This window comes from Schistocerca cancellata, chromosome 2, assembly GCF_023864275.1.
Source record: "Schistocerca cancellata isolate TAMUIC-IGC-003103 chromosome 2, iqSchCanc2.1, whole genome shotgun sequence".
Taxonomy (NCBI): Eukaryota; Metazoa; Arthropoda; class Insecta; order Orthoptera; family Acrididae; genus Schistocerca; species Schistocerca cancellata.
The window spans coordinates 1,151,166,102-1,151,238,190 of record NC_064627.1 but is presented as its reverse complement, the minus strand read 5'-3'; the positions used below and the strand labels follow the sequence as shown (position 1 = coordinate 1,151,238,190).

General features: G+C 43.5%; 1 protein-coding gene across 1 annotated transcript; it reads right to left on the bottom strand.

Annotated features, from left to right (window-relative positions):
- Window positions 1-22,273: 22,273 nt before the first annotated feature.
- LOC126163189 (cytochrome P450 9e2-like) lies at window positions 22,274-63,974 on the bottom strand. Its single transcript, XM_049920142.1, has 7 exons — window positions 63,584-63,974; window positions 53,023-53,160; window positions 46,114-46,307; window positions 45,835-46,027; window positions 38,017-38,238; window positions 25,538-25,801; window positions 22,274-23,240 (listed from the first exon to the last, which is right to left on the bottom strand). Exons 1-7 carry the CDS (start codon window positions 63,969-63,971, stop codon window positions 23,074-23,076), a joined length of 1,566 nt encoding a protein of 521 aa, XP_049776099.1. The 5' UTR covers window positions 63,972-63,974; the 3' UTR covers window positions 22,274-23,073.
- Window positions 63,975-72,089: the final 8,115 nt, after the last annotated feature.

The window sequence follows — 72,089 nt, the reverse complement described above, 5'->3', positions numbered from 1 at the left end:
TCTACCTGTGCGCTGGAAAGCCACACCCTAATGGCTTTTTCTCCAGGTGTCTGACACAGCTGGGTGCCCACGACGCATTACGTGCAGGTGGTCACTTAACTTTCTTACCGAAATATTTACGACAGCAGTTTCCGCTACAGTGACAGTCTCATATAAAAATATTTCACAGGTCAAGAATTTGCGTTACAAACCTGTGGAAACATAATGCTATTGATATAACAGAGTCCAAAAAACTTTCGTCGGCACTGTGATACATTCACGCATTTACACACGTTTCATAACTCTTAAGGTATGATTCTTGATTTCCAACAACCTTTTCACAAATCAGCGTCCCTAACCACTACTCATTATTCCTTACCTTATTACACATATACATATTCGTCGACACTTCTTCAATATTTCATCATAACAGATACGTAGCATAATCAAATAACTCATATAGCATCAGCCTATTAATCATAAACATACCTCAGCAGCATAATACACATCATCGTCATAATAATAACATCATAACACCTCAATGAAATCTCAAAAACGTCGTAGCTTTCTGCAATAATTTCAAAATCTAAAGAAAATTCTCTGCTCATTTCAGTAGTGTCATCTACCTCAAACGTACTTTAAAAATCATGATCTCATACCAAATACATCATTCAAAGCTCTCATAGTATCACAATGGTTCTAAAAAAATATGAACAGTTCACAAGGTACAGACAAAATACAGTTTCATAACCGTGAAGTTATCCAACTGTGTAATTACATAAACATGTGTTACTGATGTAAAAAAAAGTTTATCTCTCAGTTAAATGATCAGATAGCTGTGTAATTTGTGTGTTAGAGGAATATGGTACCGATGTGTAAAGTTGTATAAGCAAATACCTTATTAGCTAGGGCTCCTTGTGCTTGCCAAACACATGGTACACAAAGTAAGCGTGTACCCCCCTGAGGATTAATGTAATTGTACCCTCAGGTGTTCCAGATTACAGCAATGGAATGAAATTTATCACGGAAAACTTTCTTTGTAATTCAAAAATCTTTAAAAATAAATGTTTTAAGTACAAAATTAATCACTGAAATGCGTGTCCTGTAGCGCTAAATGTGCATCTTGTTGTAAGATAATCTCTGTGGAAGTGTCGTAGTTATTGTCCTCCAAAAGCTAAGTTCTACAGAAGCCAATGTACTTACCTCATGTTAGACAAAAGTGAAATGCTTTCCGTATAGATATCGTAGTTAATATGCTTATTGGCGTGATGAAGAAAGTACTGTACTGTAACATATTGTTGTGCTACGGAAAAGGCTGTCTCATTGTAGCTATACCACAAAAGTTACTATTAAACATGTTTTGCTTTCCAGAAGAATTCAGAAAAACTGTGCAGATATAAAACAGATACACTGCAAAAGCAACATTGTAAATTGTCACCCATTAGTAACGTCGTGATATAATCATGTAGCTGTCACATAAACTAACCACTGTGTCATCTGGTATCTCTCAGAAAGTACTTTAATTCAGAATGTATTTTCAAGTACACCAAAATGTTGCATTAAAATCTCATTAGCAGTACTGGTAAATGTTCTAAGTATGTGAGCCTTATAGTCGTTACGTAATCGTGCAACTAACAAGCAAGAATGTACACACACAATAACACTGTGTCGTCTGTTCACTATAACAATGCATTCGTAATTTCTGTTTAAGTAAGTTCTCTTGGTTCTTGAGTGGATATTGAACTTCAAAACATTGTTGCATGTTAACAGTTTCTCAGTGTGACAAATTGTACAAGTAGCGTGAAGTGAAAATTGCAAAGACTAAGTTAAAAAGCAGATTATCTGTCAATAAATGGTTTTACATGTGAAATGTGGTGTAAACCTTTACTCTTCCTAGTACGCAGAGTTTCAACTTCAACGTAATTATCATGTGGTATACGTCGGATTCTGTAAGGTCCATTGTAAACTAGAAAGAATTTGTGACTCAAGTGTTTCTTCTTATGTGACAATGAATGTGCTTTAATGAGAACTTTCTGATCAATATATAATTTCTTTGCATTTGCTTTACTGTGTAGTTTTCTCCTTTTGTCAATTTCCAGTTCTTGTAACAGTCCCTGAAAAGCTTCAATGTCGTCTTTGCAACGTCCTGCTAAAATAATATGTCGTAAATGTTCAGGCAGTTTGATTAAGCAAATGCGGATGAGTTCTGAGGGGCTGTATGGGTTTGAAAGATACTGATTCTTATGCAACATGTCTTCAAAATATTTCATAAGACTGGAAAATTCAGATTGTTCGAAATGTTTCATCATTATGATGCTATGTTTTACTCGGTCTTGTGTAGCTTGAGACCAATATGCTGAGAGGAATGCATGGTAAAATTCTCCTTCACTGTGACAATCGTGAATGACCGATCGCATTCTTACAGCTGGTTCATTCTCCAAGTAGCCACACTGTGCTCCAGTGACCAGTTGGGAGGAAAACAATGAGAGAATTGATGGAGCCACGCTTGTGGATGAATGTCTTTGGCAGAATTCTTAAACGTTTTGAATTTACGTGTAGTAATGAACAGGTTATAGTCAAAATCATCGTGTCGGCGAGTAGCATATCGGTCATTGTTATGTCGTGTTGGCGGTTCCATCTCAAAATTCGGTGTACCTTGCCAATTTCTTTCATAATTTCCGAAGTGCCCTGAGTTATTATTTTGTGGCTGTTCCGTATTTCTATGTCCCTCTTCCTGTATTGGAGCGCAAGTGGCCTCTGAAATACGTAATTCTTGTATTACCAGTGTCAGCTGAACTTGTACTTCCCGGATTTCTCTTTGGTGTTGCGTATTAATTTGATTCTGATTTTGTTTGAATTTCCTAATTTGTTCGCACTCTTCTGTGTCATTAATGACTACTGGTTTTGTGTCATTCAGATTATCATACCTTCGTAGATAAATTATTTAGCTGATCCGAAAGTTCAACTACTTTCTCTGATAATGAACTAATTTCCTCCATGTGTCTTTCTTCTGTGTCCTTTAAGTTTTCCTGAGTTTTTGCAAGTTGCGTAACCGAATCGGTAGATGCAACTGAGTCCATTTTAGCTTGCAAGGTGTCATGATTTTCATGAACAATAGTTTGCAGTTCTTTTATGGCTGCTTCGTGATTCTGTAATGCATTTTCATGACGCGAAAAGCGTTTTCATGATGCGAAAAGATAGGTTGAAAATACTCACAAATTTGTGTTTTTACGTCGTTACAGACTTTTTGACATTTCGATTCGATTTTATGTAACTCAGTAGTCAAATCAGTGTTTGTTCAAGCGTGATGTGAAGATTTTGTTCCATTGCGTCTAACTGTTGCTGTGATTGTCTCTGTGTGTGTCTAACTTTTGAAGCTTTTGCTGTGTTTGTCTCTGATTTTGTTCCATTGTGTCTAACTTTTGAAGCTATTGTCCCATTTGTTGCATTAATTGTAATAACAATGCACTGGTGTCTGAAACATGTTCCTCAGTGCTTTTCGGCAGTGAATTTGCACCGGCAACATTCAAATTTTGAGAAGCGGAAAATGTGTCTTGACTCATTTGAGAAAACGGTGAGAACCCAAAACCTAAGTCTACAGTATTTGCAATATTGTGTTCTGTCATTCCTAATTCCTGAGGCGAGCTGTTGCCGACCGATCGATCGATAATGCTTCCCTGTTTACTACCTGTTTCACTGTCTACACCATTATTTGACGCCCGCTCCATTTCCCTATGCACAGTTACCAAATTACTAGTTTGAAAATTAGTTAATTCATTACATGGTGGCGTTAACACACTGCTTTCGTCTTCACTGTCATTTCTCAGTTTACTTTGGAGCCTAGTGTTACGTTTTTCACACGCCATTACTGTCACAATATTTCACACGACAACACAGAAAAACACAATTTGAAGAGCAAAAATAGGGGAACACATTAACATAGCACTGAAAACAATATCTAGTTAATTGCAAGCGCAGCTGCGAAATACTTGGTGCAAATCTACATGCATGCCACAACTGTTTTACTGTACAACAATGAAAGACTGCAACTACAAAGGAGATTCTCTCTACAATTACGCAATAGCAATAAACAAAATCTACACTAATTATACAAACTACAAGAAAAAATCAGAAGATTCCAGTGAGGTATCCTCGGCTAAGGGTCGACATATGAAATGTCCCGTTTGCAAAATTATACATGACTGTGCTTAAACCGACACACAATATTTTTTTTTAGCGCAACGCAATCTGACTTTCAAAAATCCCTACAAAATAATGGCCCTGACTAACATTAATCTATACCTTTCACAAATCACTTACCTCACCAAAAATCTCCGTTACTCGAACTACTGCAGTACAGCGAGCGCCACTACTGCCAGCTAAATAAAAGATTCAAACTACGGAAGGCACTAACTACTGATAGGTATAGTTAGCAAATGAAAGATGTTAATAGAGAACAAACATTGTATTTACCTTAATAGTCATAATATATATAGCAGTTCATAACATCCATTCTTACAAATATCAAAACTCCGCCATTTCTCTCCACACATCCACCACTGCTGGCGGCTCACCTCCAACTGCACAAAGCTACGCGCTGTTCACATCCAGCTGCCGCTGCCCAACACTATAATGGCAGACAACAATGCAAACTAGCCACAGACTGCACACAGCACAGCCAGTGATTTTCATACAGAGCGCTACGTAACGTTTCCAATAAGAAAACATAAACAGCCTACTTACAAGAGTATTCCAGTCAACATTGTCAAAAGCTTTCTCTAAGTCCACAAATGGTAGAAATGTAGGTCTGCCTTTTCTTAATCTAGCTTCTAAAATAAGTCGTAGGGTCAGTATTGCCTCACGTGTTCCAGCATTTCTACGGCTTCTCTACTGGCACCAAAATACCCCCTGTCTCCTTTACACCGGCGCGTCCGTCCCGCGTAACGTCTAGTGGTCGATTGTGCCTTGCACCAGGATTTCGAATACTTCTGATCAAATAATTTATGTACGTGCAGAATTTACTCAATACTATTAACGAGGAAAGTGCGCTCCAACCCCAAAGCGGTCAGTTCATCAGTGCATCATATATGCATTCGGCCAAAGTAACATGTAATGTATTATCCGTACATGAAGCATTAAAAGTTTTAGGATTTCAGATTGAACATTTCTCTTCGCAGTGGAATATGTACTGCATGAACCTGACTGACTGTTGCCATCTGAATTCGAATTGGCTGTTATGACCTGCATTGGAAACATAAACATTACATTTCTCAGCAAATTTCGAGCTGTTTGTAGTACCTCATGAACCGCCGCAGAACTACACTTACTTCTCCTATTACAGAGATTCTCTTGTATACATGGCTGCATTAAATGCCTGACAGGAAGGGTGGAACGACGTGACCGCTATTTTGCTGTTGGTTCCAGATCGTTGATTCTATAAAATTGCTTTTACTTTGTAGATAACTCTTAAATTTTTTCTTAAGTTCTTTCCTGCCCTATCAGTAGTGCCATGGTTGATAGTTCAACGAAGCGTGCAGAGAAGGCTGTGTGTAGTTGGCAAAGGAGTGCACAAGTAGGGGAAGGTTAGAGCTCTCCGTCATCTGCTCAAGTGATTACGGATAGCTCAGGTGGAACATCGATGTTCTTACAAGGGGAACATCTAGTTAGCAACTTTTACTGACAATGAGAACTCATCCTTCGCGACAGTTACCCATTCCCGATTTCACCAGTGACAATGCTTGCTACCTAATTCTCCTCCTCTTCTTTCTGCGAGTTTTCTGTACAGTGTGGCGTCTCTCGTGTCGAAATTTTCACCTCTTGTCCGCCTGCTTAGCTTAGTGGTAACGCTTTTGCTTCTCATGCAAACGGCCCAGGTTGGATTCCCGTCCGACTTGCAGATTTTTTTTCCACTCGTGGGCTGGCTGTTGTATTGCCCCAATCATGATTTCGCCATCACCAACACGCAGGTTGGGCCTCACCTGGAGCAAGACTCGCAACTCGCCGCCCAACTTCCGCAGCTAGTGCCTCCGGACCATCAATGCCACAATTTTTTTCATCTCTTTCTGTCTTGCAGATTTATGAGTACGGGTTATAATACACTCCTGGAAATGGAAAAAAGAACACATTGACACCGGTGTGTCAGACCCACCATACTTGCTCCGGACACTGCGAGAGGGCTGTACAAGCAATGATCACACGCACGGCACAGCGGACACACCAGGAACCGCGGTGTTGGCCGTCGAATGGCGCTAGCTGCGCAGCATTTGTGCACCGCCGCCGTCAGTAGTGATGGACTAAACTGCGATTTTCCGATATCAGTGATTTCTGTGAATGCTACTTTTCAGTATCTGTTATTCTTAACTGTGATTTGTCGCAGTTAAGAGTCGCAGTTAAGGAACATAGGTCGTGTATCCCTCCGCCACTGCTATTTCTGCGATTTCTGCTACTTCCGCGATTTCTGCTACTTCTGCGATTTCTGTGACTTCTGCTACTTCTGCGATTTCTGCTACTTCTGCGATTTCTGTGACTTCTGCGATTTCTGTGATTCCTGCGACTTACCACCGTATGAAAAAGTTACATCTGTCAACACAGAAAATAGCATCTCAACAAACCTGTCATTGGCAAGTATGTTTTAGTTTTTTCTTCCGTTGGCTTTAATTTTGTATTAAAGAAACAACTGTGAAAATATTAATAGTGTAATTAATATGTAAGTAGCCGTACAGTACCATAATAGTTCGTATTTAGAAAATGAATTCTAACATATTGTTATGTTCACAGGTACCTGAACTACATTTCAGTCACTCAGTAAAGTGATAACTCAAAATATCATTGTCAACAGATCTGAAGAAATTGCCACTGCGTCTTTAGAGCGTTTTCGTTAGACGAGAGGTTAGTTTCTAAGTGTTTCGATGGACTTAATTACTTCAGTGAGATCGTTCTTGCAAATGTGATATTCATTATAGCAAATATTAGCAATCTACTCTGTCAATTATATTGCTAGTAATTAATGACAGCAAAAATTGTTTAATAATCCTTGTGTTTTTGCAGACACAGTTCTGACTCTGATTACTGGTTGCTGTACGTATCTATCCACATCAAGGCTGTTTTTGAGAGAGACTCTTGAAGATTCAAGACAGCTCTTAGACGATTTGCAGTTTAAAAGTGAAATAATTGTGAAATAAGTGTGTGAATGATTAAACTGTGTTTTATTGAAGTTGTGCGATTTTAAAGGAATAATAAATGTCAAATACAGTGAGTGAATTATAAAAATCTCATTTTCCACATGTTTAAGCCGTCCTATACCCATAATTTTCCGCCACTTACTTATTGGTAAACACTTGTTGGAGAGTGACGTGCCGCCCCCCCCCCCCCCCCCCTTTCTCCACAATCTTGGTGTGACACTGACCTGTAACATATCCCAAAGTCTACAATATGCATTTTGAGGCTGTTGATATGAAAGTGGGAAGTACAGATCTTCCAGTGAAATCGGGAATAGCTTAAGTGCATTACTTGAAAGTAACACAGGAAAAGCTTACTTATGTAGGTGGTAGTAGTGTCGGCAAAAAGTTCTTGTGTGTGAAGTTGCCATGTAGAACACCAGGTGTAAAACTTTTCTCCCGAGTCTTGAACTGTGTCGGAACAAAAGTGAGGCATTCGTATGACTGTTTTCATTTCTCTACACTTATACAGATGTCTGAGTTGTGCTGTTTTAACATTGCAAAGTCCTGTAGGCATGTGGAGTATTAACCAAAACTGTCATATTGGAAGCAGAATCAAACACATTTGTTATGTTACTTGATATTTTCAGGAGAAAAAGGCAATGTTGCTTCTTATTAATATAATACATTCAGAGTCACAGCAGTATTTGACCAACCATAACTGATGCTGAATGTGCATGTCGTCATATAATATGAAGGGCTTATTTCAATAGTGGTACAAGTCCATTAGCTCCACTTTTCTGTTTATAATGCTTCTGAAATTAGTGTTCCAAACAAACATAAATAAAGGTTCATCTCTAGCAAGAAGCCATATGCTTGAATATTTCTGGTATCTCAAATGCAGATTTGTCAGCGCTCATTTAACTTTACGACTCTGTATCTCAAAATGAACAAAATTGGACTTGTACCACTATTGAAATAAGCCCTTCATATACACACACAGCACATCGATCTCATGAGGCACCAGGCTCTCATAACGAAGTACGTACGTCGGTCAACAGATGACACTAGGAAAAGTATGTTAACTGCGCTTTTTAGTTGCTACTTGCGACTCTTAGTTGCGATTTGTCACAGAAATCGCAGTTTGACTCGGTAGCGAATAGCGTAGTATGAACTTTGCTCAACAGATGGCAGTGCTAACTGCGCTTTTTAGTTGCTACTTGCGACTCTTAGTTGCGACTTGTCACGGAAATCGCAGTTGGACTCCATAGCGTACCGCAGAGATGGACGTAGTACGAACTTTGGCAACAGATGCCACTGTTAACCGCGCTTTTTAGTTGCTACTTGAAACTCTTAGTTGCGACTTGTCACTGAAATCGCAGAAAGCAGTGCTACATTCGACCAATAGATGGCTCACGTCTTTGATTATGAAATACTACTTGCGACTGCTAACTGTGACTGAAATCGCAGTTAGATTCTGTATAGTTGCTACTGTGATATCTGTGACTTCTCAGTCACTGTGATTTCTAACAGATACGCGATTTCCTGCCCACCACTAGCCGTCAGTGTCAGCCAGTTTGCCGTGGCATACGGAGCTCCATCGCAGTCTTTAACACTGGTAGCATGCCGCGACAGCGTGGACGTGAACCGTATGTGCAGTTGACGGACTTTGAGCGAGGGCGTATAGTGGGCATGCGGGAGGCCGGGTGGACGTACCGCCGAATTGCTCAACACGTGGGGCGTGAGGTCTCCACAGTACATCGATGTTGTCGCCAGTGGTCGGTGGAAGGTGCACGTGCCCGTCGACCTGGGACCGGACCGCAGCGACGCACGGATGCACGCCAAGACCGTAGGATCCTACGCAGTGCCGTAGGGGACCGCACCGCCACTTCCCAGCAAATTAGGGACACTGTTGCTCCTGGGGTATCGGCGAGGACCATTCGCAACCGTCTCCATGAAGCTGGGCTACGGTCCCGCACACCGTTAGGCCGTCTTCCGCTCACGCCCCAACATCGTGCAGCCCGCCTCCAGTGGTGTCGCGACAGGCGTGAATGGAGGGACGAATGGAGACGTGTCGTCTTCAGCGATGAGAGTCGCTTCTGCCTTGGTGCCAATGATGGTCGTATGCGTGTTTGGCGCCGTGCAGGTGAGCGCCACAATCAGGACTGCATACGACCGAGGCACACAGGGCCAACACCCGGCATCATGGTGTGGGGAGCGATCTCCTACACTGGCCGTACACCACTGGTGATCGTCGAGGGGACACTGAATAGTGCACGGTACATCCAAACCGTCATCGAACCCATCGTTCTACCATTCCTAGACCGGCAAGGGAACTTGCTGTTCCAACAGGACAATGCACGTCCGCATGTATCCCGTGCCACCCAACGTGCTCTAGAAGGTGTAAGTCAACTACCCTGGCCAGGAAGATCTCCGGATCTGTCCCCCATTAAGCATGTTTGGGACTGGATGAAGCGTCGTCTCACGCGGTCTGCACGTCCAGCACGAACGCTGGTCCAACTGAGGCGCCAGGTGGAAATGGCATGGCAAGCCGTTCCACAGGACTACATCCAGCATCTCTACGATCGTCTCCATGGGAGAATAGCAGCCTGCATTGCTGCGAAAGGTGGATATACACTGTACTAGTGCCGACATTGTGCATGCTCTGTTGCCTGTGTCTATGTGCCTGTGGTTCTGTCAGTGTGATCATGTGATGTATCTGACCCCAGGAATGTGTCAATAAAGTTTCCCCTTCCTGGGACAATGAATTCACGGTGTTCTTATTTCAATTTCCAGGAGTGTATATTAGCTTCTGTTCCAGAATACATGAGCACACAAAATAAATTGACAGAATTACAGGAGCCCCATTCTACAGCACACGAAACACAGATGAACAACGAAGTTTTTCACAACCTGTACACACACAGAAAACACCACGTTAAGCTTCAGGAGCCACTTGCCCACACATGGTGCAATGAGGTACAATAAATAAACTACCACGTCGCACAAGTGACGTAAACTGCATACAGCTTTACCATTTAGACTAGTCTCACATTTAACACGACCCGACTCCGTCTCTGGGCTCAGTGAGACGGTAAGGCTAATAGCGAACTATCGGTGAGAATTCACTTCGTAGCCGATCTTACGTAACTGGACTAGTTACTTTACTGTGCTTCTGACGAGTTTTTGGGTAACCAGGACGGTGACCACAGAGACGGCCAGATCGGACAACAAAAAACCAGCCATAAAACAAAATGATCTCCGTCATTTCTAAGAGCTGATGAGGAAACCAACAGCAGCCCCAAATAACTGAGACTCCTAACAATTCGATGCTGTCACCATACAGCTGTCGTTCGGGAACCAACAGTCTGTAACCCACAGGCTGCCCTTACAATCAATATTCGGAACTTACTCACAGGTAGATTCACAGCACCAGGAAGGTCCAACCATCACGCTGGAACAAGTTTCCCACTGGACGATATTCACTGGTTAAACAGCACCTCCAAGTAACTGAGAGTGCTAGGAAGCAGGTACTTTCACCAAATAGCTGTTATGCAGGAACCAACAGACTATAATCCACAGGCTGCCCTTACAGCCAATGTTCAGAACTTACTGACAGGTAGCGAAACCACCACTGCAGTTGACATAGGGTTCGTTCAGATATTCAAATTCAGAGCACCGAGAAGGTCCAAACATCACATCAGAACAAATTTCCCAGAGGGCGATATTCACTTCCCAATCAGCTGCCCCAAGTAACTGAGTTTGCGAGCAAGTGAGTGCTTTCACCATATAGCTGTCATTCAGGAACCAACAGGCCGTAATCCACAGGCTGTCCTCAGTACAAATGTTCGGAGCTGACTTCCGGGTAGCGAACTGGCCACCACAGCTGAGATAATTAGATTCAGAGTACCAGGAAAGTGCAAGCGTCACGTCGAAACGAGTCTACCACCGGATGATATTCACTGGCCGCCAAACAGCAATAGTCGGCAAATCAGAACAGCACAGGCTATCGTTTGAATGGTAGCTGCTGCCCATGGCTGCCACACCACCTGAACAGACAGCCCAAGCCCGCAGCTGGTTGCCTGCTCGGAACGGACTGCGGCTCCTGACCACCGCTGCAGCCCTTGAACCGCGCCTCGCAACACGCGACCTCCTCTCTGGTGGCTGATGCGCCGCTCCTTCCACGTCCACAACAAGTGCTGCTGCCAACCCGAGGCACCAATCAACAGAGCGCGAAAACAAAAAATCGCCCGCCACAGCAAACATATACAGGGTAGTCCGTTGATAGTGACCGGGCCAAATATCTCACGAAATAAGCTCAAACGAGAAAACTACAAAGAACGAAACTCGTCTAGCTTGAAGGGGGACACCAGATGGCGATATGGTTGGCCCGCTAGATGGCGCTGCCATAGGTCAAACGGATATCAGCTGCGTTTTTTAAAATAGGAACCCCCACTTTTTATTACATATTCGTGTAGTACGTAAAGAAATATGAATGTTTCAGTTGGACCACCTCTTTCGCTTTGTGGTACATGGCGCTGTAATTGTCACAAACGTATAAGTACGTGGTATCACGTAACATTCCGCCACTGCGTACGGTATTTACTGCGTGATACATTACCCGTCTTAAAATGGACCGTTTACCAATTGCGGAAAAGGTCGATATCGTGTTGATGTATGGCTATTTTGATCAAAATGCCCAACGGGCGTGTGCTATGTATGCTGCTCGGTATCCTGGACAACATCATCCAAGTGTCCGGACCGTTTGCCGGATAGTTACGTTATCTAAGGGAACAGGAAGTGTTCAGCCACATGTGAAACGTCAGCCACGACCTGCAACAAATGATGATGTCCAAGTAGGTGTTTTAGTTGCTGTCGCGGCTAATCCACACATCAGTAGCAGATAAATTGGGCGAGAATCGGGAATCTCAAAAACGTCGGTGTTGAGAATGCTGCATCAACATCGATTGCATCCGTACCATATTTCTGTGCACCAGGAATTGCATGGCGACGACTTTGAACGTCGTGTACAGTTCTGCCACTGGGCGCAAGAGAAATTACGGGACGATGACAGATTTTTTGCACGCCTTCTATTTAGCGACAAAGCGTCATTCACCAACAGCGGTAACGTAAACCAGCATAATATGCACTACTGTATAACGGAAAATCCACGATGGCTGCGATAAGTGGAACATCAATTGCTCAAACAAGAACTGTAATGCCTATATTTTTACAATTGGAAGTGATTACAGCTCTTTATTTTCTGTCGGACCCAATAATAATTTATTTCATACTTACGCCCAGATCCTCAGAAAATACGATGGAAAAGTTTAAGACTGAATTATAAACACAGATTTTAAAAGTCGTTTCTCTTCTATACTACAAAACATACTTGAAAATAAAACATATTCTATAGCAACTGGTACATGTAATATGCATAAGACGTCATTTTAAGGAGACATTGTATGTCCTATGCCGCCATTGTTAAATTATCGAATTTTGTGACCCATTATCTTGGAAAGTTCTTGAGACACCAACTTACAGTTTTCCGCAATTATTGAATGCACCTTTCTAGACACACTGAACTAGAATTATTACTAAAATTGTATTGTGTGGCATGTTATCTTTTTTTCAAACATTCGATTTTTGACAGAATTTTGTAAATACATGAACATAAAAACAAAACAACTCAGGATATTTTAATTATTCTAGTTCCATAGTTGCCATCTCACACTTGGCATGCTGTGAAAATTTCGTGTCTCTACCAGCAAGATTAAGGAAAGGCAAACATACGTTGCTAGCATTTGTAGACTTAGAGAAAGCTTTTGACAATGTTGACTGGAATACACTCTTTCAAATTCTAAAGGTGGAAGGGGTAAAATACAGGGAGCGAAAGGCTATTTACAATTTGTACAGAATGCAGATGGCAGTTATAAGAGTCGAGGGACATGAAAGGGAAGCAGTGGTTGGGAAGGGAGTGAGACAGGGTTGTAGCCTCTCCCCGGTGTTATTCAATCTGTATATTGAGCAAGCAGTAAAGGAAACAAAAGAAAACTTCTGAGTAGGTATTAAAATCCATGGAGAAGAAATAAAAACTTTGAGGTTCGCAGATGATTGTAATTCTGTCAGAGACAGCAAAGGACTTGGAAGAGCAGTTGAACGGAATGGACATTGTATTGAAAGGAGGATATAATATGAACATCAACAAAAGCAAAACGAGCATAATGGAATGTAGTCGAATTAAGTCGGGTGATGCTGAGCAAATTAGATTAGGAAATGAGACACTTAAAGTAGTAAAGGAGTTTTGCTATTTGGGGACCAAAATAACTGATGATGGTCGAAGTAGAGAGGATATAAAATATAGACTGGCAATGGAAAGGAAAGCGTTTCTGAAGAAGAGAAATTTGTTAACATCGAGTATAGATTTAAGTGTCAGGAAGTCGTTTCTGGGAGTATTTGCACGGAGTTTAGCCATGTATGGAAGTGAAACATGGACGATAAATAGTTTGGACAAGAAGAGAAAAGAAGCCTTCGAAACATGGTGCTACAGAAGATTGCTGAAGATTAGATGGGTGGATCACATAACTTATGAGGAGGTACTGAATAGGATTGGGGAGAAGAGGAGTTAGTGGCACAACTTGACAAGAAGAAGGGACCGGTTGGTAGGACATGTTTTGAGGGATCAAGGGATCATAAATTTAGCATTGGAGGGCAGTGTGGAGGGTAAAAATGCTAGATGGCGACCAAGAGATGAATACACTAAGCAGATTGAGAGGGATGTAGGTTGCAGTAAGTACTGGGAGATGAAGAAGCTTGCACAGGATAGGGTAGCATGGAGAGCTGCATCAAGCCAGTCTCAGGACTGAAGACCACAACAACAACACCCACTAGTACTTTTTTAGAAAACGGACCATTTATTGCAAAAAATGTAGCTCAGAGATATTGAGGTTTAAAACTTTTTTCTTACAAATTCTTATACAGACTTACATTTCTGCATCTTTTATGTACTAGAATTGCCCTGACCCGTAGTCTGTGTCTTCTTCAGTGTCACAACATACCAGTGCTTGCCTCCTTCTTTCCTTTCTTGCTTCTCTTGTCATTTGCTGAGCAGCTAACTCTGCTTCACATACACGAAGCTCATCCAGTCCCCGCAGTCCTTTAGCTGTGTTCTGTCCAAATGTTACCCCTAACTTCTCCAGAACCTTAAGTCTTTCATAGTACCCACCATTAAAAGTTATTACAGCATCAGACACTGCTAACGTTACAGTCAAAAGGCCAACAAATACATTTTTAGGCACACAGCACCACACAATGTTATTGAATGACTCATTCATGTTCTGGGTCTTCCCATGTAAACACTTATTTAATAGCGCAGGAGTTGCCAAATCTCTGTAAATAGGTTTGATTGCGCACATTACTGCCAAAGGAAGAGAATGTCACCCGTTTCTAAAGTTACTTTCCTTTTCGATGCACTATGGGGCGTGGTCTTCTTCACTGCTAGTACGCGTGTTTTCTAGTACTTTAGAAGAAAATGCGCGTCTCAGATAGCTGTTACCCACAAATTTCAGTTTCTGGAAGTTACGGTTAGTAATTTTATTTACATATAAAGAGCAATGGAAGTTACCTTACTACAAAAATAGCCGATAATCACACAACTTTCAACGAAAACTAGTATCAGAAACAAAGGACTGATTTGTTTATTCGTAATGCCAACTTCTGAGACGTAGCAGTAGGCACAAAACAAAGCAATTCACAGCCTTCTAGACTATGTAGTTCCCAAGAAATGACGACTCACCTCTGGCAGTATATGTGTAGCTGCGAAATTTGTCAGTCACATGCCAACATTCAAAATATTGTTTGAAAGTCTCAAAATTGTCTGATTTTAATGTATTATACAGCAAAGTGTTAAGGAAAATGCAAAGTACATTATGGAGTAGAAAACAGAAAATGTCAAATTTCAACGATTTTCACGTATTATGTCCCATTAACGAAAAGGCCATTGTGCAATAGTCTTGTAGATGTAGATATGCATCATAAAAGATGGAAAAGTTCGATATAAACGTTAAAACAAGTAGAACTAGTTTCACTTGCGTATGTAAGAGGGAATATCGTACTGTTTTGTATAGGCGAATGGTGGCGCTCTTGCTGTTCTTCTGGCAGTGGAATGTTTTGTTGACGTCTGTCATTTGCACGGCGGCTGGCACAGGGCCGGGCAGCAGGCATCTGCGGCCGAGCGAGGCCTCGGCGTGCAGGTAGGCCGTGTGACGTAGCCAGCAGGCGGGTTCCATGCAGACAATGCAAATTCCACAGACTCCTGGTTTGGTGCAAAATTCACTGCGAGCAGTTTTATTTAATGTGTTGCGGCTGGCCAGCCAACCCCACTGCGGCTGACGAGGCGGCTCTGCTCCGGCCATCTGTGACGTGACACAGCTGCATCAGTGTGCCCTGGTCTCGCTGTCGGATCGCCATCTTTGATTTTTTGAATTTCCAGTCAACTTATGCCTATGGCCACAACCCTATTCCCACAGGAGTGGAGGAGAACCCCACCAAAATTTTAATTACGGCCAAAATTTGAATTACTGCCAAAATTTGAATTTTATACTTAGGGAAACTAGCATTTGTCAAACAAGGAGAGGGTGGGGAGATCTCATGACTCATTGATGAAGTCATTGACGACGTCGTCGATGGGCTAAGCACTCCAGAACGCCCTCTGTCTGAAAAAACTGAACTTGCAGACACTTGGTCGGCCGCAGTGGTCTAGCGGTTCTAGGCGCTCAGTCCGGAACCGCGCGACTGCTACGGTCGCAGGTTCGAATCCTGCCTCGGGCATGGATGTGTGTGATGTCCTTAGGTTAGTTAGGTTTAAGTAGTTCTAAGTTCTAGGGCACTGATGACCTCCGATATTAAGTCCCATTGTGCTCAGAGCCATTTGAACCATTTTTTTGCGGACACTTGGAGATAGGCGTAAACTAGCATTTGAAAGCCCAGGTGCAAAGTTTCAAGAACCATTATCGTGGAACGTAGGGATGTATTGCAGCCTCTCGCATATTGCTTCCTTAAGAATATAGCATGCACTGTGGTTGCACAGTATAGATTGAGGAGATACATGAAACAATGTTGGATTAAATTAAAACTAATTCATATCTGAAAGCTATATTTCTGAAAATTAGAAACAAATAATGTTGACTATGTACGAGGAAAATGTACGTAGTGTTTGAAGGAAAATGAAACAGAAGAAAAAAAAACAGGAGGACGATCAGTTTATGTCAGAGCGTCTGTTAAAATGTATCGCTACAGTCTAAATGATGGTAGGGCAGAGAACTGTTTATTATGCACCATTGTTCAAAAATTAACTGATCTTCGATATCTTCCAAGTAGCATGAGTGGATTAATGTGTGCATTACAAGTTGTCCCGGTATTAAGTGTTGTGTAGTGCTGTGGATACAAGATATACCAGGAAACTGACCTTTGGTCGTGGCTGGTAAGTACCACGTCTATATCTACACAGAAAGCTTCAATGGGTAGTATGACGCTACTGTGTGACAACAGGGGATGCGCAAAGGCCCTTCTACAGCGTGTTATCAGTCCTCGCAGCAGCGACTCAAGTTGCTGGACGAGGTCTCTCTTCGTGTCAGCAATGCTCCATAAAAGCCCCGTTAGAGTGGCAGTCGTTCAGATTTCAGTCTCTAATACCACATGTGTACAATCGGATTTGAGTCCACATATGAGACGGCTCATGTGGGTGAGTGCCATTCCGATCTCCCACCGTGTTGCTACAGTGAACGACTGTATGTCCCTGTAAGGTGCGCTTACGCCACCGGAGTGCCGACCAGTGGGATCAGAGGAGGCAACGGAGGCTGGGCCTCCTCACTTTCCTGTGCAGAAATGGTCCTAGTACAGTGGTTCCCAATCCCTGTTTCAATTAGACGTCAGCTAGTATCCCCGCCCTTCCTCCTCCCACTGCCGTCTGTTGTACCCTCTTCCCCACAATTATCACCAACTATTTGTTTGTTAGAATGAATGATGAAGGAATTCGTGGTGCTTTGCAAGTGATACTCACAATTCCTTCTTAGATAAGGAAGCTAACTATCCACTGGGAGGGTAGACACTTGTTACAAAACATACTTCCCCTGCATTGACCCTCTCCATTGTGGCACTTGCTTAACCTGCACTCTACACTTACAGTCCGTGAAGCACTTGATCGTTGCACTCCATACTTCTGTACTGGCGAAATTTGAAGACTTCAGGCTGATAATGCTTTGTGTCTGACCACAGCCACAAATATCAATAGTAATAATAATAAGAAAAATAATAATTGCTGTGTGCAACACTCTAGTAGGCCTTACTTAGTTACTGCTGTGTTGCCATGTCAATTAATTCATTTATCTGTTTCGAAGTGAGTAATGAAGCAGTTTCTGGACAGTTACAAGTACTATTTACAGCTTGGAGAAGACAATATCTGTTACGTATAAGCCGGCCGCGGTGGCCGAGCGGTTCTAGGCGCTTCAGTTTGGAACTGCGCGACTGCTACGGGCTCGAATCCTGCCTCGGGCATGGATGTGTGTGATGTCCTTAGGTTAGTTAGGTTTAAGTAGTTCTAAGTTCTAGGGGACTGATAACCTCGGATGTTAAGTCCCATAGTGCTCAGAGCCATTTGAACCATTTTTGTTACGTATATGCCCCACTTTTACCATCAGCAATGTATGGGACAAAGTACAATAGGTGTGTTCAGTGGGTGGACGATGTGAGGAACCTGTAACCTCCACTGCATTAATGCTACTAATTGAGAAAAGAAATTATTCATAACTTATATAATTATTAGAGTCTTACAAAATTGTTATCATAGTAACGATTTTTTGAAAACAATTTAATTTTGCGAGTGAAACAGAATCAAATAGTTTAGTTTTTACTCATCAGAAAATTTAATTTTAACACTCAGCAGGTAATTACCGTCAGGTGTCAAAATAAACCTTCATGCACTTTTATCAGTGAGTGCGAAACGATTAGCTTGTGTTATTTCTTCCAAACCGCCAGCACTCGAGAGCAAGTGCGAAAACTTAAATCTAACAGAATGCAGACGGAGGTACAAAGCGTATGGAGAGGAGGCCAGCTACATGGCAGGCCGCCTGTAACTATGACGTCACCACTAGGAGCACAAGAGGGGGTACAGACTGTCGTAGCGATGATGCCGTGCACTTTGGCGGCATGGGGGGCGGCAGCTGTGGTGCCGTCTGTCTACAGTCTGCTTTAAAGTAGCTGTCGCTTGACGTTGCGGCGTTGTCACGTCCAGCACTGGCTGGAGGCAGCCGCCTCAGCGCATCGCTACCCCCCGGCGATAGAAAATCGTTTTAAAGCCTGTATCTTCTACAGAAAGTAAGTAAAAAATTTCAAACCCATATAGGATGTATATCTCTACAATGTCTCTCAATCTGTCAAATATCTATTCTTAATTTTAATTAGGACAAAGGTCACGTTAATTTGTTTGAAACCATTTAAATTATCGATTTCGCAAACAGCTTCTAACTTATTACGTCAATACTGAAAAACTATTGGTGTTACAGCAAAATATTTTTTTTTTCCATTCATTACCAAAATAATGCACTCGGCAAAGAATCCTTAAAAGTTTTCGTAGTGCATTACGTTTCCTGTATATAAATTTCTCAAAATAGCGCTTTTGAGCAACCCTATTGTTGTGTCTAGACAAGACAGCCTAGACACAATGAGAGGGAGCCGAAAGGCACGCGCTTAAACTCACGCAGGCTGGCGTGAGGTCTGAAACTGGATACGCAATGAATGCTATAAAGAAAAATACGTAGCTTCTGGAATACTTAACTTTAATCCACATTTGTAGAACATCGCTCTTGATGATACATTAATAGGATCTCAATATCTATACTGGTAATGTCGCCTTGCTAGGTCGTAGCAAATGTAGCTGAAGGCTATGCTAACTATCGTCTCGGCAAATGAGAGCGTAATTCTCAGTCAACCATGGCTAGCAACATCGGCTGTACAACTGGGGCGAGTGCTAGTACGTCTCTCTAGACCTGCCGTGTGGTGGCGCTCGGTCTGCAATTACCGACAGTGGCTACACGCGGGTCCGTCGTATACTAGCGGACCCCGGCCGATTTAAAAGCTACCACCTAGCAAGTGTGGTGTCTGGCGGTGACACCACACCTATCAGTACTGAACTCGGAACAAGTATGACGTTTAAATCTCTATCTCCTATAAATATTATGCAGATATTTTGAAATTTACGTACAGTATGGCTCTCAGTGGTATCTATAAGCATATCAAACATCTTTTCTTAATTTTAATTAGGGCCGTTGTTACACTAACTATTGAAGTGTGAGAAATTTTCGTGTCCAGTAAAGTTTTCTTCTTTGGACTGCAAATCTCGAAAACTATTAAACACACTGAATAACATCTTGGTGTATATACAAAATGAAATAGAATTAAAATTCAGTCTAACTTACCGTAAGCAGATGACGAGAGCTGGCCAAACAGTATTTCTTAGTCTCGCGACAAGAATAGGAATTAATCGAAATAAATTCACAAACACGATATTTAATGACAGTAAGTACACTACCCACTAATCAGACAATGCGAAAACACCGCTTAATTCAGACTCAGAGTCAGTGGAACTATCCTTGTCGCTGCTCGTATTTACAGATATAATCAAGTCTTCGACACTTTGTTGTAAGATACCTTCATTGTTCGATGCGTCCTGTATCACTCCTTTCCCGTGATGCACTACCTTTTGCCAGTCTTTCGATGTCACAATGTCAACTGCCTCTTTCAAAAGGCGTTCCACTTCGGTTAATGTGAATTTCTTATTTTCTGTAGCAATGTGCCGTTTAACCTGAGCCCAAATCAGCTCTATTGCGTTCAAATGGCAATGGTCAGGAGGCAATCTAAGCACTTTACGCCCGTATTTTTTGCTACTTCATCCACAATGTAAATCGGGTTCTTTGGCTTGTGTTGCGATACAAGTTCTAATAATTCTGCCCTTGTCAAATTACTGTCGAACTGTACCTTATGTTTCTGTAACCAGCTAACAATGTAGTTTTTCCTCGTTGCCTTTGCGGGTGCTTTATCTTGTATTACTGAGTGGTAGGGAGCGTTATCCATAACAATGATAGAATTTTTTGTTAAGTTCTGGAGCACACAGTCTTCAAACCATTTCACAAAAGTATTGTGGTTCATCTCTTCGTGGTAGTCGGAGGTCTTATTTGAACTGAATAGCTGCAGACAATTTGGAATGAAACCTTTTGAATTTCCGGCATGTGCTACAGTTACCCTTTTTCCCCTGCCGATCGGAGCTGCCATACTACCGCTGATGGTACCGTCTGTCCAGCCTTTTTTTTAAACTGTGTCCTGCATTCACCCACGTTTCATCAAGCCGAACGATATCATCAAAATTTGTCCCCACTAATTCTATAAGAATGCGGCATCGCCAGGCTGCAGTATCTTGGCGTTCCATTAGTAACTTTCTGCCAGAGATGGATTTATAGCGGAATCCTAACATTTTCACGACTCATAGCAAAGACGATTTACTACCCTGAAACAGGTCAGCCGCTGTGAGGGTAGCATGTAGTTTTTTGAGTGTCGGATACTCCTTCCTCGAATAAAATGCGTGTATTTGACGACGAATGGCATCTGCCTGAAAAGAGTCAAGTTTTGTGACCATCTTCTCTAGTCGCCTCTTTTTCCCAGGTGTCTCCAATTTAGATGATTCACTGGAGCCTTCTTTCGTGAGTTTCTCCTTGCAGATCCTTATTACTGATCGTTCGCTAACTTGCAGAGCAGCTGCAGTTCTCTCCACCACCTTATCCAAAGGAACGAGAGGCCCTCCTGCATCCCTCTCTCTGTCTCAAAATACTCCCTTAAGGAACACACGTATTCACGCGCCTGACTGCGTATAACGACGCCATGTCCGCCACTTTTTGGAGGTTTCCGAGGAGTGTGCAGCCTTGGCCTCCCTCTCTTGCGACTGCTTTCATCAGACATCGTAAACACGCGAAGCTATGAGTCACTCAAATCTCTCACCCGCACGTCTACTTGTACAACCGCTCGCTGAGGACTGGCCGGCACAATGCCTCAGTCAGCCCAGCAGAGCGAGGTGGCAACGCAGTGTCAGACAGCTTAGGGGAGCTGCAAGCATAGCGTGCAAAGCTAATGTACCCTGTTTATTTCCCAGTTTCATTGTTGTGTAAGAAGAATCAAATGACTATACTTCCAGCTTACATAGAACGTAGTGAGAATCCCTACACTCAATACCTCTGCCCACAGGTACGGTTTAAGGTACACTGAGTGGTCACTTAAGTATGTGCCATGTAACTCCTGATCATTCCACGTTGCCCTTCAGTTTACATCACGACGACGATTCTCCGTGGATCTTGCGATGTGTGTATTACCACAACGACGCAAACAATGATGGCTCAAAGCAATATAGCATTCTAGCAGTCTAAACCATACGAGTCATTTACTGACAATCACATCACAGTAACGGTCCAAGACATTAAATTTCTTGTATGAAACTGGGAGCTTATTATTTCATTATATTTTTAATATTGCTTAAAGAGTTAATTGACAAACTAATAATAATGATGCTGGCTGAAACGGTGAATTAAAATTTGTGCCAACAGCAGGACTCGTGCACAGGACCCTTGCTTACTAGGAAGATGAGCCACGCTTTGCGCCACACTGGCGTTCCAGCTGCAGTACCTGCACTGACTACCATAGTATGTCCCCCTCCCCCCTGACAAGCATTCCAGTTCACGCCCCCAGCCCACTGCTGTTCCCTCGTACACATGCATCAGTATTTCCAGCTGGTACAAATTTTAATTCATTGCTTCAGCCTACAACATTATCGTAGATATAGGTGGGACTCAATATGTCTGAGGAACATCAACTGTATATGTTTAAATTATTAACAGATATGTACGCAGTTTCCTTGTGTAGAATTACATCCTTCCAAATATATATATTTATATGCAAATATTAGGTCTGGATCTTTAATCCCCACTGCTACGAAAACTGTGCAACGAATATGTATGTCTGTGGTAACTGCAGAGGCGACAGGATGTTTATAACGCAAAGTATATTTTATTGATATAATAAGACATCACAAATACTGTATATATGATCACAAAAATCGTTAACATACTCATGGAAATGTTTGATCCATAGCAAAATAAATTATAAAAATACTGTAAATTATAAATATCATATACATAATATAATTAACATATCTGCTTGATAAATAAAAACCCTAAGTCTTCATAGATATAAAAAATACAGCAGTGGGTATCCTTTTTTATATTTGTCCTGCAGTGAAAGCAAATCAAAATATTGTTTATGAATAATGAAATTACATTCTTATCTGGTATCATATTTAGTATTCAGTCTAATTAACTTAGAGCATATATCAAAATTTCGAAACTCTCTTTGGTCAGATGCTACATTGCTGAGAAAATAATCGAACAGTCAAAAGCTAAGATTAATCCATTAGATTCCCGTTACGTCATTACAATGGTAGATAACACTAATGGCAGAGTATTCTCATCGTAATTAATTTTTACTCCGTATTCAAAACTATTATAGCAGTTCTTGAGAAGAAGTGGTTACAGGGAGCGACTTTCAGTGTCGTATGTGGCGGTTACCCTTACGTGATCGACACGTTCCGAGTATCTGCCGTGACTCAGTTTGTATACATTGTACTGCATTCAGAGAAAATCTTCGGGAGTCATCGTAAAGTCTTGAGAAGGGACTTTTACAGGTGGAGTCTGGATTCTTTTGATATTTTCATCCTCTTAACTTCTCCTTTGTCATATAAAGTATTCTGAGCTTAAGTGTAATAACTACAAATTATTTCTTGACGCAGCTCGTCGTAGTATGGCAATACTTGAGTTCACTCTCTCGCACGTCAGACAAGTGTTCAAGACCTACGCCGAATGCCAACCCAAGCGCCGCCCTTGATCCCGAGCGACAGGTTGTTGGGCTGGATCACAAGCGGCACGGGCGTCTTCTCCACCACGCAGAAGCTGAACCGCGACAGCAGGTGCGTCATCACGACCTTGGTTTCCATCAGCGCGAACCTCTGGGCTGAAACACGACAGTTGTGGTAAGAGGCAAACTGTATAGTATTGGAAATTTTTTGCAGACGTGAACATCGGCTTTGTAATCAACACCACGACACATTTTCCGCCGTTAGTAAACAGGATATCCCAGGAGGAATGGTCGATGTTCAGCGATTTGACAGGAACGTTCACTCGAAGCAAAGAAGTCTTGTAAACAAGGGTTGTAAAATTCATACCTTAACAGCTATGAGTGCTTATTCATATTTGCTACTGTGAAACACGTCTACTGAACAACTGTTCATACCTCTGAAGATACATACTTTAGAGGCCACGCTTACCTTTTTTTTTGTTGTTGTTGTTGTTTTGCTTTGTTGTTGTCCGTATTTTCACCTCTCGAAACATAGAAAGTAAAGAGCTTGCTGTAGAAGTAATTCGTTGCACAATATCGAAGACGAGTAAGCGCTCAGATGTGCAGTTAAAGTCCATGTTTACTAGACTTTTTAACTTCGAATGATCGTTCCTGTCGTTTCACAGAATACTCACCATTCCACTCTGAACATTACAGAGAATTATAGCAAACGAAAATGTAAATGGCTATACTAAACCTTGAAACAATTCTAGAGGAAACAATGTTGGTCAGAAACGGATATCATTCTGACAATATTGGCCACGAACATTGAATGCGAGGAGCAATTGCAATTTCAGAAATGATAATACCACTGGATCATGGCAATTAAACATGCAAAACTTCACGGAGCACTACTGCTGCCCCCAAAGTCTCTGCTCTTGTAATTGGAGACCCTTTGTTGAAATCCTGAAGGGAATAGCAAAACCTTAAAAGCCTTTGGTGACACCTGGGGAGTGAGTGTGGTGACTGGCTGAAGGACACAGCTCCAAATTTACTCATTCTCGATACTGACCGTGATAGATGCTCACTGAAGAGGATTGTGACGAAATATAAGAGTATATGTGGTGTCTATTCTTTCAGACATGACCAAAAGAACAGACACCATTTTGATCTTGCAGCTACAATGAATCAAGACTCAATGGAATGAAAGACATCAGCTGCCAGTAGGCACTGATTTATATCAGTACGGCAAGTTGAAAATTTGTGTCATACCAGAATTCAAACTGGAGCCTCCTGCTCACGAGGCAGATGCACAGACCACTACGCCATCTGGAGTTGGTGGTCAGCGCAGCTGTATCTATCATTGGCCGTCATCGCCTTAGTTATATATGTGGTGTCTATTCTTTCGGGCATGGTTCAAACGGCTCTGAGCACTATGGGACTTAACTGCTATGCTCATCAGTCCCCTAGAACTCAGAACTACTTAAACCTATCTAACCTAAGGACATCACACACATCCATGCCCGATGCAGGATTCGAACCTGCGACCGTAGCGGTCGTGCGGCTCCAGACTGTAGCGCCTAGAACCGCTCGGCCACTCAGACCGGCTTTCGGACATGTCCGAGACCATTTTGGTGCTACAGCCACAACATAGGACCACCTCTGGCTGGCGCTACACATCGCACACGCTGCACGTTAAACGATGCAGGTGGCCATCGGTGCTCTGGGACGCCTTAGATCATCACTTGAGAAGCAACGTCGCGCGTCCAGCCTGCTACTGCCAAGTTTGTGTGTTGTTTGGACTGCTGTAGCTTCATGTACCACTGCGACCTAGGGCTGTCTGCGAGATATCCTGCTCCAGGTGTCCACGGCATGCAATTCCCATCGTAACATTGGCTCAGAAACTGGTTTTGATGGTTCTGCATTCGCTGACAGCAGCAATTGTTGGCGGGCTCGAAACCAACTGACTCACAAGACGTGATCCACTCGGTTACGATGTTACTACGACCGCTGTTGTTACATCATGTTAAAGGACTGCGAGTTATACGCCACGCCCTGTTGGCAAGCTGAAGAGTCCGCCCTGATGCACGAACAACTTCGGCTGTTTCATTCACGAAGTGTTCATAGACACATCTGAACACGTGATCCTTAATGCCACTCTGTCATGTCTACATGTGTGCTGAATCTGTACAACCGACTGGGATATCCACGACTATGTTCGCTTTGGAGCGTACCCGAGCATCTGGTACCAGTTTCTACAGCATCTGCAGTGTTCCGAAGAGAGCAGTATGGGGCTATATTTTGTTCAATGAGATTCCAACAACGTAGATCTCTATATTTTGTTCAGTGAGGTTACTGTAAGATAGTTAAACCAAGAAAATTAAACTGTTAACTATAAACAAAGTCACACGATTCGTTTTTAACTTGCAAAAGCTCAAGAGAGACAGTAAAACAGAGGCACAACAAAGACTTACCGATGCAGACGCGAGGTCCGGACCCGAATGGGTAGTACGTGAACGGTTTGATGAGGTGCTTGTTCTCCGGGCTGAAGCGCTCGGGGTCGAAACGTCCGGGGTCCTCGTAGTACCTCGGGTCGTGGTGAATGCCGTGCACCGGCACCCAGATGCCTTCTCCGGGCTGGATCTCAACACCGGCGCAGCTCTCTGTGGGGGGCAGCTTGTAGGGGCGCACGCACTTGCGGTCCAGCACAGCGCCGGGCGTGTACATGCGGAGCGTCTCTGTGTGCAGCGAGAGGACAACTGTGAGGCTGCGCCAGTGAAAATACTGCCGGGGTCCACCGCCGGTGCACGGCGGCGTGCGCCTCACTGTTGTAACATGATTGTAATGAGGACGACAGAAGAGAACAGAAACGACTAAACACTAAAATCGACTGAAAGTGCAAAATGGCAGAGCAAGAATGGATAGACAGGAAATGCAAAATGCTGTAGAAGCACGCACGACTGTAGAAAAGATAGGCGCCACGTATAGAGAAAACAGTACCACTTGCCTCAATACTAAGTGCTCAGACGGCAACCCGTGACTGAGGGTAAAAGGGAAGGTCGAAAGGTGGAATAAATAAGTAAAGACCTATACAATGGCAATAAACTTGAAGACAGTATTACGGAGTTTTTTTGAACGCTTTTCATTCCCTACCCCTAAAGACTATGGCTCACTGTCGAGTTTGCAACTCAGCAGCCAAATAACAGACGAGTCCCAATTGGGAATATTTGGGAAGCGATTACTGATCACAGCATTTGACCTACGACAATGGGAAACGTACCGAAAATAACCGGGGAATGGGAATTATTTTTTTTAATGTGTGTGAAATGTTATGGGACTTAACTGCTAAGGTTCATCAGTCCCTAAGCTTACACACTACTTAACCTAAATTATGCTAAGGACAAACACACACACCCATGCCCGAGGGAGGACTCGAACCTCCGCCGGGATCAGCCGCACAGTCCGTGACTGCAGCGCCTTAGACCGCTCGGCTAATCACGAGCGGCGGGAATTATTTTTAGTTTAATTCTGCGACAATGTGTCCCAAGCAAAAAATATGAAAACATAGTGTTGGTGATTGCGTATATGTTTATGTGTATACAGGCTAAAATTGCAACAGGAGTAGACTAAGAGTACATTCCTGAGAATTGTGGAGATACTTCGGGAGCTATCCGCGACAAAATCATTCCATCAGGTATAACAGGCGAAACATTCTTAGACTTCAAGAGGAATGTGTTGATTCCATTTCAAAAGAAGGCAGCTACTGACAGGTGTGAATACTAATGAACCATCAGTTTAATAATACTTGAATGATAAGTCCTCATACGAATTATTTACAGAAGACTGGAAGAGTTTGTAAAAACCGACCTCGGTAAGATCTTTTGGGTTCCGGAGAAATCTAGGAACACAGGGAGCAATGTTAACTGCACAACTTTTCATAAAATATACTGAGAAAAGGAAAATCATAGCGTTTGTAGGATTTTTTGACAATGTTGATTGTAGGATAAAGTTGCCACCAATGGACCTTCCATGAATGGACCGTCGCCATATTTTTGTTTGGTCAAGAACTGCTGCCATCCGACTATGCTGAACCGTCTTACCAGTTCAGAAACACGACACTATCTTAAAGTTGTAGGTTACAGTAAAGATCTAATGTAAATGCATGAAGAAAATCGTGTTGATTGATACAGCGTCGGGTTCAAATTGGACTGTGTATGGTGATAACATCGATTATTCTCGGTCTACTTTTTATTATTTGCCACAACTTCCTATCTAATGACGTGCATAGCAAACTTAATGGTGCTGCCACCATTGAACTATGCTAGTTCTCATGACTTGACCACTGGTGCATTGTTGGAAACACCGAAAAATAACTTAAACATATCATCTGTTCATACAGTGGTAGGATTTATTTATTTTACTGACAGTAAATATGTGCAAGAGGTCATTCCTGTTCGTCTGATTGGTATATATATATATATATATATATATATATATATATATATATATATATATATATATATATATACACTCCTGGAAATGGAAAAAAGAACACATTGACACCGGTGTGTCAGACCCACCATACTTGCTCCGCACACTGCGAGAGGGCTGTACAAGCAATGATCACACGCACGGCACAGCGGACACACCAGGAACCGCGGTGTTGGCCGTCGAATGGCGCTAGCTGCGCAGCATTTGTGCACCGCCGCCGTCAGTGTCAGCCAGTTTGCCGTGGCATACGGAGCTCCATCGCAGTCTTTAACACTGGTAGCATGCCGCGACAGCGTGGACGTGAACCGTATGTGCAGTTGACGGACTTTGAGCGAGGGCGTATAGTGGGCATGCGGGAGGCCGGGTGGACGTACCGCCGAATTGCTCAACACGTGGGGTGTGAGGTCTTCACAGTACATCGATGTTGTCGCCAGTGGTCGGCGGAAGGTGCACGTGCCCGTCGACCTGGGACCGGACCGCAGCGACGCACGGATGCACGCCAAGACCGTAGGATCCTACGCAGTGCCGTAGGGGACCGCACCGCCACTTCCCAGCAAATTAGGGACACTGTTGCTCCTGGGGTATCGGCGAGGACCATTCGCAACCGTCTCCATGAAGCTGGGCTACGGTCCCGCACACCGTTAGGCCGTCTTCCGCTCACGCCCCAACATCGTGCAGCCCGCCTCCAGTGGTGTCGCGACAGGCGTGAATGGAGGGACGAATGGAGACGTGTCGTCTTCAGCGATGAGAGTCGCTTCTGCCTTGGTGCCAATGATGGTCGTATGCGTGTTTGGCGCCGTGCAGGTGAGCGCCACAATCAGGACTGCATACGACCGAGGCACACAGGGCCAACACCCGGCATCATGGTGTGGGGAGCGATCTCCTACACTGGCCGTACACCACTGGTGATCGTCGAGGGGACACTGAATAGTGCACGGTACAGCCAAACCGTCATCGAACCCATCAATCTACCATTCCTAGACCGGCAAGGGAACTTGCTGTTCCAACAGGACAATGCACGTCCGCATGTATCCCGTGCCACCCAACGTGCTCTAGAAGGTGTAAGTCAACTATCCTGGCCAGCAAGATCTCCGGATCTGTCCCCCATTGAGCATGTTTGGGACTGGATGAAGCGTCGTCTCACGCGGTCTGCACGTCCAGCACGAACGCTGGTCCAACTGAGGCGCCAGGTGGAAATGGCATGGCAAGCCGTTCCACAGGACTACATCCAGCATCTCTACGATCGTCTCCATGGGAGAATAGCAGCCTGCATTGCTGCGAAAGGTGGATATACACTGTACTAGTGCCGACAACGTGCATGCTCTGTTGCCTGTGTCTATGTGCCTGTGGTTCTGTCAGTGTGATCATGTGATGTATCTGACCCCAGGAATGTGTCAATAAAGTTTCCCCTTTCTGGGACAATGAATTCACGGTGTTCTTATTTCAATTTCCAGGAGTGTATATATGTGTGTGTGTGTGTGTGTGTGTGTGTGTGTGTGTGTGTGTGTGTGCTTATTGTAAACAATAGCTGCAGTTAAATATTTATAAATATTTAACTAATGACATTATTTTATTCCAGCAAGCTGAGTTAAAAACATTGGTTAGTTATATTTAGTACTACAACAGAGGGTGACTTGTGAAAAATCTGGAACATTTTATAATTTTCATAATTTTTGTAAAAAATTTCTAAAACTGACTGAATTGTATTTCTTTAAGCATAATAAATAAATATAAGCACTGAAATTTTTTTTTGTTTTTATTTTCACCATTTGCCAAATAAAGGGTTATACAAGGATCGATTAGGTCACAGCGCTAAACCTTCTGCTAAGCTAAAGAGGAAGCTGGTTAACGAAACAAGCGAAAAGTCCCAACACGGATGACTGATTTTGTGAACTAGATTTAACTCGATCAGTGGAAGACATGATTCAGTGCATGGCATGCTAGAAGTGGGTGCATGAAAACTATGCTTGAGTTAGGAAGAATACTGAAAGATACTTTTAATGGCATACAGAGTGTATCCTTGTGTTATGGAAAAAAAAGTCTGAACTGCATCATAGTTTGCCCACAATTATTCGCGATGGCAATTATTTCATTAAGCACCCTAAATTTCTTTTAATTTAGCTCCTTTTTATGTTCAGAATCAATATTTTTCTTTCATATTAAGATTAATTTCTACTAAACCACCCATTTATTTTCTTAATTATAAAGCGTGGCCACGTCCAAATCCATTCAGCCGTTTTATACTCGAAAAAAAGATGTTCAATCACGAAGTTTCGGATATACATCTAATGACACATTCATGGATTTGAACTGGGATATTGATGGAAACGGGATCCATAAATGGATCTTTACGGAAAATAATTCAGCATTGTTCCAGATGGTGTTAAATATGTCCCAAGAATAACCGTTACACACTGCAGTGTACACTGATAAGACAAAATATTACGGCCGCTGCCCACCGCAACCTTGGATTACGCCTGGCGGCACTGCGGCCACGTGACGCAGTAACAAAAGTCTGTAACCGGACCAGACACGGACGGGGGATCACCCTAGCGAAGATATGGGCTGCAAGTGGCGAAATACATTGAGATAACCATGGACCTCGCCCTTGGGTGGGAGGCTTGCGTGCCTCAGCGATACAGATAGCTGTACCGTAGGTGCAACCACAATGGAGGGGTATCTGTTGAGAGGCCAGACAAACGTGTGGTTCCTGAAGAGGGGCAGCAGCTTTTTCAGTAGTTGCAGGGACAACAGTCTGGATGATTGACTGACCTGGCCTTGTAACACTAACCAAAACGGCCTTGCTGTGCTGTTACTGCGAACGGCTGAAAGCAAGGGGAAACTACAGCCGCAATTTTTCCCGAGGGCATGCAGCTTTACTGTATGGTTAAATGATGATGGCGTCCTCTTTGGTAAAATATTCCATTCGGATCTCCGGGTGGGGACTACTCAGGAGGACGACATTATCAAGAGAAACAAAACAGGCGTTCGCGGATCGGAGCCTGGAATGTCAGATCCCTTAATCGGGCAGGTAGGTTAGAAAATTTGAAAAGGGAAATGGATGGGTTAAAGTTAGATATAGTGTGAATTAGTGAAATTCGGTGGCAGGAGGAACAATACTACTGGTCAGGTGAATGCAGGGTTGAAAACACTAAATCAAATAGGGGTAATGCAGGAGTAGGTTTAATAATGAATAGGAAGATAGGAATGCGGGTAAGCTACTATGAACAGCATAGTGAACGCATTATTGTAGCCAAGGTAGACACGAAGCCCACGCCTACTACAGCAGGACAAGTTTATATGCCAACTATCTCCACAGATGACGAAGAGATTGGAAAAATGTATCATGCGATAAAAGAAATCATACAGATAGTGAACGGAGATGAAAATTTAATAGTCATGAGTGACTGGAATTCGATAGTAAGAAAAGGGGAGGTCTCATGGGACCAACTGCTGAGGTTAGCGGTCCTTAAGCTTACGCACTATTCAATGTAACTTAAACTAACTTACGCTAAAGACAACAAACACACCCATTCCCGAGGGAGGACTCGAACCTCCGACGGGGGAAGGCGCGCGGACCGTGACAAGACGCCCCAGACCGCGCGGCTACCCCGACCGGCTAGGAAAAGGAAGGGAAGGAAAAGTCGTAGGTGAATATGGAATGGGGGTAAGGAATGAAAGAAGAAGCCGCCTGGTAGAATTTTGCACTAATCATAGCTAACACTTGGTTCAAGAATCATAAAAGAAGGTTGTATACTTGGAAGAATCCTGGAGATACTAGAAGGTATCAGATAGATTATATAATGGTAAGACAGAGATTTAGGAACCAGGTTTTAAATTGTAAGACATTTCCAGGGGCAGATGTGGACTCTGACCACAATCTATTGGTTATGAACTGTAGATTAAAACTGAAGAAACTGCAAAAAGGTGGAAATTTAAGGAGATGGGACCTGGATAAACTGATTAAACCAGAGGTTGTAGAGAGTTTCAGGGAGAGCATAAGGGAATTGACAGGAATGGGGGAAAGAAGTACAGTAGAAGAAGAATGGGTAGCTCTGAGGGATGAAGCAGTGAAGGCAGCAGAGGATCATGTAGGTAAAAAGACGAGGGCTAGTAGAAACCCTTGAGTAACAGAAGAAATATTGTATTTAATTGATGAAAGGCGAAAATATAGAAATGCAGTAAATGAGGAAGCCAAGAAGGAATACAAACGTCTCAAAATTGAGATCGGCAGGAAGTGCAAAATGGCTAAGCGGGGATGGCTACAGCCACATCACCGTAATATCCTGTCTTGCAGCAGTGTAGTCTTCCAATGTTGGTAGGAGAGCTCCTGTGAAGTTTGGAAGATAGGAGGCGAGGTAATGGCGGAAGTAAAGCTGTGAGGACGGGTCGTGAGTCGTGCTTGGGTAGCTCAGTTGGTAGAGCTTTCCCGCGAAAGGTAAAGGTCCCGAGTTCGACTCTCGGTGCGGCACACAGTTTCAATCTGCCAGGAAGTTTCAAGAACCTGATGCACAACGGTACCCACAGACATCCTTCGTCCTCATGCGTTACCTCTCACGCGACAATATCCTGGTACCATTTTTCAGCAGGACAATACTCGTCCACATATGGCACGTGTCATTATGAATTGCCTGCGTGATGCTGAAATATTTCCGTAACCAGCAACAGCCCCAAATCTGTTCCCGAAAGAAGACGAGTGGGAGAAGGTTGTACGTCAGCTCTGTCTCAGTGCCAGTATCTTCAGTATCGAGGAGCAGTTAAAATAGTTGTGGGACAGCTTGCTTTAGGAGAACTACAAGAACTTTATGAGACCGTTCGAATCAGCGTATGCGTCCAGGCCAGAATGGGTGCAACGTTATACTGGTAAGTGCGATCATTTTCCCAAGTTCTTTACAAATTTGACTCGATTTTGTAACCACTGAAAGAACATCACATACGCTCTCAGATCCGTGAAGTTTCATTTAGTTTCCTCCTGCCCCTTCTGTGTGCTTCATTTTTTTCTTTTGTCAGGCAGTGTATGTGTCGGCGGCGTACTTGTGGGATTTGCAGTAGTGTGAGAATTATTTCGTCGCACTCGATCCCACAGCTGGCGACATACGACCTGTAGCTCTGTCTGGTTTCAGCTCTTACGACTCTGCATACAAGTGGAATAGACTTGTCTCTAATGACCGCATTTACTTTTCTTTTCTGGAATAAACAGTAAATAATTTTACACTAGAAAATAATGAAAACGGAAATAACCCAAGAAAGCAGAATACAGTTGTGCGAAACTTGATCGCATTGTTACTTGCTTCCACATTTGCACTTCGCAAGCTGTGGGACGGCGTGTAGCAGAAGATACTAAGTGTACCACCGTTCCATTTGCGATTGCTGCTCGCCAAGAACGAATGTGGGCAAGCTACCTGAAATGATACATATTGGAGGAAGCAATTGGTTACTGCGTTCCTCTACAAAATAAGATTTCGAAACTAAAGCGAAATTCTGTCTTGCAGCGTTTGCCATTGGAATTGAATGATAACCGCCATGAGGTTTTCGTACTTACCGAACAAACCTTTGTCTATTAATCCTACCGGGTAACTGCCCCGAATGACGAGTAATAGGTCAAACGAGGGTTTCATAAGCTGCTTCCTTCGTGGGTGATTTACGAACTATTAGGTTTGTTAAAGTTACACAACATTACCACACGTAGCCTAGCACTATTGAAATCCGCTCTCGTCCTCTGTGCGAAACAGACAACTGTGACCGTCAGCTTAATGGAGCGACGTCGATCGTCATCTAGTGGACGAACTGGAGTGACCGGCTATTTGCAAATATGAGACAGACCATCTCGGTCGGAGGTTGTTAGGAGGTTGTGATTCTGCTGAGCGTAATGGGGGGGTAAAAATTTCTGACATGTTCGGCTTGTAGAAAGAATACAGAAGGTTTGTAGAAGGTTGTTCAGCAATTAAGACATGCACGGATGATCAGTATTTTTGGTTACCCATTTCAAAGTTCAAGATCGTAACCATATGTAAGTTACGGTCCGTGCTTGGTACAGTCAACAGAGGAACTACGTCACAAAGTACAGTACGTGGATTGCTTCATGAAAGTGGTACGTATGTGAAGAGAGCAGGGACACCTACGACAAACATCTGATGCTACGGCAAATCAAACTCATATCTGTGTGAAGTTGTCACGATATGCTCCTTGCGTCTGCCGATGACGATCTGACCGCTACCAACACACAGACACACGACGTAAAGTGTGGGCTCCTGTAGTGCTTTCTCCATGGTCATGAATTTTAGGCTTTCATAGTGCTTCCTTCATGATGTTGATTTTTTTTCCATTACTATAAGATCTATTAGCTTGTGATGACACAAGGAAAACTCTCCAACTGAAAATAGACAAACACACACAGTAACTTCACATGTAGCTCTTAAGATACGGGGTGTGTTCAAAACTTATGGGAATTTCAGAGTTTTGGAAGGACTTTCCCTTTTGCCAACGCTGTTTCTTCCACTTCCCAAAACAGACTCAACGTGTGGGATAGCTTTTAGCTCTCTTAGCGGTGCGTTTTTAACCTTGTCTGTGCTTGTAAGACGACGTACTTTTAAGGAATTTTTTTAAAATTTTTGAGAGCAGAAAAAAGTTACATGAGGTAGTGTCTAGCGAATATGAAACTTTGGCACTGTTTTTGGCCATAACTCACTAACAAACAACGAAGTGAGTGCAGAGGTTCTATTTTTCTTCAAAAGCTATGATTTTTTTCTTGCCACAAATCCGGGCGTTTTTTTTTTTTTTTACTTTTATATTTCCTTTTTTGACGCACATGCCCGCCACCAGGCTGTTGGCTTGTCTATGGGTAGAGTTCAGTTTTCCTTCCCACGGGAGAAATGAACGTTTAAATCCTTGGGTCTGAGCTCTGATTTCTCTTCGCATTCGGAGGAGATAATTTGTGACAGAAATTTTATCTGAAAATGCTCCCGTAACAAAAACGCCTTTGTGTTAATGATTGCCACCGCAATTCGCGTTATCATACCCGTGGCAGTCTCTCCGCTGTTTCGTGACAATACGGAACGAGCCGCCCCTCTGTGAACCTCTCCTGTGTCCTCCGTCAGTTCTGCCAGATGAACACCGCACACCGCGCAGCAACACTCCAGGAAAGAACCGGCGAGCGCAGTGTAGGCAGTCCATTTAGATTGGAAATTAGATTAGATTAGATTAGTACTTGTTCGATAGATCATGAATACGACACTTCGTAATGATGTGGAACGTGTCAGGTTAATAAAAGGTGTCTATACAAGATATTACATGACATTTAATATTTTTAATTTTTTGTGGGGGTTGGTGAAATTACTCACATACTATACCCAAAAATTCATCTAATGAGTAGAAGGAGTGGCCATTTAGAAATTCTTTTAATTTCCTTTCAAATGCTATACGGCTATCTGTCAGACTTTTGATGCTATTAGGTAAGTGACCAAAGACTTTTGTGGCAGCGTAATTTACCCCCTTCTGAGCCAAACTTAGATTTAACCTTGAGTAGTGAAGATCATCCTTTCTCCTAGTCTTAACAGACCTTTTGCATTTCCTAAGTGTTCTGCCAGTAAATTGCAGTCTTTGGTTCCCTTGCCCCACAACATTATCGATGTGATTGTTCCAGCTTAGGTTATTCGCAGCTGCAATGCCTAAGTATTTAGATAAACTGGGAGGCTTGCGATTTGTGTGATTTATTCTGTAACCGAAATTTAGCGAACTGCTTTTGGTACTCGTGTGGATGACTTCAAACTTTTTATTACTTAGAGTCAATTGCCACTTTCCGCACCATACAACTGCCTTGTCTTTATCATTTTTGTAGTGCCTTTGATCATCTGATGACTTTGAAAGACAGCAGATGACAGCATTAGCTGCGAACAATCTGAGAAGGCTCCTCAGATTGTCTCCTACATCGTTTATATAGATCAGGAACAGCAGTGGGCCTATAACACTTCCCTGAGAAATGTCAGATATTACTTCTGTTTTCCTCAATGATTTAATGTCAGTTGCTACGAACTGTGACCTTCCTCACAGGAAAACACGAGTCCAGTCGCACAACTGTCCAGTCCCACAAGTGAGACTATATTCCGTAGTCACACCATTCGTTCAGAAGTTGCTTGAAAGGAACAGTTTCAGAAGCCTTCCGACAATCTAAAAGCATGGAATCAATCCGAGATCCTCTGTCGATACTACTAGTTACTGCGTGTGAATAAAGAGCTATTGATTTTCCACATTAACGATATTTTCTGAACACGTTTGACTATTTCTCGATAAATCGTTTTTTTGGAGGTTTAAAATGCTCGAACACAATATATGTCCCAAAATCCTTCTGCGAATCGACGTTAGTGACAGGAATCTCTTAGTCCTATTTCTTTTCATGAGTTCTGATTCTTCTTATTGGCCCTTCGACCTAGTGGCAAGAATTCACGGTTCACTATGCCATTAAACAAGAGAAACGCAATGAGCTTATCCTTCACATTTGATGGCACCTATCACGCTTTTTTCCGTCTCGGCGATACAGAATGTTTTCACTGCGGCTGTGACACATACGAATAACTCCACATCCTTGTGAGCAACATTTAACATTTCTGAACCTTCGCTGCACTCTGTTCCGCTCTTTTCGCAAAATCTAAAACAACTTCGCTGTTCCATTTTTATACAACATAAATAACCGCCAATACTTCAGTTGCACAATTCTGGAACACGTTTTATGCTTACGTATTGTGACTTTTCCGGAGGCCGAAGATCTCCTTTGTAGCACCCCACAAGGGTTCCGGAAACAAGCCGGCCGGCGTGGCCGAGCGGTTCTAGGCGCTTCAGTCTGGAACCGCGCGACCGCTACGTTCGCAGGTTCGAATCCTACTTCGGGCATGGATGTGTGTGATGTCCTTAGGTTAGTTAGGTTTAAGTGGTTCTAAGTTCTAGGGGACTGATGACCTCAGATGTTAAGTGCCATAGTGCTCAGCGCCATTTGAGTCCGAAAACGACTACCGCGTGAAACCCAGCTCGCGCAGTCCGTCCAGGAGCCTCGGGCGCCCAGGCAGATGCCGCGTTCCTTGACTTGCGGAATTCGCTCGATACAGTTCTGCAAAACCGCCTGATGAACAGAATACGAACGTACAGAATATCAGACCAACTGTCTGATTGGACCAAAGAGTTCCTAGCAAACAGAACATAGCATGTCATTTTGAAGAGAGAGAAGTATTCAGACGTAAAAGTAACTTCGAGCGCGCTACAGGGAAATGTTGAAGGACCATTGCCGTTCACAATTTATGCCCTAGAAGATAACGTCGGAAGATCCATGAGGCTTTTCGCAGGTGACGCTGTTGTATTCAGGGAGGTCGCGAAGCTAGAAAACTGTAGCGAAATGCAGAAAGACTTGCAGGGGATCGATGCTTCGTGTAGGAAGTAGAAATTGACCCTCAGTATACAAAAATGAAATTTAATGCGAATACATAGACAGAAAGACTCTTTATTGTATAATTACAAGATTGCAGAAAAGTCACTCGAAGCAATTAATCCCGCAAAATATCTAGAAGTATACCTACGGAACGATTTAAAATTAATCGCGAGTAAGAGCAGATGCCAGATAGACTCACTGAATGAATCCTGAGGAAATGTATTCCATCAATAAAGGAAGTAGCTTACAGACCACTCATTCGACAAATACCTGAAAATAGCTCGACAGCATGGGAGCCACGAAAGGTAGGACTGACAGTAAGAAAAGAGATCCAAGGAAGAAAACTGGAAATTTGTGGTAAGTTCCAATGGGACCAAACTCCTGAGGTCATCGGTCTCTCGTCTTACGCACTACTTAATCTAACTTAAACTAACTTACGCTAAGGACACACACACAGCCGTGCCCGAGGAAGGGCTCGAACCTCCGACGGGGGAGCCGCGCGAACAGTGGCAAGGCGCCTTGGACCGAGCGGCTACCCCGCGTGGCTCCAAATAAGAGCAGCGCGTTTCGTTACAGGTGCATTAACCGCAAAATCGTCAGCGAGATAATCACCGAACTTCAGTGGCAGACGCTGCAAGAGAGGCGTTCTGCATCACGATGTGGTTTATAGTTACGAGTTCCGGGAGCGTGCGTTCCTAGAGGAGCCAACCAGTGCGTTGCTTCCTCCGGTGTGTGTCTCGTGAAAAGACCAACGAGCCCACAAGGAGGCTTACCGGCAGTTCCCGCGAACTGTTTGCGACTGGAACAGGAAGGGAGAGAAGTGACAGTGGTACACAAAGTGCCCTCCGCCACACACCGCAAGGTCGCTTGCCGGGTAACGCTGTGCAGCTACTTTTCAGACATTATCTTCAACATAACAACGAAAAACTAGCGCGTATCGGACTAACATAACACGTCAAGTTTTAAACTTCTTGCTAAGTTCTGAACACAGGGTAGTGTTACGTTAATGATCTGTTGTGAAAGACTACGATCACACGTGGTTCTCACCCGAGATCACCATGTCGAGGTACTGGCAGCCGACCACCTGCTCGTAGCCGGGCTGGCCTCCGCTGCTCTGCATGAGGGCGTCGATGTCCTCCTGCAGCCGCCGCTGCACCTCCTCGTGGGTGGCCAGCAGGTAGCTGAGGAACATCAGCAGCGTGGCCACCGTGTCGAAGCCGCCGAAGAAGAACAGCATCGCCTGCGCCGCGATGTCGTCCTCACTCAGCTCTGTCGTCACGGCAACAACCGAAACAGTATTGTTAGTAAATAAACACGAATGGAATATTCCAGAATTTGAAACACGAACAGCTGCAAGCATGAGTTTCTTAGAAGTAGATACCTTAGGGGTTGCGAAGCAACTCAAATCGCTTGATACGGGCAAGTCTTCAGGTCCAGATTGTATACCGATTAGGTTCCTTTCAGATTACGCTGATACAATAGCTCCCTACTTAGCAATCATATACAACAGCTCGCTCACCGATAGATCTGTATCTACAGATTGGAAAATTGCGCAGGTCGCACCAGTGTTTAATAAGGGTAGTAGGAGTAATCCATCTAACTACAGACCTATACCATTGACGTCGGTTTACAGTAGCGTTTTGGAGCATATACTGTATTCAAACATTATGAATCACCTCGAAGGGAAAGATCTATTGATACGTAATCAGCACGGTTTCAGAAAACATCGTTCTTGTGCAACGGAGCTAGCTCATTATTCGCACGAAGTAATGGCCGCTATCGACAGGGGATCTCAAGTTGATTCCGTATTTCTAGATTTCCGGAAAGCTTTTGACAACGTTCCTCACAAGCGACTTCTAATCGAGCTGCGGGCCTATGGGGTATCGTCTCAGTTGTGCGACTGGATTCGTGATTTCCTGTCAGGAAGGTCGCAGTTCTTAGTAATACACGGCAAATCATCGAGTAAATCTGAAGTGATATGAGGTGTTCCCCAGGGAAGCGTCCTGGGACCTCTGCTGTTCCTGATCTATGTAAATGACCTGGGTGACAATCTGAACAGTCCTCTTAGGTTGTTCGCAGATGATGCTGTAATTTACCGTCTAGCAAGGTCATCCGAAGACCAGTATCAGTTGCAAAGCGATTTAGAAAAGATTGCTGTATGGTGTGGCAGGTGGCAGTTGACGCTAAATAACGAAAAGCGTGAGGTGATCCAGATGAGTTCCAAAAGAAATCCGTTGAAATTCGATTACTCCATAAATAGTACAATTGTCAAGGTTGTCAATTCAACAAAGTACCTGGGTGTTAAAATTACGAAAAACTGCAGTTCGAAAGACCACATAGAAAATATTGTGGGGAAGGCGAGCCAAAGGCTGCGTTTCATTGGCAGGACACTTAGAAGATGCAACAAGTCCACTAAAGAGACAGCTTACGCTACACTCGTTCGTCCTCTGTTAGAATATTGCTGCGCGGTGTGGGATCCTTACCAGGTGGGATTGACGGAGGACATCGAAAGGGTGCAAAAAAGGGCAGCTCGTTTTGTATTATCACGTAATAGGGGAGAGAGTGTGGCAGATATGATACGCGAGTTGGGATGAAAATTATTAAAGCAACGACGTTTTTCGTCGCGGCGAGATCTATTTACGAAATTTCAGTCACCAACTTTCTCTTCCGAATGCGAAAATATTTTGTTGAACCCAACCTACATAGGTAGGAATGATCATCAAAATAAAATAAGAGAAATCAGAGCTCGAACAGAAAGGTTTAGGTGTTCGTTTTTCCCGCGCACTGTTCGGGAGTGGAATGGTAGAGAGATAGTATGATTGTGGTTCGACGAACCCTCTGCCAAGCACTTAAATGTGAATTGCAGAGTAATCATGTAGATGTAGATGCAAACACTAAGGAAAGTAAACGTTATACGCCAGTGTTTGAAGATCCCGAGGCGTTTAGTCGCTTAATGTGGAAGAATATCTACCCTGCGAAAAGTGTCTCTTTTAGGTTATGTGATGTGTGGATTTTGTGCCAAAGCGTATTCGTTTGTCGTTCTACGTCTACACTCCGCAACCGGACTCGACGGCAGAGGGACTGTAATGGGCATACACATGCTGTAATGGTGTACTCGTGTCACCAGCGAGAAAAGGGAGGTGGGCGAAACCCTATGCAGACACGTAACCTTGTTGCGTGGAACAATGCCGAGGAGGCCTGCCAGGTTCAGCAGTGGGCTACATTCCCGGCAACACAACCACACGCCGTCACACCGTGGCTGGAGGTTTCGTGTTTGGAACAGGACACTGCCGCGTGGCCAGACCAAGAACTGTACGCCAGGTGTCTTCCCTGTGTCAACCACATCTGGGTGATGAAACTCCCTTTTTCCACAGGGAGTGTAATTGGTGGACACTAGCAACCTAAGTTATGGGCACCGGGCAGTTACGCAATGCTAGTACTCGAAAGCAGATTTATTTTGCAATCAACAATTTATCTACTACCAGACTAGTTTTCAATAGTTTCGGTATGCTGATCGTACACCTTTTGCGACTGTTTACTGGCTGTATTTTCTCCTCCAGATTTTCTCGCATTTCATCCCTGCACAGTTTTTACAAAGCAGAACTTCTCCTCCTGCTTTGCATTTTACCAGTTTACTTCCTTTTTACGTCTGATTGTCGCCACATATTTGACACAATAAGACTGAAAATACGACCTCCTTAGGCCGGCTCATGTTGTTATCCCATTAGCGGACTGGTTCGCTCTGTTTGTGAAAAACACTCATTCTTCTTAATTACTTTTTGCAGGACTGTTTCAGCGCTTCTGTGACACCTTCAGTAGCTCATTATTCTTATTGCATACTTGAAATTGTTAAACACGCTAACAATATGAGTGGTGACTAAAAAATTAGGGATAAACCTTTTACTGTTCTTATTGCGATTTTTTGCGTCAACTACAAGATTGCTTAATTGAGAAGGTATTCAACAGTTGTAGGGAGTGTGACAACTGAAACGATGTATTTTTTCAAGAGGGCGGTTACACAAAGTAAAATTCCCTTCAATGTTGCTGTTGTTTGAATATTTTCGTAGGTACTTACCGTGTTTTTCTCGGTAAAAAATTTCGTACCATAACCATACTGAAAGGGATTTTGCTCAACCCGACACCCGTACTACAACATCACGTTGTCGCAAATGACACACATACTCTCTGGCCAGAACAATCTGATGCGCTGAGCAAAAAATTATAATAATAATGACAAATGTGTTATCCCTATTTTTCCAGTCATCATTGACCTTATTACGAGTTATAATTCTCCTAGAGTTATAGTAAAAGGAAGGACGAACTGATGATAGCACAGCAGAGGCAAAACAAGACTGGGCAAATAAATTAAAAAGATTCGTGAAAGCAAACATACTCCTGTCCTACTTTTTTCTGCAACCACATCTGTTTTAGAGCATCAAACACCTAGATATGATTAGCTGTCATCTCATTAAATACAAGCAAATCTTGCGATGCCTAGTGAAACTCGATTATATAAAAACAGTGGTATTATATTCAGTGTTCGAACATACTATTATGGATATGTTGCTAACAACAACCATTTCTCATCTACACAAACTTGGTAACAGACGCAATAAAAAGTTTAAGAAGCTATACTGTGTATCAAAAATTTATCTTTCCAGTGTTCTGTGTAGGTTTTCCATTTTCAGATTTTAATTACGACATTTGGCACATTAAATATGGTACTGCCCAAATACTTAACCACTTCAAAAAAATTACCTGCAATTATATAGCAATGTGTCTCTCAAAATCGTTTTACAAAAAAAATAAAAATTTCCTTTCAAAAGAAAATTATGGAAAAGTAAAGTTTACTCTGCGTTACAAATCATTTTTCTTCTGGTTTCAATGTCACTCATTAATACTGCTGTTGAATGTTTTTACTGATACTTTACAGTTTACTATGAATAACTTTACGTCCTACGGCTAGTTTACAGTTTGCAACAAGCAGCATAGCATCTTACTATTGCCACTATTAGTAATAAACATTACAATTAGAAGAAATAAAATAAAGCAAATCATTTATAACATAAAAATTCCTTATTCAAACAATGTTAGTATAGATGTGGTTAAGCCCTGTATTTGGAGTGTAGCACTTTATGGCTGTGAAACGCTGACAATAAGCAAAACTGAAATGAAATCTCTTGAAGTATTTGAGGTATACCGCTAGAGTGCAGAGTCATGTTAAAGACGAAATGGACAGAAAAGAAACCACCAGCCGGATATCTTGCAATTAACTGGCGAAGAGAGGCTATATGGACGACAATAGCACGAAGAAGACTCGAGTGTATTCGTAATTAATACGGCACAACCAGTTCCTTGTTAATGTCCTACAAGGAACTTTACAAGGAAAGATAGCCCGAGGAGACTGCGACAGTTGAGTTCTAAAATAAGCCGTAGTCCCTAATAACGCAGAAATGAAGAAACTAGTTTCTAATAGATCCAGAGATTTCTGAGAAAGAAGACGATTAATGTTAAAGATCTTTTAGGGAACTGAACTATTCAGGAAGAATTGTTATCTGCTAAAATTTGAAATACATTACTGAGTAATTTACATTTACGCTGCACAGAATACAGAGAAGCACCGTGTAGAGATGCACTGTCCAGCAACTACGTATGTATTCGGCTTGTCGAATACATACGTAGTTGTAGAGATATACGAAGAAGTTTCTCACAGAAGAATTCTTTTGATGGGGAACGTAATTATTGGAACAATACACCTGTCTCATTTCCCCGGATAAAAACATTATTAACTTAAAATACTTTTTAGGGACGTAAACAAATTGATACAGTCTTTATCGACCCATTACTTTCATCATAAGCTCACAAAATTAGGAAAGTACCTCGAAATGAGATCTATTTTCACATAAATTTTCATATAAAATACACTGTTCTGGGAATTGTTTGAAAACTTGTTGCTAGGAAACAGTGTAATTCTTGATCTAGTGGGAACGAAGTAGCTCCTGTCCTCTTGTCGATATGTAGCAGCCATTAGCATAATACTGTACGAGTATGATGGTTATAAACGTTGAACCCACAGAACTTTCTCCCTGGTATGTTAGCTCAGATGCATGTACATTGTTAATAACAGCAGTTCAGTGTATTGGTTTTATTGTATTTGTAAGTACAATCTGTATGAAGTGACAAAGAGACTAGAACCTTGTACATCTGTAACGGAATGCCAAGTTACACCAACCATCCACCTGGCTGACATTTGGCGCCATTTATGAACTATTTAGTAAATAAGAGGAACAACATACCTGTCATGATGTTTAAATAAAGAGAGAAAATAATACAAAGGTAAAAACATTTAAATCAGATCACCTCTAATAGTTGCATATAGCATGTGCCTTCTTGTGTCTTATAATTTTTTTTAAAGGTTTTATCCATCTGACGTTACTTACGTGTTTAAAGAATAAAACAACTGACTCAGGAATGAACCTGTAAACTTCTTTATATTTACTGTCAAATATGAAATAAGTAAAGAATTTTACTTATGTTTTGTTTTTCGTAATTCCCATGCAAATTTGAAGCTTTTTTACTTCTCTTAAATATTAAATGCATGGTTCATATAGAGGGTGCCATACATACAACCAGCCGATGTGTTCTCCTCACAGCCTATCTTCTTCATAGAGTAGGATTCAAAGAAATATGACTGACGCCCGAACAACAGGGACTTACATGCATCGAGAATAGAAAATAGTGGTATTACAGGGTGTTTCAAAAATTACCGGTATATTTGAAACGGCAATAAAAACTAAACGAGCAGCGATAGAAATACACCGTTTGTTGCAATATGCTTGGGACAACAGTACATTTTCAGGCAGACAAACTTTCGGAATTACAGTAGTTACAAAAATGGTTCAAATGGCTCTGAGCACTATGGGACTTAACATCTATGGTCATCAGTCCCCTAGAACTTAGAACTACTTAAACCTAACTAACCTAAGGACAGCACACAACACCCAGTCATCACGAGGCAGAGAAAATCCCTGACCCCGCCGGGAATCGAACCCGGGACCCCGGGCGTGGGTAGCGAGAACGCTACCGCACGACCACGAGCTGCGGACCCACAGTAGTTACAATTTTCAACAACAGATGCCGTGCGGTCTGGGAAACTCTATAGTACGATATTTTCCACATATCCACCATGCGTAGCAATAATATGGCGTAGTCTCTGAATGAAATTACCCGAAACCTTTGACAACGTGTCTGGGCGGAATGGCTTCACATGCAGATGAGATGTACTGCTTCAGCTGTTCAATTGTTTCTGGATTCTGGCGGTACACCTGGTCTTTCAAGTGTCCCCACAGAAAGAAGTCACAGGGGTTCATATCTGGCGAATAGGGAGGCCAATCCTGTATGTTTCGGATAGCCCAAAGCAATCACACGATCATCGAAATATTCATTCAGGAAATTAAAGACGTCGGCCGTGCGATGTGGCCGGGCACCATCTTGCATAAACCACGAGGTGTTCGCAGTGTCGTCTAAGGCAGTTTGTACCGCCACAAATTCACGAAGAATGGCCAGATAGCGTGATGCAGTAATCGTTTCGGATCTGAAAAATGGGCCAACGATTCCTTTGGAAGAAATGGTGGCCCAGACCAGTACTTTTTGAGGATGCAGGGACGATGGGACTGCAACATGGGGCTTTTTGGTTCCCCATATGCGGCAGTTCTGTTTATTGACGAAGCCGTCCAGGTAAAAATAAGCTTCGTCAGTAAACCAAATGCTGCCCACATGCATATCGCCGTCATCAATCCTGTGCACTATATCGTTAGCGAATGTCTCTCGTGCAGGAATGGTAGCGGCGCTGAGGGGTTGCCGCGTTTGAATTTTGTATGGATAGAGGTGTAAACTCTGGCGCACGAGACGATACGTGGACGTTGGCGTCATTTGGACCGCAGCTCCAGCACGGCGAACGGAAACCCGAGGCCGCTGTCGGATCACCTGCTGCACTAGCTGCGCGTTGCCCTCTGTGGTTGCCGTACGCGGTCGCCCTACCTTTCCAGCACGTTCATCTGTCACGTTCCCAGTCCGTTGAAATTTTTCAAACAGATCCTTTATTGTATCGCTTTTCGGTCCTTTGGTTACATTAAACCTCCGTTGAAAACTTCGTCTTGTTGCAACAACACTGTGTTCTAGGCGGTGGAATTCCAACACCAGAAAAATCCTCTGTTCTAAGGAATAAACCATGTTGTCTACAGCACACTTGCACGTTGTGAACAGCACACGCTTACAGCAGAAAGACGTCGTACAGAATGGCGCACCCACAGACTGCGTTGTCTTCTATATCTTTCACATCACTTGCAGCGCCATCTGTTGTAGAAAATTGTAACTACTGTAATTTCAAAAGTTTGTCCGCCTGAAAATGTACTGTTGTCCCAAGCATATTGCAACAAACGGTGTATTTCTATCGCTGCTCGTTTAGTTTTTATTGCCGTTTCAAATATACCGGTCATTTTTGAAACACCCTGTATATGCAATCCATATAAGTTATGGCATTACTTGTAACTTTTCATTAAATCACATCACTATGTACTTCTTGTATGTTAGCATTGATAATGGCTAGCCACTAGCCGAAATCTGGATTTGCATAATAAAAACTAAAAAAGGACGACTTATTGCTGCGCTCTACAGTTTATAAGCCACACGACAGTCGATGAGTGCACCCACTTTCCCAATGAAAGGTAACCTAGTGTACTTTCATGTTCAAGCAACTTTTGCTTAAGCTTGTCGCAGAGTTGTAACAAACCAGCGGTGAAGTTATCTACTCTACAGAGACTAAGACAGAACTCCTTTACTGGCCATGATACAGTATGTACCTACCTCTGCCCTTGGTCTCACTGACCCCGTTCTTGTCTCCATCGTGGGAAGAGAGTTCTCCGCGACGAGACTGCATCAACAGGTGAATCATGTCATGGCGGACGATGCCTTGCTTCTCCCTCGTCTCTATGGTATCCGACACCATGGTCCTGAAGAATCCCACAGTCTTCGGATCGAAGAACGGTATTCCCAGAAACTGCCGAACACAACAGAAGTATTAACCCCCCACGTGTGACAGCTGGCGGCAGGCAGGTAGGCAGGCAGGTAGCGCCCCCTACTCACCTCCATGAGCCTGGGGGACATCATGTAGCCGACTCCGACCAGCGGCCTGATGCTGATCAGGCTGCGGCCCATCCTGTAGAACTGGTTGCCGGGGTCCGACAGCGAGTCCACCTTGATGCCGAAGGCCGTCGTCGCGATGATGTCGTTGGTCACGCGCGTGAAGAAGTCCTTCATCTCCAGTGTCAAGGTTTTACCTTTGGCGGAAGAAAACAAAAACAAACGAGATTAAGTACACTCACTCCTCGCTACAAACCGGAAAAGTGAATCAGGCCGTAACCTTGTTTTACATTTATCACGCGACGCAGATTAGATTAGACTAGATTAATACTTGTTCCATAGATCATGAATACGACACTTCGTAATGATGTGGAACGTGTCAGGTTAATAAAAGATGTCTGTACAAGATATTGCATTACACAAAATATTGCATGACACTAGTGTTTAAGTTGGGTTTTTTTTTCCTCTTAATTTATATCTAAAAATTCAGCCAATGAGTAGAAGGAGTTGTCATCTAGAAATTCTTTTAATTTATTTTTAAATGTTAGTTGGCTATCTGTCAGGCTTTTGATGCTGTTTGGTAGGTGACCAAAGACTTTTGTGGCAGCATAATTTACCCCTTTCTGTGCCAAAGTCAGATTTAACCCTGCATAGTGAAGATCATCCTTGCTCGTGGTGTTATAGCTATGCACACTGCTATTACTTTTGATCTGGGTTGGATTATTAACAACAAATTTCATAAGTGAATATATATACTGTGAGGTTACTGTGAGGATTCCTAGATCCTTAAATAGATGTCTGCAGGATGACCGTGGGTGGGCTCCAGCAATTATTCTGATTACACGTTTTTGAGCAATGAATACTTTTCTACTCAACGATGAATTACCCCAGAATATGATGCCATACGAAAGCAGTGAATGAAAGTAGGCATAGTAAGCTAATTTACTGAGATTTTTATCACCAAAATTTGCAATAACCCTAATAGCATACGTAGCTGAACTCAGACGTTTCAGCAGACCATCCATGTGTTGCTTCCAGTTTAACCTCTCATCCAAGAATGTTTCATCTACAGACAGCATCTCAAAGCTTCTGCGTCAGATTGAATCAGGTGATGGTTGGTCCACTGTCGAGTATATTGACGTATGGAGCCAATGCTCCGAAATGCATATTTATTGCGTTATGGACGTACATTAAGGTGACAAAAGACATGGGAGGGGGATATGCACATCTACAGATGGTGATAGGGCAGTGTACTGGGGGAGCTGTCATTTGTACTCAATTGATTCATGCAAAAACATTTCCGACGTGACTATCCTAGCACGACGGGATTTAACAGACTTTCAAAGCGACATGGTACTTGGAGGTAGACGCAAGGGACATTCCAATTCGGAAATCGTTAGGAAATTCAACATTCCGAGATCCATCCACAGTGTCAAAAGTGTGCCGAGAACACCAGATCACAGGCGTTACCTCTCACCACGGATAGCGCAGTAGCCGACGGCCATCAATTAACGACCGTGAGCAGCGGCGTTTGCATAGAGTTGTCAGTGCTAACAGACTTGCAACAAGTAACGTCCCGTCGGTTAGTGAGCAGTTAAAAAATGGTTTAAATACCTGTGAATATCTTGCATTCAGTGACCCTCGACGATTGTATACACGATCTAAAATATGGTTGTTTAATAAATACAGGATACCATAATGGATTTCACTACAATGATGTTGGCCACAACTGAAGTTAAGTATGTACGTAGCACAAACACCTTAAGGTATATACAGACCCTCGACTGACCTACCCCATTCTCTTATTTATTATCTATAGAGCAAGTACGGGATACGAAAACTCTCCACCTGAAACGGCCTCGAAAGGCCCAGCGGAACCGACCGACCGCCCTGTCATCCTCAGTCGAGAGCCGTCACTGAGTGCAGGTAGGGGGAGCATGTGGTCACCACAAAACTCTCAGTTTTCGCGACCGGAGCAGCTACTTCTCGGTCAGATAGCTCCTCAATTGGCCTCACACTTACCAGTAGCACTTGGCAGGCCCTTTTGGTCACCCACCCAAGCCCGACGGCAGTTAACTTCGGTGATACAAACGGAAGTTAGCCTTCCTTAAGTAAAATGGTCGAGTGCCCTCCCTCGCACAAACTTCAGTTCATGCCTTCAGCTGAAGATGTGAAGTTCTGTCGTGTCCTGACATACCTGGGAGACGGGGAAAAGCGGTTACTGGTCACTCTGCGCATCCGAGCGGTACAGAGCAGAAGGCAAAAAGACAATTCACAATGAAGGCATTTGATTGTTTTCTTCTCTCTGAGCCGACGCTGGTACAGGCATTTACTAGGAGTGCAGATGGTGAGACTTGGTAGGAAACTCGTTGTGGAGACTCTTGGACAAACAGGGTTTTGAAATAGTTGTTTAGTCCAGACAGGACTAACTAATACACTGGAGGCTAGTTCTAGGGCTAGAAGAAGCGTGAATAACACTGTTACAACAGAAGCCACTGCAGAAGTCCCAGGAGTAGACGCTAAACGCAGTACCAAACACTAGCAGCACCTTAAGGCAACAACTTAGTTGCGAAACAAAAAATACTGACTGTGACACTGTTCACTGAGGCACTCCAAGTGAGAGAGCAGACTTACGCGGAGCTGGACCGAGGCTGGAGTCGACGGACGAGGATTAGGCGCCCAGATCGTCTGACTGAGAACTCCGCCAAGATGAGAAATCTAGGGGCTTTAAAGAGTCGCGTGGGGGCACTGTTTTTCCCACTTAAGGCCGTCCAGCCAGTCCCGCAGGTCTCCTGCAGGCGCCTGCCAATCACGGTTTAATTAGGACCCCTGTACTGCTCCTAAGGCGGGGATGTTAATGCAGTAGCACTAAATCCGCATTTGGTATCAACACTGTTCAGCTGAAAGCTAAACGTAACTGCTCTGCCAAATAAGGCTTGCAACATTATTGTTATACGTCATTTAGCCGGGCTTCCCGGAGTAGGGACTGCCGGGTCAACATGTTTTTGGCGTCTTCGCTCTCTTTCTGACCCTTGTGAGTCTACTGACGTTGCTGTTCTCAGGGCTGGTATCAGGCTGGCTTCATACGCTAGTACGTGCCTGTTGGTTACAAAGTTATACGGTGACAACCTACCACAGCGTCTAGACGACGTATGAAGTTACATGTTAATTCCTTCAAGAGTAACTAGCGCCCTGGGACCGCTTCTGGGGGCGTCTGCATTTTCGCGAGGCTCTCCCCTCACGTTTTCCTTCATGTAACGACATCTCTCCCAGTTTCGTCTGCCCTCAGTATCGTCCCTGCTTCCACGCCTTGGAGCGCCTGTCCTCCTTTCTCACAGCTTCAAGACAACACTACAGCAGCAAGGAATAATCAATATATTACAGTTTGTGTTACGGAGGGCATTAGACTTAGGTAGTCCATGCTGCTGTGTTACATATACTACTACTGTGGTGTAACGGCTAGCACACCTGCTTAATAAGCAAGAAGACACAGATTCAGGTTCAGGTCCTGCCTGTGCCAAAAACTTTGCTTCATTTCTTCAGCTTCCGTCATTGTCATTTACTACACGTTGAGTAATGAACATCTCTATAAGATTTGGTGTTTCATGGTGTAACACATTTCATTTCCATGAGTGTATATTCCAATCTTTCCTACTTCTCACTTTGCAAAATCGTGCCACCCAATAGCTATCCAAGTTTCCTGAATAATTATTTCTAAAAGTGTGCTTTAGTTATTTGATTGCAAACTTTTAGCAATTTTCTGTAGCACCTCATAACTAGGAAGACTATGACCTTAGCACCACCAACTATGACGCCTACAACAGTTCTGTATTGCAATTTCTGAAATCACGTTACCGATAATTTACTATTCAAGAAGTGTTAGACCTAGCATAACGAGACATGACATCGGCTTCTGAAGTCTCAGTGTAACAGCTAAAGTAAAAGCTGAAACTAAAACACAGTTTCCGTCAGTGAGTGATGGAAACTACCCAGATTATAAAACTGCAGCTGAAAATTTATTAAATTATGAAAGAACAAACAGTCTTGGTTGTAAAAATAGGATTTATGTTTTATTTACCTTCCAGTTTTGCAACGAAGACTGCGTGTTCTTTCATATTGTTACCACTGGTTGCTGTGTCACACCGCCTGAGAGCAGACAAAGTGACATTCATCAAATTATTTTTAGTACTTTAAAGTCTTGCTTTTGTTCAAAAAATTCTTGATTTTATTCTCTCTCAGTGATCTTTTCGTTCATGCGAGTAAACTTTCACTGGTGTGAAGAACTTAAGGAATAAAGTAACTTTCGCGTGATGTGTCATTGGCAAGTAACATAGGTTGGACCATAGACAGAGAGAACTGCTACATTACAGTGCCGAAGATACCTCAAAGAAATAAACAGTGAGACGAACGAAAATGGCACTTTTGTTTAAAGACAATAAGTACACTGAAATCAACGCGATTTATAGTGGTGCCCGTGATATTACCAAAGGTGGGACACGGTTCTGATTAGGCTGTGCGATCGCTACGGATGGCAATGCTCTGCAACTTACTCTCGTGCTGGCCACAACATTCGTAAGGAATTCTGGTGCCGGGGGGTTCCGTTTGTCCAGCAGCACGATTCACAACTGCTGCATGGACGGTTAGTCAATATGGACGGGCTGCAGTACGTCTTCCCAAGAAATCTCACACGCTCTCAGTGGCATTCAACTCTGGGGAACCATCCGTCGAAAATCTTGCCGTTAGAAGAGCACCTCTGTGCTATTCGATGCGGTCGCACATTGTCATCCATAAAAATAAAGCCATGTCCGAATGCACACTTGAAATGACGTCTATGAGTAAGAAGTATAGTGTTACAATAACACTGACCTGTCGGTGTACCGTGTTCAAACATTTAGTGGTCAGTACACCGATGGAACATTATGCCCCTTCGCACCATAACAGCTGGACAACGTTCGACAACGTCCCTATGTGCATTACGTGTTCCTATCTCTCCCCATGTGAGTGTAGGTCCAGAATCACTATACAGACTGAACCTGCTCTCATCCGCGAATAGCTCGTGACCCTGTAACAACAACGACTCTGTGCTGTTGTACATATGAGTAATTCTTTTCATCTGATTTTACGATAAACTTGTGTAATTGATGTTGAGAAAACTGTAAATAAGTTTGAATGTGAATATTAATGTTTATGTCAAATGTCAAGTAATATTGTAATAGAATTGAAATGTAATAAATGTTGAGACTGTAGTAAGATGTTTAAAATTGTAACTGTGCGTCTGGTCCATACGTAGGCAAAGTGTTAGGATATGTAGAATGCAAAACCTCGGGTGAACACCCGGTCTGTCAGCGAGCGGTAAAAGGTGGATGGCAGGCGAGCGCGGGAAAATGCGCGCGGGCACTGCACGGCACAACGGGCTCAGCAGTAGTAGTTGGAGTTTGGCACTGGTCTGAGCAACACCTTCTGGAGCGAGGAGGCTCTCCTGGAAGACATAGCTTCACTGAGCCTCGGGTATGCTGTTCCAACGCTGACACAGCATGACAAAATTCCATAGGCACTAAATGGAAAAGTATTGCGACGCTAAGAAGAATTAAAGTGCCGATACGTCAAGAGCCACAGCTGTGGTTGTGTGTGTGCTCTGTGCCTCGATATCTTGCCGCCCGCCAACCGCCTCATCGACACTAGCAGGTTGAAACTTTTAGTACTGTATTCGTACGGATCAGAGAGTGAACTGTGTTTGTTTGGTGCAATAATAACCTAAATTTAATCAGAACCTTTCCATCATTTAATTATCCTCACAACTAACGTTGACAGGGTCCTTTCCAAAAGTTGTGCAATCCGAACTTACTTGACGGTTCATTGTTATTACAGAGTGGACGTAAGTCTGATTTACCACCATTCAGGTATACGCGGTCCATATCTATGCGAAAATCCTTTCTCATAAGGTGAATCCCGCTCACTTACCATAGCACAGGCTTTAACGAGTACTGTGTCAGGGATTACAACCCCACTCCTCAGTGGTACAGTCCCTACGCTACGCTCCTGGGATCGCCCCAAACGGCGCCGCTGATGGGCGGCTTTCATCGGAACACGAGGTACTGGTCGTCAGCCAGATGGACCAGCCCCATGCAGTGGCCGTGCCACTGTGCAGCGTGAGACTGCGAGCCTTGCAGTTCTGTTAAATGTGGTTGCAACTGCACCCGCTGTTTGACGTGGGTCGCTTCTTGCCAGCAGTACGACGTGGCGGTGATCCGCTGCTGCTGTAGTTGACCCTGGTCGGCTACCTCCTATCCTTCGTGCTGCAGTCCCCGTGGTTCGAAACGCTGCCCACGCACGTGAAACAATGCTGCGAGCAGTACCACACCACTCAGCTACTCGTCACTCTTCGTCCTTCTTCCAGTGTCACGATGATAATTCACCGTGTGAAGCCACTGTCTGTGGCCCGCGTTGTAACGAAGAACGTCACCACAGAACGCCGTAACAGCTCGCCGATTGGCACATCCTGTCTTCTCCCGTTCCTTCAAGTGCCTCGTGTTGCGGGGCCAGTCCTATTTGGCGCTACAGTCGCAGGTGGTCCCTTGCTTTATGTACACGACTGGGACGCCACTGGGACTTTCATTTTCACCGAGTTCTTAATACGTTGTGTTACTTTACCTACCTCGTCCTTACGTTCTGAAAAACAGTGTATTTGGGTGTTCTCGCTAAATATTTTTATGCTAGTGTGCATACGATTTCTTCTAGGCGATTAATATCGAGTACAATTCCATTTTTACAAAAATCTCCATGCAGATAAGGTAAATGAGCGATATTACCAAATCGATATAACGTAACCGGTGTACAGTAATGAAGCAAAAATCATATGAATCTGCGTCACCGTGCATATTAACAGCATTTCTTTTGCAAGAAGGCGCTCACCTTCACCGTCGCCGGTTTCCTTCAGCAGATAATCGACAAGTTGCTGCCCGATCTCTGTCATCAGGACGAACATGTTCTTCATCTTCATGGAAGTGAAAGCCGGGCTCAGGGTGGCTCGCATGTCGTGCCACTCCTTTCCTGAGAACACAAAGAACGCAAAATAATGTAATATCAGCCGCATCAAAGCTCAAAGTGTCTTTGGTCGATCACACTGCCGCCTTATCATGAAGCTCACGTGTTCGCAATAAGACGGAAGCAGCAGGATAGCGGCAAGTAGAGAAACCATCAAAACACTTTTTTACTTGTATATTTACAATATATTTAAGTCTCTTACTTGGTAGTAGCAAATGGTTAGGGAATGCTGCAATAATTATATATTTGTATTTGAACATCCACTGAGGAACACATTTTGGGTTAACACGAAATTGCACAATAACATATCTAGATATTCTGTGATTTTGTTGTTTACTCGTCTTACTGTCTTATCTGTTAATACATCACAGAAGAAGTAAATATTTCATAATCGTATCAGCAACAGCTGTCAACATGCGTAAGTTAGAACCAGCTATCCTCGGTGTAGCAAAGCAACTCGAATCACTCAATAATGGCCAGTCTATCGATTCAGTTTGTATACCTATTAGGAGTAGCCGGCCGCAGTGGCCGTGCGGTTACAGGCGCTGCAGTCTGGAACCGCAAGACCGCTACGGTCGCAGGTTCGAACCCTGCCTCGGGCATGGATGTTTGTGATGTCCTTAGGTTAGTTAGGTTTAACTAGTTCTACGTTCTAGGGGACTAATGACCTCAGCAGTTGAGTCTCATAGTGCTCAGAGCCATTTGAACCATTTGAACCTATTAGTAGTATACCTAGTAGGTATACCTATTACGAGTAAGCTGAAATAACAGCTCGATGCTTGGCAATAACATGCAAGGGCTCGTTCGACGGAAGGACCTTACCTAAGACAGGAGACATGCGTAGGTCACACCAATACACAAAAAAGGAAATAGGAGCAATCCGCTGAATTACAGACCCGATATGCCTGGTCTTTCCTGTTTTGACGTATGTCAGCGTAAGTTGATTGACAGAATATATTAGCCGTTAAATATGGTAAACTGTGTGTTAATGGTACCTCATTGTGCATAACGTCAGCCATATTATATACCTTGGATGTGTACTCCTATCCTGTAGCACGACAACTGGTCTAAGAGAGCAGAAATATGGTTTTTGACGATGACATGCCACGAGCACGTCAGACATATGTTTACATTTGAACGCGCACTAGCGAACGGCTACAAAGCCGAACTCATGCTACGAAATCAGAATGCTACTGCAAATCGACGGCAGGAATTTTTTTTTATTTATATTGTACAATCATATCGTGTTTTGACCATTACGAATTACGTCAAAGAAAACTTGCTATTGATACAGAGCGAGAAAGGATTCAGGAAATATCGCTCGTGTTCAGCACAACTAGCTCTTTCTTCTCTTGAAGTAACGCATGCTAGCGACGTGGAATCTCAAATTCACTAGATTCCCAGAAGGCTTTTGATACCGTTCACCACAAGCGGTTTCTAATAAAATTGTGTACCTATGGATTGGTTCAAATGGTTCAAATGGCTCTGAGCACTATGGGACTTAACATCTATGGTCATCAGTCCCCTAGAACTTAGAACTACTTAAACGTAACTAACCTAAGGACAGCACACAACACCCAGCCATCATGAGGCAGAGAAAATCCCTGACCCCGCCGGGAATCGAACCCGGGAACCCGGGCGTGGGATGCGAGAACGCTACCGCACGACCTCGAGATGCGGGCACCTATCGATTGCTGTAACAGCTGTGCGGCTGGATTCGTGATTTCCTTTCAGAAAGCTGACATCCCGCAATGGCTGACGGAAGTAAAACAAAATCGGTCCGCATCTCGTGGTCTCGCGGTCGCGTTCTTGCTTCCAGAGCACGGGGTCCCCGGTTCGATTCCCGGCGGAGTCAGGGATTTTCACCTGCCTCGTGATGGCTGGGTGTTTGTGTTGTCCTCATCATTTCATCATAATTCATGAAAGTGGCGAGACTGCACTGAACAAAGGTTGGGAATTTGTACGGGCGCTGATAACCGAGCACTTGAGCGCCCCACAAACCAAACATCATCATCATCATCAAAACAAAATTGATATCTGGCGTTCCCCAATGAATTGTTACAGGCCCCTCTGCTGTTACAAATCTATATAAGTGATTAGGAGACAGTCTGGACAGCCCTCTCAGATTGTCCCACGCCCGGGTTCCCGGGTTCGATTCCCGGCGGGGTCAGGGATTTTCTCTGCCTCGTGATGGGTGGGTGTTGTGTGCTGTCCTTAGGTTAGTTAGGTTTAACTAGTTCTAAGTTCTAGGGGACTGATGACCATAGATGTTAAGTTCCATAGTGCTCAGAGCCATTTGAACAATTTGAACCTCTCAGATTGTCTGCAGGTGATACTATCGTTTACCGTCTAGTAAAGTCATCAGAAGATCAAAACCATTTGCAAAATGATTTAGACAAGACATCTGTATGGTGCGAAAAGTGGCAGTTGACGCTAAATTATGAAAAGTGTGAGGTGATCCACATGACAACAAAAAGAAAACCGTTAACTTCCGGTTTCACTATAAATCGCACAAATCTAAGGATTGTCAGGTCAACTACGAACAATTTAATTGCAGCTATCACACAGATAAGATTGTGGTTAAAGTGAACCACAAAAATGCGTTTTATTGGCAGAACACTTAGAAGATGCAACAAATCTACTAAAGAGATTGGGTAAACTACTGCTGCGCGCCCTCTGCTAGAGTACTGCTTTTCCGTATGAGATCCTTACCAGATAGGATTGACGGAAGACATCGACAAAGCTCATAGAAGGGCAGATCGTTTCGTACCATTGCGAAATAGGACAGAGAGTGTCACGGATCAGATACACGAGCTCACGTGGCAGTCATTAAAACAAAGGCGAAATTACACTCACCAACTTTCTCTTCCGTATGCGAAAGTAAGCAGTTGACGCCCACCTGCATACGGAGACAGATCAACACAATAAAACAGCAAAAATCAGACATCGCCTGGAAAGATTTAGGTGTTCGCGAGTAGATAGGTAGAGGAATGGTGTTAAGTGGTTTGATGAACCTTTTGCCACGTATTTAGGTGTGAATTGCTGAGCAGTCTTGTGGATGTAGATAGGGAGGCTCACAACATAACCGACAAGATCACTGACCAGAACGGACAGGATGATAGGACATGCATTAAGATATCCAAGAATAATTTCCATGGTACTAGAGAAAGCTATAGACGCCAAAAACTGTATGGGAATCCAGAGATTCAAATATATCGAACAAAAAACTGAAAAAGTTGGGTGCTGCTCCGATATGAAGAGGTTGGGCGCATCTAACCAGTCAGTAGATAAGTAAGCAAACTGGAATATTTTTTTTATTTACATTAACAGCTTACGTTTTACAGCAACAACTTAAACTCACAGCATCTCTTCAAAGTCACGTCAATTCATATCAACGAATTCGTTACAACAACCCATACAATTTTTTCACCCTCTGTGAAAAATCCCTAAATCTATTGCAGGAAGAGGTAGCCAGATAGGATCCAACCAACTAATAACAACTCTTTGGTTTCTACTGAAGTTTTAAACAACAATGACTTCAAATAAGGCAGGCCGGGGTGGCCGAGCGCTTCTAGGCGCTACAGTCTCGAACCGCGCGACCGCTATGGTCGCAGGTTCGAATCCTGCCTCGGTCATGGATGTGTGTGATGTCCTTAGGTTAGTTAGCTTTAAGTAGTTCTAAGTTCTAGGGGACTTATGACCACAGCAGTTCAGTCCCATAGTGCTTAGAGGCGCCGACCGGAGTGGCCGAGCGGTTAAAGGCGCTACAGTCTGGAACCGCACGACCGCTACGGTCGCAGGTTCGAATCCTGCCTCGGGCATGGATGTGTGTGATGTCCTTAGGTTAGTTAGGTTTAAGTAGTTCTAAGTTCTAGGGGACTTATGACCACAGCAGTTGAGTCCCATAGTGCTCAGAGCCATTTGAACCATTTTTTTTTTTTTGCTCAGAGGCATTTGAACCATTTGAACTTCACTTAATCCTAAGAGAAAGATAGCACAGATGAGAGACACAGCCATCAAACTGGCCTCCCGCTCGAGCATCCCTTTCCACTGTAACGATGACCCTCTCTTCTCTTGCCATGATCTTATTATCGATATCCTTTTATCTTGAATTTTAATCCCACTCTTGATTTTTTTTTATTTCCGCCATCGCTTCTATGCATAGCAGCAGGGGCGAAAGACTACATCCCTGTGTTTCATCCTATCTGATCCTAGCATTCCTTTCTTAGTCGTCCATACTTACTGTTGCCTGTTGGTCCTTGTACATATTGTATATTACTCGTCTTCCCTATAGCATAGCTTACCCTTATATTTATCAGGATTTCGAAAATTTTCATCGTCTTGTAACAGATCCTCTATTTTCTTTCCAGTTCTATATTATTCTTGCCAGAAACATGGATGTATGGACTCTTAAGCTGTTTGTACGACAATTCTCGCACTTGCCGGTTCTTACAAACTTCGGAATTGTGCGGATGATGTTTTTCCGAAAAACTGGTCGTATATCCTCCTCATTTAACAGTGTAATTCCCGTTGCACTCTTAATGTTACAACGCTTGCTTTCAATTTCACTGAAGGTTGTTTGCCTTTTCTATTTCTTGAGTCATTACTTCCGAGAGACATTTCTTCTTCGATTTAGTCACATTTTTCATGTAGCAATTTCGCCTTTGCTTCCCTACACATCCTATTTTTTTTCATTCCTAAGTTACTTGTATTTCTGTATTCCTGAATTTCCCTGGACATTGCACTTCACTCATTTGTCGATCAACTCAAATATTTCATCGTTTACCTATGATTTATTCGCCGTTACCTTCCTTGTGCGCACGTTTTTCTCTCCGATTTCTGTGATTACCCTGTTTAAAGATGTCCATTCCTCATCAACTGAACTGTGTACTGAGCTATCCATTATTCGAACATCTATGGCCTCAGAGAAATTCAATCGTATCTTTTCAGTCCTTTATACTTCCATCTCCCATTTCTTTATTTATTAGTGTTTCTTGACTAGTCTCCTGAACTTCAGCCTACTCTTCATCACTACCAAATTATGAATCTCTACCTGCCCCTGGGTACGCCTTGCAATCCAACATCTGATTTCGAAATCTCTGGCTGAACATCTGACTTTTTCCAAGTATACTACCTCCTCTTGTTATTTTTGAACAGAGTATTCGCTATCACTCGCTGAAATTTACTGCAGAACTCATTTAGTCTTTGTTCTTTCTCTTTCCTACTACGAAGCCCATATTCTCCAGCAACCTTTACTTCCCCATCTTCCTCTACAACCGCAATCCAGTCTCCCACGGTTATTAGATTTTCATCTCCCTTTACATACTGAATTACCCATTCAATATCCTCATATGCTTTCTCTATCTCTTCACCTTCAGCTTGCGACGTCGGTATGTATACCTGAGCTACTGTTTGCTGTCGATTGTGATGAGAACAATTGTATCGAAGGAGTGTTAAACTGGACATTTGAGGAAGAAGACACAAAGGAATTAAAGGCATTAGCTGCCATTAGCCATTGATTTAAATCAAGGGCGAAAGTTGAAAATGTGTGCCAGACCAGGACTCTAACCCACGTCTCCTACTGACTACGCAGACGCGCCGACCTCTGCGCCATTCGGACACAGTGGTCGTCACAACTACTCGACACCAGTCAGACCCAAACTCTCAACTCATCCACAATTAGTCGCGGCGTATCAGAAGTTTGGAAGTTCAAATGGTTCAAATTGCTCTGAGCACTATGGGACTTAACTTCTGAGATCATCAGTCCCCTAGAACTTAGAACTATTTAAACCTAACTAACCTAAGGACGTCACACACATCCATGCCCGAGGCAGGATTCGAACCTGCGACCGTAGCGGTGGCGCGGTTCCAGACTGTAGCGCCTAGAAACACTCGGTTACTCCGGTCGGCCAAGTCTGAAAGTGACAGGGTAGCTAGAACAATTGAAAAGGAAAATACTAAGGCTCAGTATAGGTATTGGGGGCGTCAGTGCAGTGAAATCAAAAGAAGACAATGATTTTCGGTCAGATGGGTGTAGGGTGATAATGTCAACAGCAGGAGAAAATGGAATAACGGGACTAGAATTGTGACACCTTAACTTTTCCCGGCGAACTGAATGTTCAAATAACCTACGGGCTTGCTGCCGGGTGACTTCGTCGACCACCGCCGATATTTCGACAGGGGCACACCCTGCCATTCTCAAGGCACAACTGCAAGGAGGAAGCAGTGTGCACGGGAATTTAATATCTCGGTTCGCAGAGGAGAAACAAGGAAGATACCACACACAGAACGAGTAACCGCAGAGTCAACACACAACCAAAGATAACCGACATCAGAAATACCGACAGTGACTATTAATCAACAGGTGAGGTGGCACTAATTCTGTCCGTCTGTGTTTTGATGAGGGACAGAGCCGGATTCCAAGCAGCATTTAAACAAAATCCACCAACTCTGTTTATGAGGTTGCTTGATAGTTTGATTTCAACAACTTCCTTAATAACACTATCCCAATAGCTGGACGTGCAAGCCAGAATCTCCGTGTTGTTGTATTCCATAGGATGACCGGTGTCAAGGCAATGTTCTGCAATAACGGATTTGCTCGGCTGTTGTAAGCGTGTGTGACGCTTATGTTCAATACACCGGTCTTCCACAGTCCTGACTGTCTGACCAATACGTGACATGCCACAACTGCAAGGAATACGATAGACACCAGCCTTACGCAAACCAAGATCATCTTTTACGGACGCCAACAGGGCCTTAATCTTAGATGGTGGTCGAAACACACATTTCACATCATATTTCCGCAAAATACGGCCAATCCTGTTGAAAATGCTTACTGCGTAAGCCAAAAAGGCCGTAGACTTAGGTGCCACTTCGTTGCTATCGTCACTCACCCGTTGCACAGAAGGCTGGGGGCGCAACGCACGTTTGATCTGCCTCTCACTATAACCATTCTGACGAAAGGTGACTTCGAGATGTGCTAGCTCAGCTGCCAAACTTTCACGGTCTGACGTAACTTGGGCCCTGTGAACCAAGGTACGAAGTACTCCTTCACGCTGAGCTGGATGGTGACAACTATCAGCTCGCAGATACAAGTCAGTGTGAGTAGGCTTCCTATAAACAGAATATCCCAACGTACCATCACTCTTCCTTCTGACCAACACATCAAGGAAGGGAAGGCATCCATTCTTTCCCACCTCCATAGTGAACTGAATATTCGGGTGGATTGAATTCAGGTGTTCCAAAAACCGGTTTAAATTCTCACTACCATGAGGCCAAACAACAGAAGTATCGTCTACATATCTGGAAAAAAAACACGCAGGTTTCAAGGTCGCTGACTCCAATGCACTTTCCTCAAAGTCCTCCATAAACAAATTGGCCACAATAGGTGACAACAGGCTTCCCATTGAAACTCCATCAGTCTGTTCGTAGTACTGACCACTGAATAAATTGCGGAGGTTGGATAAACTTCACAGCAGTAGGTTAAGTTGGAATGTGCATTATCGTTTTTATTGAAGTGTCGAAATCATAGTGTGGTTGCAACGTTTGCTAAGGTTGTGCACCTTATTAATTCTCCTGCCGCCAATCGCATCAAGCAACGAGCTGGTTTAACTCTTGTTCGTGAAAGGATCCACTATACTCGCCGTCAATTAGATTTTGTTTGTAAGGAATTATTTCAGCATCATTTAATGTAATCCTGGCGGACGTCTGTAGGTGAGTCAACATACAGATATTCGTCTACTAGTGTGAGAGTGTTCACGTCTCACTACTGATGCAGCACATCCAGCTTGTGAGGCAGTTGTACCATTCACAAGGCCACAATGTGACGTCTTCAAAACTCTCTCAGTTGGCTGTAGGGAGAACGAGAGCGCCTCCACGGTACAGTTACCTGCTTGCTTCACACATACACAGCACAGTGAGCCATCTGGTTGTGAGCTTTCCTATTAAATGGTAGAGACAGATGGCGCTCTGGTAACTATGCCACTGCCCTATCTGTTGGCGGACGACGTTGAAACCATTAGCAGAGTATCGACCATCCCCCATGTGCCACATGTCATCGGATCATAATCTATGTCGTCTTTCCAAGTGTATTAATTTTTTGTTCCGGATGTGTATTTCGATAATTGCAAATCCACTTATCAGAAACTATAGCCTTAGTTCCTGTCGACCTGGAATCATGATATTTGGCAGAAGTAAGGTTTCACAGTACAAGCAACGTAAAATATATATTTTTTTCTTTTACCACTGGTTATCCGACTGTCTATCTGTTCTTCTGTTAAGACCATTTTTCTCAGGAATGAGTAGAGGTACATCTTACTCGTATCGATGAGAAGGAAAAGTCGATGAGATTCTCGATTCCCAGGATAGATGAAGTATCTATATAAACAGTTAAGTTTCTGCAGAGCGAGTCTTACAAGCAGTTAGCCGGATTTGTGTTTCGGATAATGTGTGCGACGTATACTGCTGCGCAAAACAGCAGATGAATTGAGTCTTGTATTTCATTTATTCAGAAACAAAGGAAATTCTGTCACTGTCTGTGTTGACACTTGTGTTGCAAAATACAGAAAAGCAAACAAAATACCTTAAACAGAAAGACAGACGAAAGTAGTCTACACGATGGCTGCTCAAGCATAGGTGGTTTTCGCACGTATATTTACTTCACGAGTTTCAGGGCCAACTCAACGATGAGCGTAATTATTTTTATGAACGTATAATTACCTGAAAGAAATGACTGTAGTTCCGTCGTAAGTTGCATTAAAAAGTAGTTTTTTTTATTTATTGATGGGGACTAGTTTTGGACACGTGTATGCATTTTCAAACCATCCATATCGTAAGTGTGGCGAGAGCCTATGACCAAAAATTGCCCCTGCAGTGATGATCACAGCATCACAGTGGCTTATTCAGCAACAGTTAACACACAGGGCAGACACTGGCGCATGCTGCAAGCTGGTATAAGTATATTTTGATGCTCATAGCTCCTAGTAAAACACGGAAAAAAACTTCTATGAGGAGAGCAATTTCTCCCCATTAGCGGCTGACAGTGATGTTAAGATTCGTGGCAACAGGACGTATAAGGATCTAGATTGTGCTACTGCAATTTCGAAATAAGCATTGAGTGTGTGAAATCATAAACCAACAAACGTGACCTATTTACGCTGTCACGGAGGATGATTTCATGAAGGCAAGTAAAGTATTGTACCTCAATTCCGTCAAATTATAGATGACATTTTTACAGTTTTACACGTGTTTTAGACATATATACTTGGCCAACGAGCTATAGTTTGGTTTGTTTCTAAGTTGAATTTTCAATTCCCTGACTAAAGTCTACCAGCAACTATTGCAACAGAAAATAATATTTCATTCTGAACTCTAGACAGGTATTCATAGCATGTCTGGAAAGTTTTAGTTGTAGTGTGGTGGTTGTAGTGCTAGTGGTACTGAATTCTACAGTTGACCTATAAATCACTCTTGTTATGAGCCAGATATTATACTAAGAAGTAAAAGAAGTCTATTAATAACTATGTGTCTGAAGGCACTGTTTCGAGGTTTTCTATTAACAGCTGAACATAATATTGTGACTGCACTCTTCTTTAGAACAAACTTTTTTGCGACACTGTCACAGCTCGTATTAGACTATAGCAATGGTCGGGTCTGAGTGAAAGTATACTAGGAATCACACGACACCAGATAGAACAGGTTTAGTTACATTGCTTCTTTCTTTGCGCTAATCAGTCCGGAAAGATTTGTTTTATTTATTTTTTATTATGTACCGTTTCGGTTTTTGCCGTAGTGTCAACCGCTCATAATTTCTCTCTTAAAGAGTTATAAGCAGCTGCCTTGTTACCCGTTTCGCTGAATTCCCTACTTTTTAATTTTCCACAAACATGTATGATTCCCATAGAGGTCGATACAGTCTCCAGGACAGTGACGTGAATTTTAAAATCCACTCTGCACCTATGACGACAAACTCATACTCAACAAATAGCTGACTGAAATTCATTTTAGTGCCACATTTGCGGCGATCTTCTGTCCACATAGTCCAGCCTGTCTGCGCAGGTGTGTTTTGAACCCAGAGATATGGGCAATTTCCCTCACGCCTCCAACTCCAATTTCAGATTTACGCACGTCTCAAATCTGCGCAAATGTCCTGCTCTCACGGAACTATCTGTCTGCGCAGATGTGATGTGCGCAGACAATTGAGCAAACAGATCGTTCCATGTGGAAGGGCCTTAATATAATTTTGAGGTATATCATATTTGTATTAAGTCAAATTAACATCCGCTTTGTCTTGTGGTCTACTTGTGGACAGAATATCCTCGCAATTTACTATTAATTTTGGTTTTGCAGCAGATGGACCAGTAAAAATGCTGGTAACTTACTGTCAAAGAAAGGAAACATAGCGAATCAGAAAGATAAAATGGTATCTTACCTTTCAAGGAGAAAAGCATCTTCTTCAGCAGAGGGTTGGCCTTCTTGCTGCTGGTCTCGAAGCCCACGTGGTCGGTGAAGTGGTCAAAATCTTTGACGGTGATGGCGCGTATGATCTCCGGGTCCCTGATCATGAGCAGCGGCATCGTGAAGTTGAAGACGCCCGCGTACCGGTGCGGCTCGAGCCTGTCGTACAGCTCCGCGACGACGTCCGGGATGGCCTTCCTGCCGAGCGTCATCTGCAGCATGTTGCCCACGAGCGGCAGCGGCCGCGCGCACGGCACGCCGCGGCGCGAGAAGTGCGTGACGTAGCGCCGCCACAGCACGGCCGCCAGCAAGAGGGCGCCCGCCAGCAGCGCCGCCCACACCGACCACAGGTCACGCGACATCCCCTGCCGACACGTCACGTCACGTGCACACCCGTGTAGAGGGGCGGCGAGTGCGGCACTGGGGCCGCTCATACATGTGCATCTACAATGATGAGCCAAAACATTACGACCACCGCTCACCGCGACGTCGGATGCCGCCTGGTAGCGTCGCGGGCACGTGACGCGGAAACAAAAGTACGTAAGCGGAGCAGACACAGACGGGGGATCACCCTAGCGAAGATATGGGCAGCAAATGCGGAAATCGATTGAGATGAGCGACTTTAACAAAGGGCAGATTATTATTACGCAGAGCATGTGGACGAGTATCTGAAAAACGGCGGAGCTGGTCGAATGTTCACGTGCTACTGTCGTGAGCGTCCACGGAAAGAGGCAGAAGGACAGTGAAACTGCTACTATGGGCTAAATGGTTGGACTTCCATGGTTCTACACAAAACATGGGGTTCAGAGATTTGTTTGCTCTGTACAGTAGGACAGGTGGTGATCTGTGGCGCCGCTCGCGGGGCAGCCGCGCGGTTTCGGCCATCCTGTCACGGTCCGCGCGGCAACCCCCGTCGGAGGTTCGAGTCTGCCCTCGGGTGTGTGTGTGTGTGTGTGTGTGTGTGTGTGTGTGTGTGTTGTTCTTAGCGTAAGTTAGTTTAAGTTAGGCATCTCTGCCCAAAGAACACAGTGCTGGCGCACGCACAAGTGTTTCGGACCGTTCATCATACATAGTTGATCATGGAGTCGCGCAGCAGACCACCCCTACGTGTTCACACGTTCAGGCAACGACGTCGTCAATTCCGACTGCAGTGGACACGGAATCGTGATCGAGGTGAATGTTGGCTCGAAACGTGCAGCGCCCCACAGGCGCAGGCTGATGGGAGGGAGCAGTATTACGCTGTGGGAGACATGCTCTGTGCTCGCATGCGACCTGTGGCGGTAGTCGAAGACACACTGACAGCCGAGGACCGCTTGCATCCCTTCATGCTTGATGTCTTCCCCGACAGCCAAGTCATCTTTCAGCTGTATAATTGACCATGTCTCGGAGCCAGAACAGTGCTACATTGGTTTGAGGAACATTATACTGAACTCTCGTTGATGTCTCAGATACCAGATTTGCCTGATGTAAATCTTATGGAACCGTTCTGGGTCGCCATCGGGGCGTACGCAAATCAGCGGCCCGTTACTCACGCGAGTTACGTGACCTGTGTGCAGACATCTAATGCCACATACCTCCACAAACCTACCAACAAACAATCTGATCCCTGGTACGCGAATTCACTGATGTATTTCATTCCGAAGACGGACAAACAAGCTATTGAGCAAGTGGCCACAACGTTTTAACTCATCAGTGTACAAACGAACACTGCAGGATACCATAGAGTGGCTGACGGACGGCTACCCTAACCACTACTCGTCATTTCCTTTCCTGTTCCACTCACAAAAAAAAAAAAAAAACAAGTGTGTGAAATCTTATGGTACTTAACTGCTGAGGTCATCAGTCCCTAAGCTTACACACTACTTAACCTAAATTATCCTAAGGACAAACACACACACACACACACACACACACATGCCCGAGGGAGGACTCGAACCGCCGCCGGGACCAGCCGCACAGTCCATGACTGCAGCGCCTTAGACTGCTCGGCTAATCCCGCGCGGCCCACTCACAAACAGAGCGAGGGAAAAACGACTGCCTACAAGTCTCCGAATGAGCCCTAGTATCCTTTATCTTGGTGGTCCTAACGCGAAGTGTATGTTGACGGTAGCAGAAGCACTCTGCCCTAGGCTTCAAATCCTGGTGCTCTAAATTTCGTCAACAGTGTTCTTCGAAAACAACGTCGCCTTCCCTTCAAGGATCCCCGTTTGAGTTCCTGAATCCTCTCCGTGAACCTTGAACCTACCAGTAACAAATGTAGCAGCAAGCCTCTGAACTGCTTCGATGTCTTTTCTTAATACCACGTGGTACGGATTCCAGACACTCGAGCGTTATTCAAGAATGTCGGCATTAGCGTCCTATATGTGGTCTCTTTGACAGATGAACAACACTTTCCTAAAATTCTTCTAATGAAGCGAAGTCGGCTACTGGCATTCCCTGCCACAATCCTCATGTGCTAGTGCCATTTCGCATCGCTTTGCAACGTTACGCAAACGTGTTTTAACGACGTGAACGTCTCAAAGCAGGACTCCACTAATGCTGTATCCAATCACTATGGTTTGTTTTTCCTACCCCTCTGCATTAACTTACGTTTATCTGCATTTAGATCTAGCTGCCATTCATCAAACCAAATAGAAACTTTGTATAACACGTCTAGCATCCTCCTACAGTCACTCAACTTCGACACCTCACCGTACGCCACAGAATCAGCAGCGAACAACCGCCCATCCTGTCCGCCAGACTTTTTCTGTGTGTAGAAAATAATAGCAGTACCGTCATACTTCCCTGCAGCACCCCTGATGGTTCCCTTCTCTCTGATCAACACTCGCTGTCGAGGACAACATCCTGAGTTGTATTAAGAAGTCTTCGAGCCCCTAGTATATCTAGGAACGTATTCCATATGCTCGTACCTTCGTCAACAGTCTACAGTGTGGCACAGTGTCAAATGCTTTCTGGAAATCCAGAAAAATGGAATCTGCCTGTTGTCTTTTATCCATAGTTCGCATTATATCACGTGGGAAGCTGAGTTTCGCACGAGCGATGGTTCTTTAAACCGTGCTGATTCGTCGTCAGAAGCTTCCCGGTATGAAGAATATTTATTAAATTCGAAATGAGAATGTGTTCAAGGACTCTGCCGTAGACCTATGTTAGGGATATTGGCATGTATTTTTGCGGGTCTCCTCTTTTGCCCTTCTTATATGTATGAGTCACCTGCACTTTTCTTCAGTCGCTTGGGACATTGCGCTGGGCGAGAGATTCGCGATAAATGCAAGCAAAGCATGGGGCCAATGCTGTAGAATACTCTTTGCGAAAACGAATTACCACTTCATCCTGACCTGGCGACTTAACTCTTTTCAACTCTTTGAGTTGTTTATCTATGACGAGGATGCTTATTAGTATGAAGGCCATGCGAGTGTATATTCGGTGGCCAAACGAAGGTATGTTTGTGCGATTCTTCTGTGTGAACGAATTCTTAAACGCAAGATTTCAAACTTTCGCTTTTGTTTTGCTATCCTCAACTGCCACAATAGACTGGTCAACAAGTGACTGGATGGAAGCCTTTAACCCGCTTAGCGATTTTACATAGGACCAGGATTTTCTCGGGTTCTCTGCCAGATCTTTCCTTGTATGTTTCGAGCACATGTCTTTTCACAGACGCACTGATCTCTGGTAACCTTTCCCTGCTGTAATTTTTGTGTTCTCTTTTGAACCGAGAGTGCAACACTCCTTGCTTCCTCCGCATTTTGCAAATTTCGTCATTAGACTATGCTGGGTCTTTTTCATCCTTAATCCACTTATTAAGCACATACGTCTGCAGACCACGATTTACAGTATGTTTAAACTTTGTCCTTAATACCTACACATCTATAATATGAAGGCACCTGATGGTGTTCGACGAAGGGCGCGTGTTGTAGCACATTCATTTTCTACAGGGTCTGAGCCGTCACCAATACAGGTTTAGAGGCAAGTCAGGTGAAGACACAATTAATAAGCCGATCTCGCTAGCGACAGATACTGATTTTACGTATGCTTTAGCGATGATTATGGATATTGCTGGCGGTTTCGATAACCTATGGTCGCAGTCTTTCTTTAGTCGCCTTAGGGAACTGAAATGTCTAGAAGCGCTGTACAGATGCATGAGAGACTATTGCCGAGCGGGACATGCAACGTTAATACCCCCATCGAAGAAAATAACGAAGACGGTAACAAAATGCTGTTTGATTATTAACAGATGGTTCCACTGAAATATATTATCGCTAATTTTTGCCGTGAATCACAGAGTACAAGTCAGTACTTCTCACAGAAATTCATAAATTACAAAAACCGGTCAACTCAAACAATGAAACGCAAGAAGTGGATAATGCTAAGTTTCTGAGACTACAGGTAGGCCGTAACCTAAATGGGAAAGCCCAACCCTAGAACTAATGAAGCGCCTTACATGAAACGAACACGTTGATCGTCATTTTTTTCTGTTTTCCGTGTTTATTTAGTTGCTTTAATTTCATGGAGGTATGTTCAGTCTATGCAACTAACATAAGGCAGTTTGTTTATTGGTGTACGCGTTTCGGTTTCTTTATTTGGGAAGCATCTTCAGTGGCGATTTCCAGCGCTGTTAACTCATGCGTGTGGTCCTGGAGATGTATTCGTTAGTTTTCATGCTCCAGCTGGCCAATTTATGGCGTTCTTTCGCCCACCCTTGTCGCATCGCATATATTACTTCCACTTTAAATCGGCCAGCTGGGGCGTGAAAACTAACGAATAATCTCCAGGACCACACGCATGAGTTAACAGCGCTGGAAATCGCCACTGAAGATGCTTCCCAAATAAAGAAACCGAAACGCGCATGGAAATGAACAAATTGCCTTCTTTTAGTTGCATAGACGAAACGTACCTCCACGAATACACAATGAAGTCATGGGCGTGACATCAGTACTGAAAACATTCCGCAATCTTACAATAACGGATCAAACCGCTAGCAAATTGTCAAACTGCCGGAGTATATCGCATGTCTAGCGAGTGTTACGGTCGAATTTAAAGATTATATTAAATGCCCCTCTGCTGGTCATGTCCTACCACTGCTGTGACTGCCTCCGCCGCTGAAAATCGTCTCTCCTGTGGAGTGGTCCCACTACTGCCTGTATGGCTGCCTCTGTACGGCTGCCTCTTCACCTCAGAGTAGTCCTCGACTACTTATTACTCCAAGCTCTGTCTTCAGCAACAGTTTTTACCCTTTTTGTCCCGTATGCTTCTCTGTGCTATCACGAAAGATATTTAAAATAAATCCCGATACTGAAATTAAAAATACGAGATAACAGTTGATGCATTTTCTATAGGCGATTGGGAAAATGCCATACCGAACTCTGGGTGCAGGGATAGATGAAAAAATGATGTGATGTAATCAGAAAAAATTCTAATTACGAGGCGGAGAAAAGCAGTACGATGGGATCCTCGCTGAAAAGCAGTCGCTTAAAAAACAGCAGCAAACTTTAACTGAGTTTAACGTTACATGCAGACGATTGTAGATCTTCCTAGGGCGAACTGCTTCTCGCAGTAGTAGATATGAGGATAATCTGCATGCTAAACTGAACTTAAAAAACCAAAAGAACTTCTGTGATGTTTTGTCTTTTCAGCATACGACCATAAGTTGAACAAAAATATAGCAATATTGACGATGTGACACTTATACTCTACCACACAAGACATTTATTTGAGCACTCTCCTGTATTTTCGTTATAGCCCGTTGCGCAGAAGTCCAAAGATATACCGGTATTATCACCGTCCAGAGTCAAAGGTCTCAGCATACTTCACCGACGTCCCAGATTCTCTGTCGTCCGTTTTAGCTTCCTACCTAACTAAGGAAAACATTCCCTTATAACTTTTGAAATATGCCCGGAGGCAACACAACAGATATCATATAAACGAATATGTAATATTGAGATAACTCATACATCTTTCAGGTCACGTTACTCATTCGTATACTTTTCAGTTTCTTCGGACGAGCATCTTCAGATGAAGCTCTAACGTTCCGATGCCACAAGTTTGCAGGATTTCGATAAATATAACCCTGGATTACAGGGATACATTAGTGTCCTGTGTAAAACGCCATGTTAGTTTCTCTTAGTAATTTTGTGGTGCTAGTACATTAATTTACTGCTAGCTCTACCTGCTTATTCGTTGTTTATGTGCCTTGTACCATAAAGTTTCTCCTAAGATTTTTTTTCGACCTATTATCTGCTGTGTATTTTTTTCCGAATTAATTATTATAAATGCTATGACAGGCAAACAATAGCTCTAACAGCAAATGCAATATTATCGACAGTGGGAAATTTCGGATGTCTAATTCATCATTATTGTTATTACTATTACTAGTACTATTGCACTATTATTATAAAAAAGGTAACAATATTTACTGCTAACACTGCATATGCTGATTTCATGTACTTTCCCGCGCAAAAGAAACAAGGCTCTTCATATGAGGAGGCGGTAGTTTCCGAATTCAGGGTTCCCGGAATTTGACTTTTGCAAGCGAATAGTTACGATTACACTGAAATATCGTTAGGTGTCTGTCCAGTTACACGTGTTGGATCAGCGTGGCAAACGGATACGTGCTGCGTGATATGGCGTGCGAATGTCGACACCGATTCCGGTCTGCATCAACTAGAATTGCACCACAAAATGTTCAGAAAGCGAGGGATCTGTTTCTGCGAGATCGTAGAGAGACCATCTAGGACCTCCACAACACCTTCGGGATAGGTTGCGCTGCACGTGATTCTGTCAGAACAGCTGAACATGAATGAGACTGCGTCGAAGTTTGTGATATAACTGTTTCAAAACAGTCAGAAGTAACAAAGCTTGCAAGTCTGCAGGTTGCTGCTTCAAGACCATACTAACTGTGGTGTCACCGCCAGACACCACACTTGCTAGGTGGTAGCCTTTAAATCGGCCGCGGTCCGTTAGTATACGTCGGACCCGCGTGTCGCCACTATCAGAGATTGCAGACCGAGCGCCGCCACACGGTAGGTCTAGTCTAGAGAGACTCCCTAGCACTCGCCCCAATGGTACAACCGACTTTGCTAGCGATGGTTCACTGACAAAATACGCTCTCATTTGCCGAGACGATAGTTAGCATAGCCTTCAGCTACGTCATTTGCTACGACCTAGCAAGGCGCCATTACCAGTTACTATTGATACTGTAAAACATGTACCGTCAAGAGCGACGTTTACCATTTATGGATTAAAGTTAAGCATTCCAACAGCTACGTCAGTTTTTTTCTACAGTCTAATTTCCTTGTCCTGTTCCAGACCTCACGCCAGCCTGCGTGAGCTAAAACGCGTGCCTTTCGCCTTCCTCTCATACCGGTGTTGGCTCTCCTGCCAACCCACAACACTAACATTCTTTGAGTCACTGGGGAAGAAAGTAAGCAGCGGTCGTCACAATAAACTTGTCCTTCTCGACCACAAAAGAAAAATATTCGACAAGAGTAACATTAAGTCCTTCATGTCGATCTACTGTTTTGGTATTAGTGAGGTGGTCATAAAAAGCTCAAAAATGGCGTACGAACTACTGAGTATTTCACCCTGACAATTGTAGATCGCCTGCAACCTGCAATACTTAAGAATTTTTGACTCGCAAGATTTAACTCAATGTGATTTCATCCTCTTCCCAAATACATAAGTCAGGCTGAAAGAGCGAGGTTTTGTGCAATGGAGCAGGTTCAAGTGAAATCGCCGAGACTACTAAACAGCCTAAGAAACACCTCTAGGCTGCATTTCAAACGTGCCAGAAACACTGGGATCGTTATATTCGCTCCCGATATAAATGTGATTGTTCCGATAAAGACATAGGTGAGACATGTTAATTTTAATGAATTTATTCCGTGAAATTTCGGATACCTGCTCATATTTATCGTGGCGCAATAGTACGCGACTCTTTATCGGAGTCGAACTATATCCTTGTGCTGTGAGAAGTTTCATCGACGTAGATCAGTGTCGTTTTCCATGAGACTGCGCGAGGCCTCGGCCGTTTTCGCCGTCCAGTGGAGCCAACTGCTCGTCCACTGTCAGTGGGTTAATCGCTTTCGATGAACTTGTTCTGTACCGAGGACACAGTTCAAGGTCGGACACAGGCGAACGCTGGTAGCGCTCGATAAGCAATTGCTTAGCAGTGCCAGCCAGCAGAGCCCTTCCAAATACTGCTGTCACAACCTAATGTTTTTGTATCATCATTAATTTCACACTGAAAATAGAGACCATTAGCTACTCTCCTTGGGTGTACCATAGAATAGGAATGGAGAAAACCCGGTCTGCGTCGTATATCGGAAGGTGGACTTCATGGTCCACTAACTTACAGTATTCATTCATTGTTCGTCACGAAAAATATAGGCGAAGTATTGCCCGAATGGTAAACGCGTAAAGCGCAGTCTACGGAACACGGAAAGCTCTCGTACGTCAATGGGAGGGCGATTGATTAATTCTGGGGA

Excerpts from the sequence above, each read along its gene's own strand:
- LOC126163189 (XM_049920142.1), bottom strand. The coding sequence starts at position 63,971 with ATGTCGCGTGACCTGTGGTCGGTGTGGGCGGCGCTGCTGGCGGGCGCC. Across the intron at positions 46,028-46,113 it reads TGTCCCCCAGGCTCATGGAG|TTTCTGGGAATACCGTTCTT; the intron begins GTGAGTAGGGGG and ends TGTGTTCGGCAG. Across the intron at positions 38,239-45,834 it reads CAGTGAGACCAAGGGCAGAG|AGCTGAGTGAGGACGACATC; the intron begins GTAGGTACATAC and ends CCGTGACGACAG.